Here is a 72,089-nt window from a genome sequence, read left to right as displayed (position 1 = left end):
AACGCTCTCTGGCATGTTTATCATACCAGGCTTTTTGCTCTTTTTGAGCATCCTGTAAGTTTTCTCTAGCAAGGGCTAAAGAGGTTCGGAGGGTGGTTTGTAGGTTGGTTACAAAGTCCAGAATGTTAGTTCCTGGAGAAGGTGTAAATCCCTCCCATTGCTGCTTCACCAACTGCAATGGCCCCTTAACCTCACGGCCATATACAAGTTCAAATGGGGAAAACCCTAAACTGGGATGTGGTACAGCTTTGTAGGCAAAGAGCAACTGCTGCAATACTAGGTCCCAATCATTGGAGTGCTCATTTACGAATTTACGTATCATGGCCCCCAAAGTTCCATTAAACTTCTCCGCCATGCCATTTGTTTGATGGTGGTAAGGAGTGGCAACCAAGTGATTTACCCCCTGAGCTTCCCAAAGGTTTTTCATAGTTCCTGCCAGGAAATTAGTCCCTGCATCTGTGAGGATGTCGGAGGGCCAACCTACCCTGGCAAAAATGTCTGCTAGGGCCTGACACACACTTTTAGCCCTGGTGTTGCTTAGAGCTACTGCTTCCGGCCATCGGGTGGCAAAATCCATGAAAGTCAGTATGTACTGCTTTCCTCTGGGTGTCTTTTCCGGAAAAGGACCCAGAATATCCACAGCTACTCGCTGAAATGGAACTTCAATGATGGGGAGTGGCTGGAGAGGGGCTTTGACCTGGTCTTGGGGTTTCAAAGGGGTTTACCCTTCCCTTTATATTTATGACACATATAGTGCCACTCCCCCACCAGTATGATCTACTCTGTCTTTTCTATATATTTTGTACTGTGGTATTACCGTGTCCCATTGATTATCATTGTTCCACCAAGTTTCTGTGATGCCTTTTATATCAATATACTCATTTAACACCAGGCACTCAAGTTCACCTATCTCAGTATTTAGACTTCTAGCATTTGTGTACACTTACAAAATTTGTCACTTTTTAGTTGTCTGCCATTATGTGATGTAATTGAATGGGACTCTTTTACATTTGACTGTTTCTCTTCAGTTACTACCTGTACTTTATCACCTTCTATCCTGTCGTCTTTACTAGGATATAGAGAATCTCCATTAATAGAGCCACCCCTACAGGATGTCTCTGTCCGAACCATGTGCTCCCTTGTCACCTGTTAGCTTTCCCCCAGCTCTTAGTTTCAAAAGTCCTCTACACCATTTTTATGCTTACATGCCAGCAGTTGGGTTCTGTTTTGGTTTAGGTGGAGCCCATCCTTCCTGAATACGTGCCCTCTTTCCCCCAGTGCCTAATAAACTGAAAACTCTCCACTCAACACCATTGTCTCATCTACACATTGAAACCCTGCCTGTCTAACTGGCCCTGCCCGTGGAACTGGAAGCATTTCAGAGAATGCTACTATGGAGGTCCTGGACTTTAATCTCTTACCTAGCAGCCTAAATTTAGCCTCCAGGATCTCTCATAGGACCTTTCCCTATGTCATTATTATCTGTGTGTACCACAACCACCAGCTCTTCCCCAGCACTGCACATAAGCTTGTCTAGATGTCTTGAGAGATCCGCAACCTTGGCACCCTGCAGACAATTCACCATGCAGTTCTCCCACTCATCACAAACCCAGCTATCTATGACAGGTTTCAGAGTAGCAGCCGTGTTAGTCTGTATTTGCAAAAAGAAAAGGAGGACTTGTGGCACCTTAGAGACTAATAAATTTATTTGAGCTCACAAAAGTCCTCCAGCTATCTATATTTCTAATGATCCAATCCCCTGTTACTATTACCTGTCTCTTCCTAATAACTTGGATTCCCTCCCTTGGAGAGGTATCCTCAGTGCAAGAGGATATCATTAAATCATCTGGAAGGAAGGGTCCAACTATGAGATTGTTTTCCTCTGCTCCAGGTCCCTGAGAATTTCATCCTCCTCAAGAGCACAGAGGATGTCAGACTTGGGGTGGGACCACGCAACTGTATCTCAGAAAGTCTGATATATGTACCTCTCTGTCTCCTGTAGCTTCTCCAGTTCATCCACTCTGGTCTCCCGAGCCCATACTTGGTCTCTGAGGGCCATGAGCTCCTTACACCGAATGCACTCATACACCAGCTGGCCACATGGCAAGCAATCAGACATGCTGAATTGGGTGCAATAAACTGGATAGCCCCCACGCTGCTGCTGGACTGCCTACATTCTTTTTTCTACTGCAGCTTTTTGGGGGGGAATTAATTGGCCTAAATTCAGAGAATGTTAATCATGTGTATCTGGCTCTCACATTCCCTCTCTAAAACTCCCTTGCAAAACTGCCCTGTTCTCTAGCTCCTCTGGAGTTTCATTAAGAGAGCATTTTGTTAACATTGTTTTAACCATCTTTGTTAGCAATGCACAAAATAAAAATAACTTTCTCTACTATACTGAAGGTAAAGAATATATATATAAACTCAGTAATAAATAAGTGAAGTCAATTAAAATTACTACTTTTCACAAATCATTATAGTGCCATCCAGTGGTCAGTGAATAAATGTTTGAAGGGAAATTTTGTTTAATTATGATAGTGTTCTTGATAGCAGAATGTGGCATGTGACAATAAAGGGGGTACAAAGTCATCAGCAATATGGACTCAAATGTGTAGTGAACTTATCTAAAAACAAAAAATAAGTGGAAACAGAGAAAAATTATGAAAAGTAATGTGGAGTGCTGAAACGATCAGTACTGGGGCTAATTTTGTTCTATTTACATATAACTTGGATTCAGGAAACACTATTTGCTGATGATATGATGTTTGGGGATCAGTCAGTAGAGAAGAGAGGCAGCCAAATTTAGAAAGCTTTTGTGGGTCAGGAGCAATTGCTGGCATGCGGCATATACAATTCGGTGTACAAAGAGCAACAACAGGCAATGAAGTAAGGGACGAAAATAGAAAAAGAGAATATAGACAAATGATCTTGAGGGTGAACATTCAGCTTTAAGCTTAGTGAATATAATTTTGGAGTCTATAAACAGAGGTACTGAACACAAAAGGAACAGTAGATACATAGAAAAAATTGGGTAAATGTGTGTTTGGAATAACCTGTTAGATTTTTAATCGTATAAGAAGGATTTACTGAAGGATTATAGAGAGATCATAGTGAAGGTTAACAAGGTGACTCATGGGATCAGGAAGCTTAATTATGCAGAATGTCCAGAAAAACTAGATTGGTTATTATTAGAAAATGGAAAATAGAGGAGATACATAAAATTCTGAACAGAATAGTAGCAGTACAACAGTGGTACAGCATATGCTAATAATATGAAAATTCTGTAGCATTCCTGGAGTAACACTTTCACCAGCCACAGAGACAGTTTCTTGCCAATTCTCTTGTGCAAAAGAAGAACATTGTGATCAGACCTGATGTAGTTGAGAGGAAGTCTGGGATCCTCAGAGTCTACTACATATAGGAATGCTAATATATATAACCCTATAGGCCAAGTTTTCTTCTGACATAACTCCACTGAAGTCAATATTAGTATAGTGTGTATTGTAAAATTCCTCAAACTGGTTTATGCAAATTAGTCCATACCATGTTCATTTGATGGCTTTCAGACAAAACATTTAGAAATATGAAACAGGATCCAATTTGCTGCTAGATCCCCATTATCTAATTTCTGCTAGTTATTTCTGAGGCAAAGTATTCCAAATACTTATTATCTTCTGGTGTGTACATAATATTATATTTAATTATTTTCAAGAGTGCCCATGTGTTTTCATGACATCATATAGTTGTTACCTAACTGTGATTCTCTTTTAAATGCATTGTGCACAGAAAACCAATTATGAAAAATGTCACATTCCGACTCCACACATCAGCTCTCTTTGTGTTAGCAAGTCATATCTGCACACTTTTCAGAGAATTTATACCAGCTGAGAATCTCCCCCACTTATGTGAGTGAGTGAGCTGTATTTGTACTGGCTCATACAGCATCAGTAGAATTATTAACTAGAGTTCCAGTTGCTAAAGTTTATTTTTGATGATGCCATAGCCAAAAAGAACTCAACTTGATTATCACATCTCAGGCTGCCTTTATAAGGTATGCAATGAGAAAACTCCTTTTATTTGTAAATTGAGTAAAGCTGATTTAGTAGTCACTGAAAGATATGGGACCCCTCAACACCCCAATTTTAGTCAGTTGTTAATAGAATGTCACTTTAAAATATTTATAAAATGCAGAAAAGATCCCCTCCATCTAGCTTTCTCTTTATCAACTGTATAGGCATATATACTTTTCGTCATAGGTAAGGTCCTCCATGTAATTACATGATTACAGTGAGGTAGTTCTTTAAGAAGCTACATTCCTTTTCAACCTAAATTGTACACCGTTAAACCTGTGTAAACTTCAGTGCACAAAGTTGTAGGGAAAGTATAAAGGTAACTGAACAAGTGAAGTTGGTCCAATATGAGATATTACCTCACACACCTTATCTCTCTTTTCAGAGTAACAGCCGTGTTAGTCTGTATTCGCAAAAAGAAAAGGAGTGCTTGTGGCACCTTAGAGACTAACCAATTTATTTGAGCATAAGCTTTCGTGAGCTACAGCTCACTTCATTGGATGCATACTGTGGAAAATACAGAAGATGTTCTTATACATACAAACCATGAAAAAATGGGTGTTTACCACTACAAAAGGTTTTCTCTCCCCCCACTGCACTCTCCTGCTGGTAATAGCTTATCTAAAGTGATCACTCTCCTTACAATGTGTATGATAATCAAGCTGGGCCGTTTCCAGCACAAATCCAGGGTTTAACAAGAATGTCTGAGGAGCGGGGGGGAGGGTAGGAAAAAACAAGGGGAAATAGGTTACCTTGCGTAATGACTTAGCCACTCCCAGTCTCTATTCAAGCCTAAGTTAATTGTATCCAATTTGCAAATGAATTCCAATTCAACAGTCTCTCGCTGGAGTCTGGTTTTGAAGTTTTTCTGTTGTAATATCGCAACTTTCATGTCTGTAATCGCGTGACCAGAGAGCTTGAAGTGTTCTCCGACTGGTTTATGAATGTTATAATTCTTGACATCTGATTTGTGTCCATTTATTCTTTTACGTAGAGACTGTCCAGTTTGACCAATGTACATGGCAGAGGGGCATTGCTGGCACATGATGGCATATATCACATTGGTGGATGTGCAGGTGCCACAAGTACTCCTTTTCTTATCTCTCTTGTGCCTCACTATCAATTATATAGAGTATTTAACCGTGCATGTCACAAGGTATAATAATAGTAATAGCTTTGTATCATCAAGTGAATTTGTAAAATTAGTTAACTGCTGGACTATAGGTAGCAATGTGAGTGTGACATACCAGGGTACAATCCAGACTAATAAGTAGCCATGTCATCCCTGCCCTGTAACCTGGGGTGCCCTTTACAATGCCTTGCTACTGTTGCCACCAACCTGGAATGCTCACAAACAGTCTCCAGCACATAAATCACTCCCACTTAGTCTGTGTGTGCTGCAGCCAGTCAGCCACACCTGGGCTCTTACCAGCCTTGAAGACTATCACAGGATGATCCCAAACACATTCCCAGTTCCAGATTTCCCCCCATAAATGTATGTGCTGTACTGCCCGCCCCTCTCCTGGACAGTACAAATATACTGAATCCATTATTCCTTTAAGGGAATAATATGCACACAATTTGTTACCCCAAATGGATTTACCCAGTCACTTCAATTTGAACACACTGGATTAAATAAAACAGTAAAACAAGTTATCTGTTTAGCCTGTGAGCTCTTTGGGACAGGGACAGTCTGTTGGGCAGGAACTGTCAGGGCCCTAATCTTTGTTGGTACCTTTAAAAGCTACTGTCATACAAATAATAACACCTCAACTACTATAAGCAAATTTTAATAGGAAAGTAGGAGCTGCCATACTGCATCCATCTATTCTGTCTCTAGGTTTGGCAGGACCAGATGCTTCAGAAGAAGGTAACAAAGTACAGAGGACTGGAGAAGGGCAAACATAGTACCTATTTTTTAAAAGGGGAACAAAGAGAACCAAAGGAACTGTAGACCAGTCGGCCTAACTTTGATACCTGGAAAGATACTGGAATAAATTATTTAACAATCAGTTTCTAAGATCTTAGAGGATAATAGGGTTATAAGGGATAGCCAGCATGGATTTATCAAAAACAAACCAACCCAATTTCCAACTTTGACCCCTCCAGCCCTGCATATCTATGATTCTATGAAACTATGTAATGGACAATTTTGGAATAATCTACAAAAGGGGAAGTTTCTTGTTAACCCCAGATAGTTAGTGGTTGTCGTATTGCCTGAAGCTTGAAGATTTATATCCCTAATTCTTTTTAAACTATCTAAAATAACTGTGAATATAAATATTAGATCTTTGTTTTGAATCACACTAAGCTTTGGCCGCGATATATTGTGGCATTGAGTTCCACAAATTAATTATACATTAGAAAATTATTTCCTTTCTTCAGTTTCAGTTTTTTTGACTTTGAATTTAATTGAATGGCCTCTTTTTGTACCATGAGAAAAAGTAAATAGGCATGCCTAATTCACATTATCTTTATCATTCATTATTTATTTAACATACCTCCACTATGTTGACTCTTATTTATGTCCTCTCCAAATTAAACAGTCCAAATCTTTTCAAATTCTCTTGATATTGAAGTCTTTTCATGTGTAATAATTTTTGTCACCCATCTGTGAACTCCTTTAAACCTGCACAATGTACTTTGCTAATTATTTGCACTAGTAAAGTAGCAGAGTAATAAAAATATGTAAAACACCATGCTGAATGTCTGACATTAGAATTTTACCCTGAAAATCTTGAAAGACTTTGGGAAGATTTTTTTAAACAGCATTACATTCTCTTCTTCTAAGTAGGTAACACTGAGTGTTATGATAATCAATATTTACAAGCTTTTTCTTCTTTTCAATATTTTTTGTTTAAACAGATACAAATTTTGGGCAGCAGAATTCTTAGTAAAGTTATGTTATGAAAGTAAGGTTTCTAGATATTTTGGTCAATCTTTTGTTTCAACATTAATTTGAGTACTCCTGGTTATCAGGCCTTTGCTGCTTACCAGAGAGAAACTGACAAGAAATGAATTTGAATCTATTAAGACATTAGGAGCTATATTCAAAATAGGAGTTTTCCTTTGTTTTAAATAAATACTTACCAGTAAATCAGTACTTAATTTCAGTAGAAGTTTAAAACTATACAGAAATTTAAACCCCAAAATTATAAACGGTCTCTCATTTGAGGCTAGATTACAGGCATCATTTACTGCACTGTGCCTACTCTGACCATTATAACCATATATTTATGATTGTCTTTATTACTACCTTGACCCCCTCACCTCCCATTTGCCTTTTTATCCACATGTTGTGTTTTGTCATAATCCCATATTGTGAATTTGGGGCAGGGAATATCTTTATTATACAGAGCCAAGAACAACTGGGTCCAGACTGCAACTGCATTCTGAACAATAACTAGTACTGTAGTAATAGTAATAACTACACACTTGAAGTCTTTAAATCATGATTTGAAGACTTTAGTAACTCAGCCAGAGGTTATGGGTCTATGGGTTAGGAATGGTTGGACAAGGTTCTGTGGCCTGCAATGTACAGGAGGTCAGACTACTAGATTATCATGATGGTCCCTTCTGGCCTTAAAGTCTATGAGTCTATTACAGCCTGATACAAAAGAGCCTGTGGGCCCAATTCTGCTCCACTGAAATCAAAGGGAACTTCATTGGGAGTAAGAGCAAGCCCTGTGCTGGTAAGAACTCTTTGTCAAGTGGCAATTATGAAATTTGGTCCCCAAATATTGCAATTGTTGGTTATTTAGAAGAGGCCCTGGCCAGGAAAGACCCTGGGGGATTCTCTAACCTTTGTCAGTTAACAGCAGTCCCTAAAGAACTGTCTGCCGAGTGAGGATAGTCATACTATAACACTCAGGCCACCTCTTTATTCTTCCTTGCCCTCAACAGACACTTCACTATTATCAATGCACCCCCTGCAGTAAAGACTACAAGGGAGCTGCCTATAGGAGTTGGTTACACTGATTGTACAACTAATAGTTGACTCCCTAACACTGGGGCAATCCCTATTATGGAAGATAGGCTACTAGCATTCAGGTGACAACATTTGCAGGCAACATTTGCTAGAGTGGTACAACAGGGATGGAGCAGAAGAGAGAATCTGCCTCATTTCTATCACTGTAGGCTGTCCCAATTTAATTATCTACAAGGCTGGTAAATCAGTAATGACACCTAGATACAATGGTGATGGGTGTGATATAAGAACCAGAATAGAATAGGATAGATACTACAAAGATTGGTGCTATATACTTTAGATAAACTGATTGAAACAAACCAACCAACCCTGAACTGCTCTTAACAACAGTTGCAGTTTTTGGAAACACTAGATAACCTGTCATGTACAAGAAATGTTTACTTTTGTGTGCAATGTTTACAATAAACTTTTAATTCTATCTCCAAAAATATACCCTTCAATAACTAATTGAAAGAACTATTTCAGTTTACATTCAGTGGAAACATTACTTCTTATACCATGGAATTTTGCATACTCAAGCCAATATTGATAGATGCATATTCACTAGGCTTTAGGACATCTTTTTTTATAACCCATGCAACCTAAGGGCATGTCTACACTATGGCATTGCAGCAATTCTGCTGTAATCCATAGTGTAGATGCTTTCTGCAACAATGGAAAGGATATTTCTGTCAATGTAGGTAATCCACTTCCCTGAGCGATGGTAGCTAAATGAACAGAATAATTCTTCCCTCAACCTGGCCACTTCTACACCAGGGGTTAGGTCACCTTAACTACAGTACTCCAGAATGTGATTTTTTCACAGCCCTGAATGATATAACTAGGTCAATCTAAATTTTAACTGTAGACCAGGTCTCAGATAGACAATTGCATAATAAGCTACACCATGTAAATTCTCTATTGCATATCTCTGTGCAACCTCCCGCGTAGATTCTTCAAATTATGCAGCAGTGTGCATTAGTAGATTAGAGAATAGACTCAAATTCTAATTATTTGGCCATCTGGGGCTAGTATCACACAATTTCCATTGAAATGACATAGGAAAACAGACAGCTACTTAGCTACTGTATTAGTATATTTTGATTTGCTGCTGACATGAATCACCATAAAAGAATTATAGGTGTATTCTCATCTTAAAACATTGTAAAAGATACATGTAAATACTTACATTTTGGGATCAGAATATACCAAGTAAAAAGCAGTTTTTATTGAAGGAGGCAAGGATGAAAAGAAACGCTTCTATAAATATTATTGTAATTCTAATAAAATTGGATTTACAGAGGGATAAAGCTTGTGTCACCTAGTGGTGAATCAGGCCCCAGGTTTTCAGCCTCTTTGTTCATAGCTTTTAGAACAGAGGTGGGCAAAGTACGGCCTGCGGGCCACATCCGGCCCGCGGGACCGTCCTGCCTGGCCCTTGAGCTCCCAGCCAGGGAGGCTAGCCCCCAGCCCCTCCCCCGCAGCCTCAGCTCGCCGTGCTACCAGGCAGGGTGGCTGTGAGAGCCGCTGGGTGTAGTGTATTAAATTGCATCAAGTAGGAATGTGCTACTTACTGAGTACCAGGATTGGCAGCCATAAGTAGTTCACCATAAGTAGCACATTCCAACGGGGAGCAACTTAAATACAACCCTCCATACACTTTTAGAACCCCGATGTGGCCCTCAGGCCAAAAAGTTTGCCTACCCCTGTTTTAGAACAACTGTGCTAAACCATTTAATCTCTTTGATTATCTCTCATCTTTCTTCATTGGCATCAGCTCAAATGACATCTATGCTAAATTCAGACTCCAAATCCAAGGCTGTTCAACTGTGAGCTCTGTGCTTTTACATGTAACCCTTCTGCCCGTCAGAGTTGGCAGCAACAAGGGCCGGGTTCAATATCTAGGGGTTCCATTCCAATAACACAATGCAAACCGGCTCGAGCCCCCACCCAGTGACCTGGGACAAATATATACCACCCCCGCTGGGCGCCTCCAAGAGGCAATACTTCCCCTCTCGCAAGCACATAGTCTGAGTGTAGCAAAAGTCTTTTAATAACAGAGAGAAACAATGTGGCATTATGTTGGGGAAACACCACCAACAGGATTCATAACACAACCCATGAGCAAAAACAACCCCACCCCAGGCAAATTGGGGCATGCCCTTTTCCCTTTGGTTCTTGAGTCCAGCAACCCCAAATCACCCAAAGTCCCAAAAGTCCAATGCCCCAAAAGCCTCTGTCCCTGGTCAGGGCAGCCTCAGAGTTCGAAAGTTTATCTGCGGAGCTTTACCTCCCAACCTGGGTGGAAATGGGACGGGAGTAAGAGGCACCTTACGTGATCTGAAGCTGACCGCTCCATAGCGGCGCTCCACTCCGCCAGCCGCCCCACGAACTCCTTCGCTCAGCTGCGCTCCGCTCCGCCCCGCTCCGCCAGCCGCCCCACGAACTCCTTCACTCAGCTCCACGGCCTACAAGCAGCTCCTGCCATCCACACACTGCTCCGCGTCAAACTGCTCCACAGTATATCTTCAGGCTCCCCCACTACTTAACACAACACTCAGTGATTTCAGCTCTTAGGTGAATTCAGCTTATAGTAGAGGAGCCCTAGTGCTGGTGCACTGTCAGCCCAAAGTGAGCTCAGCAGCCTATAACTAGACTTCTAATGAAATCACAATTAGCTCTGATATTCCACAGTGGAGAGAGGAGGAAGTGCAATCAGCATGTAAGGCCCTCACCAAGGGGCCCATACCACCAAGTATTAATACTTGTCCCCAGCCTCTCTCCATTCACACAGTTTTGGAACCCATGACCCTTGCCTAGCAAGTGCTACTTAGTTGATGGTGAATCCCTCCATCATAACAAAAGGCCACGTACAGTTACAAGCACAGTTCCCATAATCAGGGTTATAACAATTTATTCTTCCTGCCCCAATAACAGAGACACTGGGGATCCCACAGCAGCCAAAGTGACCATTTGGGCAGCTATGGTCTCATTCTAGGCGTGGTGGGTGTGCCTATGCAAATGAGATCGGCCCCTGAAGTTCTTTCCCCCAACTTGCCACACCTCACCACCAGATGTCAGGGTGGAGCTCATCCTGACACTGCTTACATACAAAACAAGTCCTAAAATTTTTGTAGGCATAGAAAACATAAAAGTCACCTAAAGTGGCACCAGTTTCCTACCCATAGTGGTTCACAATGACTATTGCTGTTTCTGTTTAACCTGAACCAGTGGTAGCAATGCTGGGATTTTTGGGGAAAAAAAGCTTGATACAGGCACCTACAAACGCTGCTGCTACCAGGGGTGGCAGGTTTGTAGAAATTTTGGTGGTGCCCAGAACCTGCCCCTGCCCCCCAAACTCCGCACCCCACCTGCCTAAGGCTCTGGGAGGGAGTTTGGGTGGGGGGAGGGGTCTGGGGTGCAGGCTCTGGGATGGAGTTTGGGTGCTGGGTGCAGACTCTGGGCTGGGGGAGGGGGTGCAGGAGGGGAGGAAGGGTGCAGGCTCTGGGATGGAGTTTGGGTGTAGGCTCTTGGCTGGGGCAAGGGGTGGGGGTACAGGAGGGGGTGAGGGGTGCAGGCCTTGGGAGGAAGTTTGGGTGCAGGCTCCGGGCTGGGGCAGGGGGTGGGGGTGCAGGAGGGGGTGAGGGGTGCAGGCTCTGGGAAGGAGTTTGGGGATAGGAGGGGGTGCAGGGGTGAGGGGTGTGGGACTGAGGATGAGAGGTTTGCGGTGTTGGAGGGGGCGGGGCTCTGGCTGGGGCTGGGGCTGGGGATGAGGGGCTTGGGGTGTGGGAGGGGCTCAGGTCTGGGACAGAGGATTAGGGTGTGGGGGGATGAGGGCTCTGTCTGGGGCTGGGATTGAGGGGTTTAGGGCATTGGAGAGGCTCAGGGCTAGGGCGGAGGGGCAGGGGCAGGGCCAGGGCAGCCTGCCCTGCCATTTGTCAATGGGGAGCACTAAGACCCTGCGGCAGCAGTTGATGTGGGGAGTCAGCAGAGCAGAGTCAGCTTGAGCTGCAGGCTCCAGGGCCGGGGGAGGTGAGTGGAGACAGCAAGTGGGGGCCCAGGGACACTTGGGGGAGGCGTGGGGGGGCGGCAGGTGGGGCCAGGGGAGAGACCCGGCCCCAAACATTCGTGGAGCCGGGCCCCCGGGCCCTGAATATTACTGAGCCCGGACACCACGAGTGTATATAACTCGCCGCCCCTGGCTGCTGAACAAGTGAATCTGAAATGGCGACAGATCATTTGCTTAATGTAATAATAGTTTTTGTACTTATATACAGTATTATCTATCTGCACATGTAAATCCGCAAAGCACTTTACAAATATTTATTAAGCCAAACTTTGGTTCTCACCTTTTGGCTATGATCAAGTATAATTAAACCTCACAATGGTTTTAGGAGGTACGTATTATCACCATTTTATGGATGGATAAACTGAGGCAGAGAGAGTTTAAGTGACAGCCAACGTGGCACAAAATATTAGGGGCAGATCTAGAAGTACTATCTAAGAGTCCTGACTCTGGGTTCCCTAGTCTAACCACTAGACACACTACATCGGCAGACTCTCAGGCCCAGATCCTCGAAGGTATGTAGGTGCCTAATTCCCATTGATTTCAATAGGACTTAGGTGCCTAAATACCAAGGAGGATCTGGGCTTATTCTGAATTTATCAGTACAAGATTGAAATATTAAAAAGCCAGACTTCATTAATTAAAAAGAACAGTTCCAGCTACCAACTAATGTAAATACATTTCATACCTCCTTCACATGTTTGAATCTGACTCTCATTTTCACTAAGGCCACTGCTCTGGCAGCAAAAAGAGGCCTTAAAGTAGATATAAATTACATTTACACTTATTGCTCCCAGAGCAATGTTAGGAGGCCTTGGGTCTTATCTGCAAAAAAAAGTTGTACCATTTTCACTAAATTAGTTTAGAAATGTTCTTCATTAAATTGACACAATCCCCTTGTATGGAAACTCTTAAATTGGTTTCAGAGTGCCCCATATTGATCTGACAAGTCAGTAATGAACTGACTTAAGCTAAACTGAAATAATGCACTCTTAAACCAATTTAGGAGTATCCACATTCTCAAGAACACCATAATAATTGGCACTAGTTGGAATCCTTATAGGGCTTCTTATTAGCTGCCTCATCTGAATGAATGGGTGTGGAAATGTAATGACATCTCAAGCCTGTAGTTCTGGTTGCTCCAGAACAGGCGTGTTGGCAGGGAAACGTGCACTAGAGTTGCCTGTGTTGTAATTATCAATACCTTTCACTTCCATGCCTATCAACCCATGCAAGCATCATGCAGTGGAATTGTGTCATGGTCAGGAAGGATGGAGGAATCCTCCAGTGACAGATCACCTATGCAAGAGCTGCATGATTGGGGTTGTCAAGGAGTCCACTGAGACAGCCCTCTTTCCCCCAGCCCCTTCCCCTTCCGCAAAAGAGAATATTTGGCGAGTGAATCTGCATCATCGCAGACCCATTAGCCATGCCACACATAGCAGATGGTGATCAGTGGTATTTGCCCTCTAGCCAGGAGTGAGAAAGCCACATCCCTCCTGTGGGTGACTGAGCTGGGGTGGATGTAGCCTCCTGATTCAATGTGTGCTCTATCTTGTAGTAAAGGGGGACAGAGAAAACACACAGAAGTATCCCCTGCACCACTAATCCCAGCCTGGTATGCAGAGGAGGGGGGTCGGGGTTGAGCAACAAGCTCTCTACTCAAGGGCAGAGCTGGGCTTGGCTTAGGGTGACCAGATATCCCAATTTTACAGGGACAGTCCTGATTTTGGGGTCTTTTTCTTATATAGGCTCCTATTACCGCCCACCCTCTCTCCTGATTTTTCACATTTGCTGTCTGATCACCCTCGCTTGGCTCCCGCTACCAGGCACACACTGTCAGAGCAGAGCACCACTTGGGTTTGGCACCCTTGCTTTCATGATTTCCATGGACCCACACTAAAGCTAGCCCTACACAGCAACCTTGAGCAGTTTCCCCTAATGGGACCTTAGCACTCTGGAGTTTGCTTTGGTTTTGGGGGGTCAGGGACCGTCTCCCCGGTTTATACAGCAAGTAGCACCAAGGCCTGCGCTGTGACCCAGTACTTTTTCAATACAAAGTTTAGAAGTTTTTAAGGTCAGGCTTGACAAAGCCCCGGCTGGGATGATTTAGTTGGGGATTGGTCCTGCTTTGAGCAGGGGGTTGGACTGGATCACCTCCTGAGGTCCCTTGCAACCCTGAGATTCTATGATTCTAACGCTGTAATAAATAATAATAATCAGCTGGGTCAAACCACCGGCAAAGCTCACAGCCAGTTGCCGGGTGTTTGACGCAGCTTCCCAGCCAGACAAGACACTGCAGCCCAGGGGCGTGTACCCGGCCTGGCCCCGACCTCCCCGTCCGCTGGCGATGGCAGAGTTGCTGCTGCCTCGGCTGAAGCAGGCGGGAGCCGGCTCGGAAAAGGCGGGCGCAGCGCTGGGGAGAGCAGCAAGCGCGAGCCCAGCTGCCCAGCAATCACCGACAGGGGGCGCCGGCGGGCGGGGCGAGGCTGGCGTGGGGGCGGGCTTAAGGCCGGTCGCGGCAGGCGGGGTGGGCGTAGGCCTGGGCCGCGCCGGGGAGGCCGTGCCCGCTGCGGGAGGGGAGTCGCCCATTAATAGGGCTGGGGACGGCAGTGGGGGCGCTGCCGCCGGGGGAGCCCAGCCCGGCAGCAGGCGGAGATGGCGGTGGCGGGCGCAGCTGCGGGGCCGCAGCGGCAGCTGGATAACGTGAGCAGCGGGGCGCAGCCCGGCAGCGAGGGCGCCGCACGCGGGGGTCCCGGAGGCGTCGCGGCACGTTGCAGGGCGGCGGCGGCGGCGGCGGGGGGGGCGTGGCTGTGCGGTGAGCTGTGGGGGGTCCCCGGGCTCGGGGGGCAGCCCGCTCCGGCGTGCTGTGGAGCCCTAGGAAAGCCGTTCCGCAGCTGCAGGCGTGGGGGTATTCGTTACGATTCCCTGGGCCCGAAGGAGGGAGGCTCGCAGCGCGGCCCCACGTTTTAATTTTTCTGGCTGCGCCTGCCCCTTAGGGGCGTGGGCCCGTGGGCCGGGACTCTGCCCGGGAAGTCACGGAGCGGGGTCCTCTCTTGCCAGCCCTGCACAGGCTTCTCATCACGTGACATTTAGAGAGTGTCCCTCAGTTTCCCCAGCTGCACAGACCGACTAATGATTCTACTCTTGTAAAAGTGCTCTGGAGGTTTTTTTTAAAAGCAGGCGAGAAGTGCTTATAATAACAAACTAGCATCCAGCAGGTAACCTTACTGTTGCTTGTTTGCTTCACCCCCCCCCCTTTTTTTTTATTTATTAGTTATTTTTAAATGACTTGAGAAATCTCCCTTACAACGCGGTCCAAGAGAGTACAAGTAATTTATACCTGTCTTTTAAACAGATGTGATGGAGAACAAAAGGCGGCAGCCTGAATCTGTTTGTTTATTAGAAAACAAAACAGCTCTATTATATATACAAATATTACCAAAGTTTATTCAACAGGGGAGTCGTCTGTTTGTGGTTTTGTGTAGCTTCTCAGTTTTCAGAACAGCTATGGGCTCAAGAGGCCTGTGGGGATGGATGGGAGAGGGGAAGTCCAATAGTGAATTGAAATACATGTGGTGGGGTGGGCCAACAGGATTGGGAGCAGCTAAAAGATAACTGTAGGTGGATCAGATGGTTTTTTGTATGAAGGAGTGGTAGTTATGTTAAACTCCAAAACTGATCAATTTAAAACTCCTTCTGAAAAGGCTTTTAGGACAGAGGCTTTTTATTTATGTTCCTGCATAATCTCTTCCTGTTGTCTTGTTTGGGCTCTGATAAGGAACGCTATTCGCTTTTTTTGTAAGCATGTAAAACACTGACTGCTATTTTGGTGTATGATTGATTTTCAAACAATATCACTTGTAGATACTGTGTGTGTGTGTATACACACACACAGAGAGTAAGACACAGATACATCACAGAAGCAATTTAACTAGCAGCCTAACCCCCACCCACCCAAATTATAGGTTATCTATAGTACCAAACTTGGTTATGCTGCTTCCTTAAGAAGAATGTGGAGGAAATGGCCTGGCCATGAAACTTAAGTTCTCTATTCAATACACAGATGACTCTGACCTTAAAATATATAAACTGTTGATGTAGTACCATGCCCTTTGAGAACAGGACCCTGCCCTTCCACGATGCCAGAGCTCGAAAGGTAGAGAAATACACCCCTCTGGCTGAAAGCTTGAGAGCTAAGGGTTATCAGGTCCAGAGACACACACGCCTTGGAGCCTTAGGTGAATGGGACCCCAGTAACGAGCGAGTGCTGAGAGAATGCAGAATTGGTTAGCACTAAGCTCGGCTGATGCGGCAACTCATGGTGTTAGACGCAATCAGGTGGTCGAGGGACATCTACATAGATCACATAGGCAATGCCAGGAGGGATGAGCTGAAGTGCCAATGAAAAGCGCAGTCAGGAAAGTAACATACTTTCCCCATAGATTTTTTCTCAGTAACTGAGGATTAGATTGGTTGTCTATTTAGAAAATACAGTCTCCACTCATTGATATATATTGCTTTCCACAACCAAATCCCTGTACAGCTTTTCATGAGTGATGTACCTGAGTATTTGGATTCTAATATCTAAGCTGTATTGTTCAATCTATTCACCTAAATTTGGGTTATTGCTGATCATGTACTCTGTATTTCATATGACTTTTAAAAACTAACTTTTATATTTGTGGATAATATAAGCACTATACCAGTGGTTCTCAAACTTTTTTGTTCTGGTGACCCCTTTCACATAGCAAACCTCTGAGTGTGACACCCCCCCCCTTATAAATTAAAAACACTTTTAAAAAGATATTTAAAACCATTATAAATGCTGGGTGCACAATGGGGTTTAGGGTGCAGGCTGACAGCTAGCGACCCCCCCATATAATAGCCTTGTGACCCCCTGAGGGGTCCTGTCCCCCAGTTTGAGAAAGCCCGCACTATACCCAGATGTACAGATACTCTTTTCCTAACCTATGTATTATATAATTTTTTTAACATTAGCTGTAATATTTTACAATCTGTGCATTTGGCTATCCAGATGCACAGTCTCTACAAATGTAGTTAACTTCTGATTCTGGCATGGAAATGTGGCTGGAGGGTTTTGGAAGCTGGGGATCTATGATGTGTGAGTAAGTAGAATTAGTATAAAGAGATGCTTTTGTACTCTTGAAAACATAACTGCAGTAGCAAGCCACAAATGTGACTTCCCTGCATCTTTCTCCTCCTGTAGGTGCCCCCCCCTTGCTTTGATCTAAAAGGTAATCCTGGCCTCAATAAGTGAACTGCACTGTAGTGATACCTCTTCTGACCAATCACTAGTCAATTAATTCTCATGCAAGCCGGTATCTTAGAAGCTATCGGATATAGCCATTCATGTAAAAACTAAAGGTACTATGCTGACTACAGTAGCAAAGATTAATGTCTGAAAACATAGACCGGTCACGGGTTAGTGCTGGTAAGATGGGGAAGTGATACATACTTGTAGGTATTTTTGTTGTTCACATGAAACTTGAGAAATTACACCCACATCTTGTACTCAAGTCAGTTGAAGGTGAATATTCACACTTCTGATTTCATTTGTATTATAGTAACATGGGAGCATTGTGTTAGTGCTCTTATTTTGACCAGGAATGGGAGGCTTGGAGACAGGATCGTACCTGGAAAGATCTTCAAAGTTGAGTATTGGTGTCTTGCAATATAGTAAAAAGAAAAGGAGTACTAGTGGCACCTTAGACACTAACAAATTTATTTGAGCATAAGCTTTCGTGAGCTACAGCTCACTTCATCGGATGCATTCAGCGGAAAATACAGTGGGGAGATTTATATACATAGAGAACATGAAACAATGGGTGTTACCATATACACTGTAACCAGAGTGATCACTTAAGGTGAGCTATTACCAGCTGGGGAGGGACCTTTCGTATTGATAATCAAGGTGGGCCATTTCCAGCAGTTGACAAGAATGTCTGAGGAATGGTGGGGGGATAAATGTGGGGAAATAGTTTTTACTTTGTGTAATGACCCATCCACTCCCAGTCTCTATTCAAGCCTAAGTTAATTGTATCCAGTTCGCAAATGAATTCCAATTCAGCAGTCTCTCGTTGGAGTCCGTTTTTGAAGTTCTTTTGTTGAAGTATTGCCACTCTCAGGTCTGTAATCGAGTGACCAGAGAGATTGAAGTGTTCTCCAACTGGTTTTTCAATGTTATAATTCTTGACGTCTGATTTGTGTCCATTTATTCTTTTACGTAGAGACTGTCCAGTTTGGCCAATGTACATGGCAGAGGGGCATTGCTGGCACATGATGGCATATATCACATTGGTGGATGTGCAGGTGAACGAGCCTCTGATAGTGTGGCTGATGTGATTAGGCCCGATGATGGTGTCCCCTGAATAGATATGTGGACACAGTTGGCAACAGGCTTTGTTGCAAGGATAGGTTCCTGGGTTAGTGGTTCTGTTGTGTGGTTGCTGGTGAGTATTTGCTTCAGGGTGGGGGGCTGTCTGTAAGCAAGGACTGGCCTGTCTCCCAAGATCTGTGAGAGTGATGGGTCGTCCTTCAGGATAGGTTGTAGATCCTTGATGATGCATTGGAGAGGTTTTAGTTGGGGGCTGAAGGTGATGGCTAGTGACGTTCTGTTATTATCTTTGTTAGGCCTGTCCTATAGTAGGTGACTTCTGGGTACTCTCCTGGCTCTGTCAATTTCTTTCTTCACTTCAGCAGGTGGGTATTGTAGTTGTAAGAATGCTTGATAGAGATCTTGTAGGTGTTTGCCTCTGTCTGAGGGGTTGAAGACCCCTCATGTTCTCTATGTATATAAATCTCCCCACTGTATTTTCCGCTGAATGCATCCGATGAAGTAAGCTGTAGCTCACGAAAACTTATGCTCAAATAAATTTGTTAGTCTCTAAGGTGCCACTAGTACTCCTTTTCTTTTTGCGAAAACAGACTAACACAGCTGCTACTCTGAAACTTGTAATATAGTGTGGTCAATCATCATTTTTCATTGCGTTGGATAGATATGCTTCTCTGAAGGAGCAATGACTGTTTGTTCTTCACTGGTTTTCACCAGCCAGGAAATGCATAAATCAGTTCAATAGGTTGAGGCTCTAATTCTCCCCTTCCCTTCCCTTCTCTTCCCCCTCCCTCTGCCCCGGATTCTTTAGCTTCAGCATGTGTTATGGGGCCAAACTCAGTTAGGAATGCTGGGGCAGATAATACAATCTGGTTAGGATGGCATTTTCTATCCCAGTTCACTCCATATGTACTCTTCTGACCATATCAATGAGGTATGTTAACCTCTTTCTTTGTGGCTGATGCATGGGTATGGGTTGACTTAGCGAGTTGACCAAGCAATTATAGCTCTGCTTGTTGTGATTCTGCCATGTTGATTGCAGAGACTAGTTTTGCCTCCTTTAAGGCAATGATGCAGTCATGTAAGTGTCTGCACTATTGGCAGAGGAGTTCAGAGTTTTGTGTGGGGTTTTTCTTTCCTTTGCACCAATGGCTTTCTAAACCTCTTCCTCTGCACTTCATCTCCCACAGTTCATCTGTGAACCTTGGTGATTTTCTTGGTTGATGTGGAGGGTTTGGGGTGAAGGTATCTGGATTAGCTTATCGAACCTCTGCCTTATATTTAGATGAGTTGAAAACCTAGGGAGTTCTGGAGTCTTTAGGGACAGACCAGCTTTCCTTGCTTACTGTCCTGGTAGGAAGGATTTCAACACGGTCTGGATGAGATGATCAGATCAGGAGAGTGGTATGTCAGTGACCTCACCAATATTTTTAGGATGAAGATAAAAGCCAGTATATGTGTGGCTGCATGTGTAGCTCCTGAGGCTGCCTGGGAGAATCTTACGGCTTCCATGTAGGCCAGGAGATCAACTATTGAACCATTAAAACTGTATGTGATGGATGAGGTTACTGGGCCCAAGAAATCTGTGGTATTCTGGTACCATGTTGGGCTGCAGCTCCTAGTCCTTCCTGGAAGGTGATATGGCTTCCATCTGAAGCCTGTCCACCCCTAAAAGGGCTAGTTTCCTGTTATCCATTATTGCATAGCATATGCATGCACTCAAATGTCTTCTGTAGGAGAAATGGGGAAGTGGACGAGGACTTCTTCTCCATACTTTTTTGTGATGCATTCAGAAGTGTGCTGGGGGGACTAGCTGTAGGGTTGGAGACATGTCTCAGTATTGTGAGAGAGTCCAGGTGCTTCATCCAAAATCATAGCCTTGGTTGTGCTGGTTTTGTTGACTGCTGACCTTACAGTCAGTAGTAAGACCCAGGTGGTTGCTTTCTTCTTATCTATTTAAGGATGTTGCTGATTGAGCAATTGGCTACAGATGCCTAGCTTTAAGATTTATCCTACTGTGGTGTTCTAAGGGGAATAACATCAGAATCTACTGGTGGGGAGGGGAAGAATTTTGGAAGGAGTAACGTAATAGGATTCTAGATTCTTTTAATGGTGCTGGTGTCCTAGTTCTGTAGATCCTGAAGTTCTGGCAGTGTTGTGTTTATGGTCCAGAAGACCTGCATAATGGCTCTTAAACAGACACAACTGATGTAGGGTTGTGGTAGAAATTTCTTCTCTTTTTACCTTCTTAGTCTTCATCAACTGGCACTTCTAATTCCCATTCCTGTGTGGGCTGCTGTTGAAAGGAGGCTGAGGGGGCCAGGTGGCAGTAGGAGTGGGTAGCCAGCAAGGTAGGATTAGCCCTTGAAATAGTCTAGATGCTAGAGTTGTATATAATCATAGGACTAATGTGATATTTCACTTCATATTCTTTATGAAAATATGCTTATAATATGAATGTGACATGACTGAGGTACACAAGATGGCTCGTGAGATTTCGTTGGAAAGGTTATGATTTACTGAATGTGATTATCAAATTTGTATGCCTGTATCATTTCTGTATCTGTATTTCAAATGTTAGTTTGAGTATCCCCCCCCACCCCCCACCAGCCCTTCAGGTACAACAATGGAAAAGCCGGACAGGGCTAATAGGCCATTAGCAGAGACAATGGACTGTAAAAGAGTTTACCTAGTCTTCCTTTGGACACTCCAGACAGTCTACGAATAATAAGAATAAGGAATACTTGTGGCATCTTGTTCTTTTTGCTGGTACAGATTAACACAGCTACCACTCTGAAACCTACGAGTAATGGCTGCCACAGCCCTACAGAGACATGGGTCTGAATCACCTGGTACTGGACCCACCCCTCGGAGTGCCATGTTCTTCCACTGGGAGACAAAGGGTTCCTGCCATACACGAGCTATATAATGCAGGGGAGTGACATCATCCAGGTTATCTCCTCTGTCTTCCCACCCAAAGAGATGCTGAAAAACACCTGGAAGCAAGAACTGAACTGGAGGGAGAAGGGTTGAGCCCAAGATGGAAGGGTGTCTAGCTTGTGAATAATAATACCTGAGGTCTCCAGCTGGAGACCAGTGCAGCTGCCTTTTCAAGACTTTCTTTAATCTGCCTGCAACAATATCTAGGATGACAAATTACTATTTGTAACCAATTTCTTTAGGGAAACAAGCTTAGTTTGCATGTTTGGTTTTATTTGCTTACTAACCTGCTTTGTTCTGTTTGTGGTCTTTTTAACTACTTAATCTACCTTTTGTAGTTAATAAACTTGTTTCTTGTTTATAATATAACCCAGTTTATGTAATTTCTAACTGACAGGGCAAGAAGTTGTACACATCTCTCTCCACATTGAGGAAGAGGACAGATTTTTTTTTTATGAGCTTGTGCTGTGCAGGTTTTTCCTATACAGCACAAGACAGTAATATTTTGGGTTTATCTCCCAAAAGGGGTGTGCACGTGAGTGCTGGGGGGTGCAGGAGGGAGTCCTCTTACACAGAGATGACTTCAGTCTGTGTCTGCAGTGGGGTGTAGCCCTACCTGTGTGTGTGCTGCAAGAGGCTGGACAGCCTAATTCAGCAAAGCAGGGAGAGGGAACCCAGGCTGGTTGTGCAGGAGAGGCTCAGTGAAATCCCAGTACATCAGGTGGCATCCCGGAAAGGGGTCAAACCCCTCACAACTATAACCAAATTTAAGGAACGGTTATCTTCTACCTGTGAATTTACTTACTAGTAGGCCTGGCAGAACTGGGTTTATTTGTGTTTAATGTTTAAAAATATAAGCACTTTTTTTTTATTTTTCTCAATTTATTCAGTTGCATGAAATCTTGGGAATTATGGGGTTCAGACAATTATTTAACAGATGTTGAGAGTTGAAAAATTAAACCTTTTGACATGTTAATTTAACCATTACAAATATACAAAGTAAATATCTTTAAATCAAACTGTCCTCGGGCAAAAATAAAAATGTTGCTTATCTGTAAATTTTAATTATCAATGGAAACACTTTCTTGGCTTTTGTGTGTACAATGAAACATCTACCAACATCTTTTGTGTATACATCTACCAACATCTATGTTTACTGATAATCTAATTCTTTGTATCCAATGTGTTAGGAACCCTTCTATAGGCAACACCAGTGGTTTAACCAAACTGGTGCATGAGCACTCTTAACTTCAATTTAAATGGCTTATTTTAGGTTGGATTAAACATGTTTGTAACAGGGTCAAGATGAAACAAAATAAACCTGGTATAAATCAAAATAAGCGTGCACACTGCCTCTTGTACTAGTTTTTGTATAAAAATAAAACTGGAAATAGTGCAACTCTGGGTAAACAAGCCCCAAATTGTTGTAAAACTCAAAGTTAGTCTGACTCCTAATATCTCAAACCTGATTAATGGACAAACCTCAATGGGTTGTATAGGTTCCTGAAAATAAATATTCTGTAAATTCTCCTAAATGTGTGTGCAGCATAAGAAGATTAATTTCAGGTAGTCTGGAGTACAATTAATTGAGTAAATTCAACTTTTTTAATGTCTTGGGTAACTCCTCCTAATCAAGATTAGGAGGAAAGGGGCTATTAAATTTTCTCTAAAAGTGAAAAAATACATGGCTGCAAGTGCATGGCTAGTAACTTCCACCAGTTCAGTTTTGGCTTTCTTGAAAACTTGGCAGCAAACATTTTAATTTAAACCATTCTAACATCTTATAGTGAACAGCTTACTATAGGTTGTCATAATTTCAAAACTAAGCTTTAGTATTTAAAATAAAGCTATAATTTAAATTTTTAGAAATGGCTTTTTATCTACCCTATTTCAAGGGGTTAAACTTAAAAGCACTACATGAGAACCTCTAACTGCTAGCTAGCCCATGCATAGAAGTACTTAATTGAAAACATTTGTATTTGAAATTCTAAAAGCAGTATTGAGCAGAAATTGGGGGGTGGCAAGTGGAGTAGGAAACTTTCCCTGGCAAGGAGAGAACCGAATCAATCGTAGCATCTACAGACACTACGGCCATGTCCGTACCGGCGGAAGCCCTAGTGTAATAATGTTGGTTAGTGGGGTCTGACGCTTCCATATCTGCACAAGCCCTAATGTAAATGTAGCTGTAGCGGAAAAGTGCTTTTGCTGGTAGTATAGCTACATCTAACTTTGCTTGGGCTACTGGTATAAGGTATATTGGCAAAAGCCTTTTGCCAGTATAAACTGCTTCTACATGAATAGGGTTTTCCAGTATAGACCTGGCCTATGATTTTTCTCTTGGTATATGTTGACTTGCACATACTTAAATGCATCGGTACCTTCTGAAGACAAGGCCCAAGAGAAGGATTCTCCTGCAGTAGGCCTTTTTGGGCTCAGGACCCATTTTGAAAACCTTGGTGGCTACCCAGAGCCCTCCGACAGGAGAACTGGGGTGGGAGGGGGTGCAGAGCTAAGATTCCAGCCAGATGTTAACAGATGGGGGAACCCCCTCCACTAACAAGTGGGTCTGGGTGGTGAGTTGAGACCTCCCCCATGGGATGCAGGGAGCTGTGTATTTTGGGGGAGAAAGTAAGGGTTGGGACAGAAGGGGCTGGGGTGCAGTGGGGGAAGATCTAGAGGCTGGGAGTCGCCAAGCTGGAGTGGGGGGTAGGGCAAGTTATATGGAAGATGGGGGTGTTGCATGGCTAAGTGTGGGGTTGTGGTGTTGGTACATCAGGGGGACAGTTATTACCAGAAATGTTACCTGCAAATGAAAGCAGGAGACTACTCTTCCCCATACCTGTGGAAAGAAGGGGCAGGTTAGGGGGAGTAGCCAGGGCCCCCAAAATCCTGACCCACACCCCACCATCCAAAGCTGCCACATGTAATGCAAACAGATCTACCACTTCCCCCTTGGCTCCTGTCCTGGGGCTTCCCACTGTGGGCTCTGGGACCTCTTGAGTTGCAGCACAACTCATGTTTGGCCCAACTGCCCCATCATGACAACAGGGGGCTGGCCAGGCCCAATTTGTGAGAGTGGTGTTACAACTGGGTGCACTGGATAACAATGCTACTTATGCAAGGTTGGCCCCTCCATCCTCATGATGGAGAGGCAGCTGGCCCATACTTGAGCAGTGATGCAAACCTGTGCACCAGGCTGCAGTGCCTATAGCGGGGACCTGGAGCCCAACCAGCCCCAACACCTTTTACCTCCTTTTTAATGACCCAATTTTGTGTGGAATTGGAACCCAGCTGTAGGCTCTAACAGCAACATACATGAGCCATAAAACCCTTTTGCTCATTGGGGCAGAATTCCCCTTGCAACCCTGGAGCAGGGGTCAGGAGGGAAGTTTTCTGTTACTGGAGGCTTGGCCAGATTCAATTTTAAATAGTCATCACAGGTTAATTTCACCTGGCATGCTGAAACTGAGGGGAGGGGGAGAAAGGGGGTGCCTTGGTAACAGCTGACCAAGCACTGCCTCCCCCACACCTTGTATCTGGTGTTACTAGCCACCCAGGGAACCCTCTGCAGGCCTGTTATCACAGCTCCACCTGCTGGCTGGGTGAGCAGGGGCCATTCCTGGGCAGGAGCTTTTCAGCAGTGGGGTCGTCTCCGTCACAGGTAGGAGTCTGTCATCCTCATGGCTCTGGCTAGGGATCTGCTCTGTCCTGTCAAGACTGCAGCATTTCTTGTGCCTGCGGGGATCTAGTGTCTCCAGCTGTGTGTAGAGCATAGCGCTGCTGCAAAAAGGTATTAAAATAGATACAAATCAGGGGTGGGGGAAGGCTAAAAATAACTGATATTAACCATCAGATTTACAAAAACAAATTCTGCCAAGCCTAGGTAATAGGGTTTCTCTGTTGCTATGGCCTGTAGAGCAGCCCCCAGGCAGCCTGGGACTGCTATCCAGTAGGGCAGTCAAGATTCTTTGTGTTAGGAGCATCCTAGAATTGGAAAGGGGCTTGCATCTCTGCACCCTCCTTCCCTAAGACTCCTCCTTTCTGTGAACCTGCAGGTGCAGCCTAGAATCTCTGCTTTTATTCTTTTGCATTTAGCATGGCTTACAACAAAGTGAATCAGTAAAACTAATATAGACAAGACCTTGAGTCTCTTTACAGGTGACCTTATCCCTAGAAGACCAGACTTCCTGGTTCTTCAAAGGTAAAAAAAAGCTGGAAAACTGTCATCTTAACCAAAAAAAAAAAAAAAGCCACAGATACTCAAAGTACTAAAAAGGCATGTTCCTAACCATGTTGGTTTCTATGAAGAATCTTTACAGTTTCTCCTTAAAATACATTGCTAGTTCTTTATAGCTGCAAAGAATCTCTTGAATATGAAATATTATGGTGTATCCAGCTTCCTCAAGTGGAAGAAGAACTAAATTTGAGAGAGAAATCTGCTTATTTTCCCTGATGTGGCTGTCTATATCACTGTTGCTTGCCATCGCTTTGAGTTGTAAAGTGGCTGGAGGGATTGATCTCACTGACTTAGATTTAAAAAAACAGGTAATGTATCTTCAATCTGGTTGAGGCTCCATACATCTAATCTGAATTTATAATTGTTCAATGTTACATTTCAATTGCTGATTTTTAATCAGTTTACAATCTGTAAAGCAGGGAACATTGATTTAAATAAGTGACTTAAATCTTGTTACAGCTGCTACTCTGAGTTAGTTTGTATCTGCAAAAAGAACAGGAGTACTTGTGGCACCTTGGAGACTAACAAATTTATTAGAGCCTAAACAGATTAATTCTCGTTTGGTATAATCATTAAAACTCATCAACTTGCAACTAAGAGTAGCCTTTACTCTAAATTTGATACTTCTTGCTAAGTAGAAGGATAAGCTATATAACTGTTTAACTTACGGTGCATTTATATATAGTGTAACACACTTAGACTACTTTTTTACGTTAAATGGTAAATGACATTCCTTATTTACTAGATTTTTTTTTTTTTTTTACTTTGAATTTGTCAAGCTACATTTAAATGGCGATCAGAATCCAATGAAACACGCACAAACAGCATTTTAAAACTTGTAGAACACAAGAATGGCCATACTGGGTCAGACCAATGGGTCCAGCTAGCCCAGTATCTTGTCTCTGACAGTGGCAAATCTGATTGACTTCCTGTTTTGTGTAATGGTAATCTGAAAACTGATTCAGCACATCCATATTAACTGTGCTGAATCTTGTTTGCTCCACATCCCTAAAATGCACAGGGTGGAACTAGTATGGAACTCTGAAGGGGTGCTGGTGCCCTGAAGGGACGGGGGGGGAAGACAAGCTGAATAGTTCCAGCTAATCTGTGTCCACACTGGAACTAGAATAGTTGTGGCTGAAATGGTTCAGACTGTTGGCCCTATTGAAATGGTTCAGACTGTTGGCACTATTGGCCCTATTGAAGCATAGTATACTGGAGATGGTGAGATTTTGGGGAATCTACCTGTAAAATGTAGGAATTCTGCATGAGATTTTGAACTGTTTTGAACTCAGATTTTGGCCATACTAGACTCCATTTTGGATATGGGTCTCAAGCAGTCTGGAGTGGCTCATGAGTGTGAGTACCAACCTCATGGTATACTGCTAAGAAGAAAGGCACAGACACCAAGCTGAGATTTCACTAATCATGTATCAAGTGTGACTTCTGAAAGCATTATAACAGCCTTAACATGGAATCACAGACAATCCCTTTGGGTATTCTGATCTATTTTGCCACCCAGAGAAGCCTGTCTTTGATAGATGGTCCCTAAATCACAACAATATTCAGGTTACTCCTAGTCCCAAAGGACTATTCGCTTACCCCAGGTCAAGTGCACCTTTTATCTCTCACCAAAGACAATGCTTGTAGCCAATCCTATAATTAAAGATCTTTTAACTGGGAAAAAGAAATGAGTTATTTATAAGGTTTAAAGCAGGTGAACATACATGCACATACAGATGAGTTGGTCTTAGGTTTCAAAAAGTAATAGAAGCTGCTGTATGTCCTTCAGGTCTAACCCTAGCTAAACAACTGGGGATCCCTTGTTTATGCTTAGAAATCTTGTCCATGCCCTGAATTCCAAGCAGGACAGGGATTTTTATTCCCTTCCCGCAGAGCTCAAGATGATGGGATGAATGTTTATCTCGTCTTTATTGGTATTGAGGGAGAAATCAATGATGTCTTTTGTCCATTGATGTGCCACAATGGCTTGTCTGATGTTTACAGGCTTTCTTTTGTTGGGCAGGAGATGACACCTCTTGTGGTAAACTAGTATTTCCCACTTGGTAGTTCTTTCCTCACTGTGAATGTATAGTTTTAGAGCAAACACTTATATGTTATAAAGGTAAATATTTGGTACAGAGGTTTATAAGCAAGCTTAATACATGCAGCATCCTACAAGCATTCCCTAAAAACTAGGGCAACCATATTTCCCTATGCTGAATACATGGCACCTAGTAAAATTACTTGTATTTGGGCAACTTCAGTGGCAATCAATCAGAACTATGCAGTACAAACTTTCAAATTAACATCAAGGTGACTGAGCCCCAGTTAAAAAGGATCCAACTACACAGTATTTCTTTTTATTTACCTTCTTATCTTTAAGGCTTTAGGCTCACAGGGGGAGGACATGGACGGGGACTCTCTCTCTCTCCCTACCTACCTACCTCGCTTACACAGGGGGAGGTGACTGACCCTCCCTGCCAAGCACTCCACCCTCCATGCCTGGGCCCCCTGGATGCCGTGCCTTCCTGAGGCAACGCATGTGGGGGTATGCAGGTATGCCTGCTCCCCCCACCCCAATTTCTGACAGGGTTTACACCAGAATGTGGCCAGCAGCAGCAGCCTTTCAACATTGCAGGAGGGAAGGTACCCCTGCTTCCAGCTGCAGAGGGGCAAGGGATGACCTGGCCTGTGTCTTTGCAGAGCTCTTCTCTTCTCTTCTCCTCCCCTGCCACCCCTCCAGCTGTGCAGGCAGGAAGAGACAAGCCGCTGCACCCACTGATAGCCAAGCTCCCTGCCCCAGCTCTCCTCCTCCTCCCCTGAGCGCGCCATGTCCCTGCTTCTCCTCCCAGGTTTGCTGCCACAAAACAGCTGTTTTGCAGTGTAACAAGCTGAGGGAGGTGGGGGGAGGAGCGGAAATGCAGTGGGCTCAGGGGAGAGGTGGGGAAGGGGCGGGGATTTGGGGAAGGAGTCCAATGGGGCAGGAAGGGGGCAGAGTTGGGGTTGGGACTTCGGGGCAGGACAGGGCTGGAAGAGGTGGAGTTGGGGGCGGGTAGGTGCCAGCATCCACCAGCGCCAGGAGAAGTTGGCGCCTATGATTGCAGGGGCTTCAGTGAACCAGGCCAGAGAGGTAGCTCAGTAGAGGGGGAGCAGCCCCATGCTCCCAGGGGGGAGTGGGTGAAGAGGGTGCTAAGCCCCTGCCCCGGGGCTGGCTGCTGTGGAGCCTGCAGGTTCAGGGCAGGAACAGGCTGGAAATTACTTTGCCCCAACAGCGCCCCTCCCCCCCCCGCCCCCCTTGACACATACACACTCCAGAGTTTAGCTGATGGGCAGAGAGCCTACCCCATGCCAGCACTGTGTGAGGCTTTGACACACGTGGGGCTCTGCTCCTCCTGGCCAGTCCCCTGGGCCAGAGGGTCTTGGGCTTTCCCTGGGGGCCAGCCCAGCCAGATGCAGAGGGGGAAGGAAGGAGCCTCCTGGTGAGCCAAGCACTCCGAGCAGGGGTGGTTCTCTGCACGGCACTGGGAATGAGACGTGCACTGCTGGGGGTGATATGGAGGAGCAGCAGCGTTCGGGAGGAGGGGTGAAGGGGCAAAGCAGAGAGAGAGAGGATAGCAGGAGGGGGGGCACATAAAGAACCAGTGGGTCGAGTATAGGTGACATGTAACAGGCCACTGCCTGGTGCCTGCTGGCACTCAGTAGCTATCGTGGCTCAGTGTGCAGCCAGTGCTGGCCAAAAACAGGATGGGGAGCAGGGCCCTGCTGGATGAGAGCTGGCATACAGTGGGAGCTGCACTGATTGGACTAGCGGGGGGGGGAGCAGCCAACCCCATCTGCTGCATCTTTACCCCATCACCAACCTTGCACCCCGCCATCGTCTGCCACCCACTCACTCACTACTGGTGGGTGAGCAGCTGGTGAGCAAGGATCTGACCTGCAGTAGGACTTGCTGGTACTGATGGGGGGGACGGACAGAAAATACAGGACAATTTGCCAGTTTAAGAAAGTCTGAACCCCTGCAGGAGGACTTTAATACAGGACTCCCCCCCCTTTAAAAATGGGACATCTGGTCACCCTGATAAAGACTAAACACATTCTTAACTCTAATATCTATTTTACCAATACTAACACACAGGGGAGCCAGACAGGCCTCCAGCTAGGCATTTGTCAGTGTTCATTTGAAGCCTAGGGGCCTTGGCATGAGCTGATGTCTGGTCTGGCAGCATCACTATTGGTTTCTTTACTTTTGTCCTGTTGAACTAGATTTCCAAAGGCTAGTGGAAAAGGGATAACGAGAGAGGAGTTGATTTAAATGTATTGCCACTGAAATATAATTTGTTGGCCAAAATTTCTCTCCCCCAATAAACCAGTTCTCCTGGTTCAGAGCCAACTTGCTTAGCAACAGTCACCTGGTAAGCAGTAGGGTCACCTGGTCTGTCTGGGATCACCTGTGGAGGCTGACCAGGGACTTGTTTGTAAGGGGCAGAAGCTACTCTATTTAGTCAAAAGCCATTTTTTACCAGTTTGAGACGAGGGAAACAGCGGCAGGGAGAGGGGGACCCTGCCTGAACCGTCTCCCAAAGGGAAGGATGAGCTAGTCAGAGGAAATGTATGTAGGGTTTATTTTGTAGAGACCTGTATCTTTCTCATGCTGTTAAAGAGCAATGCTGTGTTCAAGTCTGTATATGCTACATCTACTGTGTTTCCTCCTGAGAAACTTAAACTGTAACTTAGAAGGCTCTCACCTTCGATAGGAGTCTGGGATAATGGTTATTTAAGTTACTGAGGTACCTTGAGGGGGTTCAGCGCTGGACCTGGGGGCCAGTGCTTAGGGCCTCACTTCCATCAAGGGTAACAGATTGAGAGTGGTGTCTAGGAAATGTGCCAGAGAGAGCTGGGGAGGAAGCAGTGCTGCAGCCCACTGAAATCTAGGGAAGCTTAAAAGATGCAGGGATCGAGAAGTGGGATTCCCCTCACAGCTGTCTGGTTGATAACAGTCATAGGGACCAGATCTGTGACCTTTTCAAGCATGCCACATCTGAAGTATTACATGTGGCCACAATGTTTTACAGTTCTAATCTAGAGGGAATAGATAATATTTAACATAACAGACTTCTAGCGTGGACAAGGCATGACATTCTATTAACTTGTCATAGGATAATCATGCTAAAATACAAATTCTAACCTCATCCAAAGTAGACATGCTTAGTATATGGCAGCAGGCTACTTCGCTTTTCACTATTCCCTGAGCTGAAAGCAGTCGCGTTACCTCTTGTGTTTGTAGTTCTTTTTCATGGTTGAGATTTCAGTGTGGTTGAAGAGGTGTTCCACTTCCTTTAAATGTGGAGGTGTCAGAAATCTCAGTGATACTCAAATGTTTGAAAAGTATTTTGAAGACTAAAGCCTATCAATAGGAGTACAGTCATTCTAGAAATGGCCAAATGGTATGATCTCTGTTCTTAATGACCTTAATGATTAATTTGTTAAATAACTTTCTGGGAGAACACTGAATTAAGTAATAGCTGCTTGAAATTTTGTGGTACGAGAAGATGGCCTGCCTTGGAAACACCCATTGTAAGAGTAATGTGGGAAAATTAATCTGAAACTCATGATTAAATTTCAGGGTTCCTTGGAGATAACGCAGAGCACAGAAGATGATCCTCTACTTGATGCACCACTTCTTCCACCTCATGCATTACATTCCCAACTGAGACCGAGATTCCATGCTATTCCTACAGTCTTGATTGCCAACTTTCTGTTGCTTATACATGTAAGTTTTGGGAAGAATCATCATTTTTTTTTTTTTTAATTTATTAGCTTGGCTATGAGCAAATAATGGGAAATTCTGGTTCTCCAGCTGTGATGTATTGGATCTAAAGCCGGGATTGTGGGGACAGCGAGAAATAACTTGTGTTGCATACTCCTCTTGCCTTGTATCTTAAACATTCCATCCCAACACTGCAAACTTTCCACTCACATGGGTATGGCAGGTAATCTTTAATCTAGTCCAATAAGAAGTCACTTGGTTTTAGTGAATTGGATAATGTCAGTGCTACAAAATGACATTTAAATTAGGATGTTGCCTCAGGACCAAGAAAACGTTCCTGTACTTAAACTTGTGTAGAGTTGATTTAAAAGATTTAGTAATTCATATTAAACACTAATCCAATCTACATTTTTGACTTGCTTCTTCACTACTTCTAGTAAATTTAGCCTTGTCTGTACTCAGCTGGTGCCTGGTAAAGATTCCTGAGTTGTCCTAGCCCACCTTCCATCTGCTCAGGTTAGGAAAAAAGTCTTAGGCCTCCTATGTAAGGAAACTTGGACTGATGTAACTGCATCAGTGTGTTTAACAGAATTTGGGTAGCTCTAATGTGGACAGTGCATTAATGTCACATCTGTAGCGCTCCTTCCTTTTTTTGTTTTAAAGGCTCAGTCTACATACAAACTGTATCAACTAAACCAGTTTCCTAAAATGGACTTCACTAGATTTGAGCAACCCCCTTGTGTGGAGACTCTTAAACCAATGTAAGAGTGCATAATATCAATTTAGAAATCAATGTAGTTGGTGTAACTTCTGTATGTAGACAAACCCTAAACTCACTGCATGTTGGTAATTAGAAACATTTAAAATATGGCTTCTGTCTGTCAAGCTTTAGCTAGTGTTCTCAAGCACAGCTCCATCTGAATTTTTCTCACCATCCCTTTCTCACACCGCCCAGATAGTCATCACTTGGGACAGAGGTCTTCTCAAGCTGTGGGGAGAATGGCAGGAGCCTACCATGGATGGCAAGGGTTTTGGGGAAAATGGTGGCAAGCAAATGAGTGTCTTAAAGATCATATCTTCAGGGCAGGAGGGAATAGGGAACATTCATTCCCCAGTAACTTGTACATGTAGCTCTTAAGCTGCTAAAGAGCAGTTTGGGGTGCAGAAAAGGCCGGGGGCGTGTAGGGAGGGGAAAAGGAAGGAACACTCAATCAACTGGTGGTCTGAGGGAGTCCTGCTACTCAAAACCAGATGTCCAGAATGCATTCCCTCCTGTCAAAGTCCTCTTGAAATCAGTGTTCACAAATGTGCATGCTGAAAACCTCAGACTTACTCTCTTTGCAACCTTCTTTTTGTTTTCCAGAGACTCCAGCTCCATTTTCATCTTAACTTTCCCTTACTCAGTTTTGGGGTATGTCAAATTGATCGGATGACTTTCTGGAATATTGATCTATTTTACTCCATTACCATATTATCCAAGCACTTGACAATTTTTAATGCATTTGTCCTTGCAGCATTCCTGTGAAATAGGGAAGTGCTATTCTCCCCTTCTCACAGATGGGGAACTGAGCCACAAAGTGACTTTCTAAATGTCACACAGGAAGTTTGTGGCACAGCAGGGAATCAAACCCAGATCCTCATCACCATAAACATTAGGCTAACCTTCCCTCTCCAGTCAATTCTGAGGATGTACGCACTGCATAATATTTGCTCAGTTTCCATCTTAATCCTGGTCATTTAAAATATACATACCTATAGTTCCATGTTGGAATACCTGAGAAACAGCAAAGGTATTAAAAACACAATTTAAGTAACTGGACAGAATAAAAATGACAGTGGCATTCTAAATTACATGACTAGTGGACAAGATACTTGGGTTGGGAGATGGAAAATCTGAATTTTTTTCACAGCTTTGTCACTGACAGGCTGTGTGACCTTGAGTAAATCACTTAATATTTCTATGTGCTTTTTAAAATCTGTAAAATGGCAATGAAACTTTTTTTAGTACTCCTGAAGTGTAAGGATGAATTTGGAAATGGAAGGATGAAGAGCTATGTTTAGGTAGTTTAGTTTAGGGCATATCTTTCTCAAACAGAAGCAGGGTGAGAAGTGATATCCACTCACCAGACATAAAAACAATTTCTGGCTGATCTCCATTTGAATGAGTGGATCCAGTTCAAGTGTTGCATAAAACAAAGTATTGTACTTGTCCAGAATTAATTACCTGGATTAGGGTAGTACAGATGTAGTTATTGGACACTTTTTTTTTTAATTAAATATCCCAGACAAAAATAGCTAGCTGCTATATCTACCTCCATGATTTCTAAACTGAAATCAGTTGGATTATAAACTTAAATTAACTCGTGGCACCATCCCTTAAAAAAAATGGGAATCCTTAATGGTGAGGTTTTTGGTGAGAAGGAAGACTTTAAATACCAAAAATTTGCAGAAGTATGTCCTGTTAGTTCTCTGTATAAAATGCATGGGCTTATACTGTGGAGTATTATTGTAACCGGATATACACTACTGTTAGTTTGATATATGGAAGATATAAATCATGGGAGGGGGGAAAAAACATGTAAGAGGCATTTACTTTCTTCTCTACAAACTTAAGATCACTCTGAAATGGACCTACTATTAAATGGCAGCTTAGTATTAGAAGTACTTGTGGATGAACGTTTGGAGAGCTTGGAGTCCAGTGGTGTGTGTTTGGTCTCCTCAGAATTCAAAACACTCTTGTTTACGATTTTAGAAGATCAGGGAGGCTTAGAATCAAAACCTGTCTTTTTTTTTTTTTTTTTTCCTTTTTCTTTGGGGGGGGGGGCATTTAGTTTTGTAAGTGCCTAGGTATAAACTAAAACTAACCATGTTATCTCACAGGATAATTATATTTGAGCACTCTTGCGGGATTGTGGTCCGTTCTCCTACAGCAAGTTTACTGTTGACTGTGTTGACAATCCCATAAGAGGATAAGGCAGTAGAATAATAACTTAAACAAGGCTTAAATGCCTTCTTTTAACTAATCTATTTTTTTAAAAAGCCACTATACCTATCCTCTTCCGCTTTGTGAAAATAAATGCCTGAGTCACCAACTTAGTCTGCAAAAAAAATCTTGTAGACAGTACAAGGAAGGATGTTTGACTTTCCTTAATACCCTTGACTAAAAAGCCGTGTCCTCTTGTCTGATTCTTCAGCCGCTCAAGGCCTTGGGCCGCTAAGCTGCTTTCTGGTGGCTTTTTGCTTTTTTAAAAATAGGACTAATAACAGGACTGGAAGTTAGTGGTTACCTAAAGATCAACTGTCATGACCTGATTACATTCAATATGGGCAACCAGAGGACAGTCCCAAATGTATACCTGGTGTTTCAAAAGGGCTAGTTTCCCAAAGCTGAGGAAAATTATGAGCAACACTGATCTGGAGGAAAAATTTTGAAAAATGGGAGAGTCCTTTAAGAGTTTATTAGGTGGCCAAAAAGCCACAGCTTTGGCTAGAAGCGCATCCTGGTGCAGTGAAGGCAGCAATTATAAATGACAAAATCAATGTAGCACATGTAAAGAGAAATAGCAATTGACATAAACTAGAAATCATGAAATGTATAAAATAAGGGAAGCTAAAGGCATCTGGGAAAAATCCATCACTGGTAAGGCTGAGGACAATAAGTAATCTTAGTATTGTGTGCTAGGAACAAAAAAATCTAGGAATGTTGTTGGTCCATGAGTAGATGGAGGTGGTAAAATTATTAATGATGCAAAAAAGGCAGAACAAATATTTCAGTTCTGTATTCAGGAAGAAGATGCATGATATACTTATTGTACAAAGATGAAGTATCTTCTAGAACAGTGATCTCCAAAGATTTTTGGATTGTGCAACCCCACGGTGCTGCCAAAGAAAGAAGGAGGGAAGATCTGCCGCAGGTGTGACGTGAGGGGGGCAGGGCGGGGGGAGAGAAGACCTGCTGCAGGCATGCAGAGCTGCTGCTGAAGAAAAACAACAGTGGAGTGCTGTCTAGTGGCGCTCCTCCTTCTGCACACCCCCTGGGGTGTGTGCACCACACTGTGGAGACCACTGTTCTAGAAAACTGCATTAGGGATGATCTTTTTTTTTTTTTTTTTTTCCTTCCATTTGAACCAATCCAGAAAATAAGACACAGTAGTTAAATTTTGGTAATATTGCTTATATTTTAACTATTAACCTTAAGGTCTGTCTCCTCTCTTTCCCTTCTTTCACAGGTTGCTTTTGTTGTCTTAGTATTTTTAGCAGGTATATATTGTTCTTATGTAAACCCAAATGAGGACGAATGCCCCGGAAACTACACCAACCCACTTAAGGTGCAAAGTGTCATAATCATTGCAAAGGTAATTCTGTGGATTCTGCATGTTGTCTTTGAACGATATCTTCAGCATCATCACAGTAAAGTCAGATGCAGAGGATACCTCATGATCTACCGATCAACAAGACATCTTAAAAGACTGCCACTCCTTATACATTCTACAGGTGAGAGAAACCGATTTGCATTTTTCTTTTACCGATTCTGTATCAAAAAATACCGTGAACTGAACTACTTCATCTACGCTTTATGAACTCATAATTTTTAAGATTGTGGCACACTAGTTTGTTTGAGAGTGCTATGCTTAATAGTTAAATACAAACTTCCCTGCTCTTGCTTTTATTACTGTAGCAGCAGGCCAGAATTCAGCTGAGTTGAAATAGATTCAGAAATAGTAGCCATTGACTAGATGTCTTGTCCCATCAACTAAATCAAGTAGTCATAATGTCCTTGGAGCAAACATGTGCTGCATTTGGCTGCTAGTCATTTTGCCCTGTTTCTGACTGGTGGCTGATAAAATGCTGACTTGCATGCATCCACAGGGCCCCAGGAATGCTCTTGGCTGACTTTACTTTCTGAAGCCATTGTAGGCTTCATATAGTAATAAGAACCTGCACTACTTAGTCAGCGTGCCCACTTCTGAGCTTGAGTCTGCAGTCAAACTCCAGAATTTAAGAGAAAAGGGTGTTCAGGTTGGAGAAAAGCAGTCATGTAACATGCCCCATTAAAAAAAGGCTGGGGTGGGGAACAGTTATGTGGTCTACTCTAGGTCCTCATGAAACAGCACAGACTTTCTCATTTGCTTGTATGGAGAGATCATGTGCATTTGTGGAAAGTGTTTCCAAGGGGTGCATTCCATAACTGCAAAATGGAAGAAAAGAAAGTCTGAAGAGGTCTCATCCCCTTCACCATTTCCACATACTCCAACTTCTAATACGACTTAGACCATATGTACACTATAGCAGCACAGCTACAGCACTGCTTGTGCTCTGCTGTAGCATAGATGCTTCCTATATTGGAGATAATGAAGGAAACCCCTTCCACCAAGGTGGTAGCTAGGTTGATGGAAGAACTCTTCCGTCAGTCTAGCCATGTATACACCGGGGTTAGGTTGACCTAACTGTGACACACAAGGCATGATGGTTTTTCACAGCCCTAGTTAGGTTGATTCCTGATTTTTGAGTGTAGCCCAGGTCTAGGCTGCATGTTGCTGAAGTTTCAAGCAAAATAAAACTCCTTAATTTGCAGCAGGATTCATGTTACGAATGCTACTTCATCCCTACTTTTCCTGGGGAGAAGAGGATTCTTGGCAGCATTTTAACTCTGTACATTCTTTAGTTTTACTTTTTCTTCCTAGTGGCAGCAAGCATAGGAGGTGTTTAACGAGCAGCAGCTGTCCAGCTTTTTCCAGAAACTGAACTTAATTCTTGTCTAAAATCATATCATGGTCATGGCTCTTTTTTAATAGGGGGCCTTTTTATTGGAAGGCAGTGATTGTGGAGAGTACAATAAGCTGAGTACATAGTGTGCTTCAGATCGCTGAAATGGAAACTTCTCTCAATTATTTTGTGTGTGTGTGGTCTTGCAGTTTGATGTACTGATTTCCTTATGTTCGTTAAACTATGTCCCTTTTGCAAGCTTAGGGCTTCTAGTATATGTAATGGTTAAAATTCCAAGTGTGTAAACACCCAAGCGAAACTTCCTTGTTGGGGGTGAGGGTCAACTTCCCTCAAACACTACTGAGAAGTGAAGGTGGAAATTAAATGGGATGCCACATTTCATAAAGTGGCAAATTTGGCCTTGACAGTTCAGTCATCCAACACAGTATCCTGTTCCTGCTCTGCTTTAAAGCAGTATATGAGTTCTAAACCTACCTCACAGCTGACATGTCTTATGTTCCCTAGAATATTGTAAAAACTCTACAGCACAAAAGAAGGACATGGTACCTACTCTGAAGAACTTAATTTATTATTTTATATCTGACGCAAGAAGTGCATGGGGAGGGGAATGATGACAAATGGGAGGAGAATGGGAATTCAAATATCTCTTCTGCCTGCTCTGAATTAAATGACGCTAGTGCCTTGGTGGACTACTACACTGATGTACTGAAAGGTCAAATATTAGACAATAGGTATAACATTCTTGTCAATCAATGATGACATTACTGATTCATTGTATATCTTAGCTGTCACTGAATTTTGTGCATTTGCTTGAAGGCTTCAAGAACTATAGAATGAAGCATTCTAGTCCTGTAGGACTTAAGTTTCACAAATAACTGTAGTTATGAACACTTGTCTCTTTCTTACTCTTGTGTGATTTAAATTGCATACCAGTCATGTTTTTCCATTCCATAGCTATAATCCATCTAGCCTAACAAACAAGAGTCCACTGGGATGTAGGTATTGGAGGAGGGAATTTTTGAGCCATTTTTGGTTATTAGCTAGACTAAAACACGTAAATGTCATGTCTGTTTTTTCTTTTAAGGAAATGCAGCCCTGCTTCTGATACTGTCAGCTCAGCATTCCTTTCCTAACTACAGTAAAAAGTATCTCTACCTTATCCTTGGAGTCTTGTGTCTGGAGCTGATTTCTTCTTTGACATGCATAGTCATTTACACAGGTAAAAATTGTAATTATTGCCTTGTTGCGTGGCCTCCTTACAATAGCTACTAAACTCTATTTTCTCAGCATAGTACAATAATTTTTGGCACCAGAAGACTTGTTTTACAATCATAGCTGCAAACTGGCTTCTCAGTATCTGTACACATTGCAGACAATCAGATGTTCTTGTTTAAAACAAACTGGGAAGTCATTTGGCAACATTTGGCTTAAACGCTAAATATTGCCAGATAAAAACTAGGCTAGTTGTTGGAGTTTAAGGCACTGTCCCATGAAGTTAGTGATGTAGTGAAACTGCAGTAATTAAAATAGACGTAAATGTCTAGCACAGATTGCTAGTGTGCTTTCATGACAGTTTCGTCAGACAGATATGCTCAATGTTTTTGTTTTTTGTTTTTAACTGTGACTCAAAGAACTAATCTTCTTCTTGCCTCGTCAAAACTACTTTCCTTTGGCATGTGTAACTTAAATGTTTCAGCTGGTATATGGCCTGTCTCAATCTTCAAACTTGCAATTTCCTTCCAGTTCCTCTTCTCTCCCTCTTTCCCCAATCTTATCACATCTAGTATTTGTTGATGGTTAGTAGTTCTAAAGTGACACTCAGACTTTTGGAATCCCTACTTAGTTATATGAAGCAATATGTATCTCTAGCCCACGTTCACTAGAACACTAACAGCTGGTACAAAATAATTAATTTAATGTAGAATACTGTATAGCATTACTGACCTGATGGGTTTGGCCTAATCCTCCAGGACTATGTTTTGTTTGTTCTATTAAACCATCACAATAAAACTCAAATTTAGATGACGAGATTGCTTGTATGCCAGGCTGAAAGATCATAGGAGTGACCTAGACAACATGAAATAAACGTCTACTCCTGGCTGCCACTAGTAAGGAAAACAAAAGGTGTTAAATACCACAAACCCAGGTAAACTAGTGTTTTGATTTTTGAAACCAGAAATTAGGTCTCCTGCTCTTTAAGCTGAGAACATAATCTTATTTAACTTCCCCTCTTGAGCTGTTGCACATGGAGTCTTTATTGCTACAGTGAAATACACAGACTAATACTACAAAGTGATATCTATTTTTATATCTTGCTTTTAAACACCATGTAAATGTCATTGTTCTTTAACTCCTGGGAATCTTCATTTTCTTTACACTTTTTTTTTTTTTAATCGGAGGGGTACTGATTGGTTTTATTTAAAGACATAGTAGGCTTTCATCAACTGTACTTACTTCTTAATGGGCTGATGTAGACAGCTTAGTGTGAAGTGAGACGACCAGTAGACTTCAGGGCAGCTCAGTTCCTGCTGGTGTCTCCTACACCACAAAATGAACGCTGACTGAAGTATCAGGTGGCTGCTAGTAGCTCAGCAAAATTACTGCGGTAGTGGAATTCAAGTTCTGGGGTCCTCTAGTTAGAAAGGAGACCAATTACAAAACTTAGTGAAGTGTTGACAAAAGAAGGGAAGGGATGAAAAGAGGTTGAGTTGAAAAGAGGAACAAAGTAGTTTCGGGGAGGGGAGAGGAAACAGCTGCTGTAACATTATGCTGCTGATTCTCATGGGACAATGCTGAAAGCCAAAGCAACTTCTAGATAGCCAGTGTTTGTCAGTAACTGACCCATAAGGTGTCTCAACTTAAAACTCTAGGAGAAACTTCATGACTAGAGAAAAGCCTAGTTAGTGACTTGCTATAAAGTTGCAGAGTGTAGTTTATTCCCAGTGTAATGGTACTCTACCAAAATCTATAAAAGCTTTGAATACAACAGTTTCAAGATCTGACTTGTCTATTTTCTTTTTAACTTGTGCTTGTAATAGTATTGAGACTATCTCAAGAAATGAAGCCTCAAATGTACCAGTCTACCTCCCTTGGCTATAATAGAGGCTCTGACACTAGAATTGTCTACATGGGGAATTTGACCAACATAGCTGCAGCAAAGTATTCCTGTATAGCTATGTTGGTATAATTTCCTCAGGTGGACACTATAGTCTGGAGTAAATGTGACTTTGGAAGTAGAGTAATTACTCCAAATAAAAATCACTTTAATAGCACTTTTATTTGCTGCAGTCGGTATCTTTTCCATTGTGGATATCTACTTTTAATAAGTGGATATTGTTGAAATAGTTTTCTCCATTTTCAGCATAGTAAAGTAAATAAAATATCCTAATGAAAAATAGTGAGAGTTGATTTAGTGGTGTGCTTTTAGCTAAACACCCCCCCGCCCCCAAAAGGCTGGAACATAGTTACAAAGACCTGCATCACAGAAACAGCCATCATCCACTGCCTTGAAAACTAAAGCACAGATAGTGCACTAGCAATAAGATTTCTACCACAAGCAGAATAACCCAGTGGGATGCCATTGCTCTCCCTCCATTACCCAACTTACACCTTTCATCCTGGGTATGGGGGAAGGGAAGGTAATGGAAACACCTTACAGGTTCTGTTCTCGTGGTGGTTGCCTCCACTCTGTTTTGATTTGGGCTTTCCACAATAGCACTTGTTTTTCCTAACTGTCTTCTGAACGGTCACATTCCTCAAACTTCTTCAAACTGCTCGATAGACCGAATAGTTTCTTACTGCAAATGTTACAATCTAAACAAAGTACTCCATTGCTTGCCTTGCTCACACTGATATTCAAAGAGCAAAGAATTAGGTATTTCTTTCTCAGCCTTGATCTCTTGTCCTATTTTAACTGGATAAACAACCAAGAAAATGTTGGTCTCCATACTAGTGTTTGAAGCTGAGCTTCATTCTCTAAACCTGCATGCGCCTTTAAACAAATATTCATTGAAACGGAGCTTCACACCCCTTTAAAAGATGAGGAGGCTCTGTAATCCCATCTAATTGATGTCGGTTCAAGATATACTGCAAATTGGTAAAGGAAGTGAGGGCTTTTTGGGTGGGGGGGGGCAGGAGAGACTTAAATTGATACAGAACCACACATAGTGACTTCATGCACAAATTCTGTTAAAGGCCAAACTTCTGAAGTAAAACGAATTTGGGATGGGTTACAGCACTGAAAAGGCATAACCTAAATGGAGGGTCCATCCCACCATTTAGATCTTGGTATTTCTGACAGAGCACTACCTGAGTGTGAGCATTAAGGCTCTCTGGCAGGATGTTTGGTTTCTTATCGCAGAACTTGGAGCATTTTTCTCTCAAATGTTTGAAGTCCCCCTCCAAAACAAACACTTGCCTGGAATTCTTTCTAGTACACAGATGTCTGTTAAAGTATGTGGCTCTAAGATGAAAGCAGTGTTGATTAACATTTTTAAGTGAGTTTGAGGATAGGTCTATATTAGAAACTTTTGCCAGTATAGTAACATAGGCTGGAGGCATAATTTTCTTACAACAGGTGTATACCAGCAAATCCTCCTAGTGGAGTTACAGTTTATACCAGCATACAAATGTGTTTTGCCAGTACAGCTTTTCCCTCAAACGAGCATAAGCTAGTATAAACTGCATCTACACTAGGAGGATTTGGTGGCAAAACTGTACCAGTCACTATAGTTTCAAGTGTAGACCTGGCCTAAGGAACTCTGAAGTCTCTCAGGTTAGGTAATTCTCTTATGATAAACCACTTTTGGTAAGCTTTTCTTCTCCCCTCCAGAAGTGTTATAGTTTAATCTGTTCTGATGTATTCTGCTTATTTGTTTTTAAACTAAAGTGTTTTCACTAACTCAGCTGAAAGATCATAAACAATCTCAAACAGGGTTGTGCCATATTTCCTCTTCTGGCACCAGAAAGTAAACTGTCTTGTTCTGGCTCACACATGTTAAAGAATGGGTAGGTAGATTTTGTATTGCTACCAAACCACTTGCACTGTCACTTGAAATAGTCCCACAACACTGGCTATGGATTCTCTTGCAATTGTCCTCAAAATATATTGGGGACTATACCAATTCCAAACATTCCCTGCCCTGAAGAGTTCACACGTTTTATTAAGTGCTCAACTTAATTTAGCTCTAATGGGGCATACAGTAACTAGACTAGCTAGTCCATAAATGTCTCTAGTTTACATCTTTTTGTGCTGTGGAGTTGCAGTGGGGGAACCTGTCCGCCAAGGCCTTGTCTAAACACACAAGCTGTACCACTTTAACTATGCTGGCAGAAAAATCACTTCCCCCTAACCAAAATAGCTACTTACTTGTCTGCAGTTTTATGGTAATTTCAGTCCTTAATTAGGTCACTGAATGAAATGGTGACAACTTACTGTCAATGCAGGGCTGATATAAAACATAGTGACACATAACTGAGACTTGATATCTGATGCTCCTGAGTTTAGCCTTGTAGCATGGGGAGGCCAGGGCATTAGAGGAAATTTCAAATCTATATTTAACTAAAATGAACTCTTCTTGGCTATTTTCTCTGCTCCTGGCAGCAATGGGAGGCATCTTATGATTTGTGTATATTGTCAGCAGAGATATATAATTATTTAAACTCTGCACGTATAATACTGCCAAATAAAAGACTAATATTCTCACAGACAAGTCATGTTGGAAATTCCTGGTATCTCCTTAAGCTGTTTTTGCCTGTGTAATACTGTGATAGATGTGATAATTTCCTAGCCTGACATGGCTAATCTCTTGAGGGTCTTGTTTTATTCTAGCAAAGTGACCTTTTAATAAACCCTACTGCATTCTTGACTGGTAAAGGACAATTTCTTCCATATAGAGTTAAGTGCCAAAGTAGCTTGACTCCTTTTCATAGATCCAGATTGTGATACCCTTCCTCATGTTAGGTAATGCCTTGCTCCAGATAGTCCCAGTTACCCTAACATTACTCCACAAGCAGCCCTACTAAAGTATCTGTCTGGCCTGTAATCAGTATATTTTCCTAATGGTCTACCTCTGTTCAGAGTGTAATCGTTCTAAGATCTACACATCCCCAGCTCCCATTGATTTCAAAGAGGCTTGAGGGTGCTTGGCACTTGCAAGATTGGGCCATATGTGAGGGATCAGAACAAAGCTTACTAGGCATGACAAATTCTACACTCTTCCTCTCAATTCCATATTATTCTATCCCCCAATTAAATATAATGAAGATGACCATTTGAAGGACTTATTTTTCCTTCCTCAGTGCCTTGAACTTAGAATAGGTTTTAAACTTCATTCACACACTTGAATGACCTGTCTCAGATAAAGTTTGAGGTAGAAGCAGACCACCCAGGGACAGTCTGGTTTGACTTTACAACTTGCTGAAACACTTCTGCCTTAATTACTCCTATGATCAGTCAGGCAACCTGCTTCTACATAGCAGGTGGCTTAGTAAAACTCTGAGGGGTGAGAGAGAAACATCCTTTCCTCGCTAGAGAGGCTGGAATAGAAGAGAATGGACCATTACATAAAGTAAGGTTTTAGGTATATCCTAGAGGATGTCACCCAAACTCTTATTTTAATGTCCCTTCTCTAACCAGAAATACACTGTGATACATCTCTAGCTTAACCAGGGTCTAGGTCCACACTAACCTGGATAGCCCAAAAAGGATCCGAGACTGGGACTCAGTTCACTTTCAAGGGGTAGTGTTTTCAAAAAGGTCTGTTACAATTATTAGCTTAGTTTTTAAAACTGAATGTTTAAAGTCATTTTGATATCTCTATACTTGAAACTGTATCTTAGTAGAGATTACACTTTCACATGCATTTGCATGATACTGCAGTATTTGAGTTGCAGAACTGCTGTGGAATAGTATTAAAAATGTCTTTAAACTGTCATCGAAAAATTAGTATAAGTTATACATGCTTAATCATCATGGGGGACTATTCTTGCACTTGAACCAAATTGGCATTTGTAACCTAACTATTTCTGGATCTATTAGGAAGTATAGATTATGGACATGTTTTCAGTTTCCAACTGGCACCATTAATGGCAGTCTTGTCAGCAAACGGAGTGTGTATTGATTTTTAGGCATGAAGACTGACCTACCATGTTATCCCTGTAACTGGTCCTCTAAGGTCAGATTGAGGCATACTGACCCCAACTACACTACCCTTCCCTGTGTTTAAAAGTGATAGCAACTTCTAACAGTTGTTGCAGCCAATGTGAATAGGATAAAGTGCATCAAGAACTGAGTAAAACCTGCTTTTAGTTTAAAGCATATTCAGCATGGACTATGGTAATGGAGACTCATTTGAGTGGTGTCCTATAAATGCACACATGGGGTGCACAATCATAACTCTTCAGGAATTGACGCAGTCTGAGCAGGTAGTAAGTCCTTAAATAATGTGCATTAACAATACAGAGTGAACTGCCACACAAATATCAGGACTTTCATGGGGATTTTCTGAGATTTTAATATAGTTATTAGGACTGGTTGATCATAACTATACAGCACTCCCACACAAGAACTGTTGTATATGAGATTGGAATGCTGCAAATAGAAAAGGGAAATGATCACTAAAGATACAGACAATGTGGCTCCTAGCCTGCTCTCTAAAGAGGTGTTTTGTAAACTTGGCAGATTTGTACACAATTAAGCACAAGACAATACAGGCAGCAGAGAGCAAGCAAGTGAGTTTTGTCATCTTTTGTGGGGGGGGGAAAGACACAGGAAGTTTTCTTTTTCAAAGAGCCTCTTATCACTTCAGGAAATGTAACATTCCCCACTGCTTGGGGCTCTCAAAGCTAGTGCAAGCTCCACAATTCTCAGGCATGCCCTTATGCAATTTTGAGCAGCAGGATCAAAGGAAAAAATGCCAATTCCTAATGTGTAACCTGACCCTCTTGTTGGGCTCCCTGGGTATCTCCCCACTGATACTTTTGAGGCAGGTTTGAACTCTGTGTAGGACTCTGAGTTGAGGAGATAGACCACGCTATTAAAAACTCTCCATTAACTACCTCTTTTTATTTCAGTGAAAATAAGCAATTTCAACAAGGCAAGGCCAAGGCCTGATATAATTGAAGAAGAAAAGATGTATGCTTACCCCAGTCACATTACTTCGGAGATTGGATTCAGGTAACCGCTTCAGTTAGTTTATTTGGGTAACTCTGTAAACACTTAGCATCAATTTCTGTACAGAATGGCATGTGGGACCTTAAAGCTATAAGGAAAAATAGAAAGGTGATATAAAAATGCCTTAATGGACTTCTGTAGCATTATGGCTGCTATATTATTTTCACAAAAATCAGAAACTGTAAAGAGTCCCCCTCAGCAATGGTAACTTGGTAGAATACAAAAATACTTAATCATGAAAAGGGTATGTCATTTGCCTTAATTGGTACATAGGGGCCATGTGACAGTTATTGGTGAAATTTTATATGAATCTCTCCTATGATGTAACTAGCTGTGCTTAGTCTCCTAACATAATTGGTTTTAAGCAGTCTGTGGAGAAATACTGATGTCTTGGATGTCATTTCAAATGTGTCTTTGTATAAACCAAGGAACTCTTGCCCAGAAAGTATTGGGTTGATAGCTGGGAGGGAAGTAAATTGGGTGCTCCTTGCTAGACAGTAAGAAGGACTTTTGCAGCTTGAGGTCAGGGATTTCTCTCTTAGGCTGGGGTCAGGAGTATCTAACAGCTAGTATGGGGTTAGAAGTAGAATTTCTCTCCAAATGTGGAAATATACAGATATATTGCATTTTTTTTGTTGGCAGAGGGTAGAGAGACCATGAATAAGCCTATTTGGAGAGACCATCATTCAGCCTGCTCATGTTAACCTGACAAACACCCTGATCCATGTACTTTTTTTGACTACTACATATTTCAGCAACTGGAATGTGTTTAAACGTTTGATCTATTCAAAGATTAGGGTACTGTTTTGGGGGAGTGGGGGGAACTACTGCTCCTTGCATCTAAGCTAGACTGCATGTGTACTAGATCTACTAGATCACATGCCCTGGTTCTCATGGGTGACTTTAATTTTCCTGATATCTGCTGGGGGAGCAATACAGCGGTGCATAGACAATCCAGGAAGTTTTTGGAAAGTGTAGGGGACAATTTCCTGGTGCAAGTGCTAGAGGAGCCAACTGGGGGGGAGCTTTTCTTGACCTGCTGCTCACAAACTGGGAAGAATTAGTAGGGGAAGCAAAAGTGGATGGGAATCTGGGAGGCAGTGACCATGAGTTGGTTGAGTTCAGGATCCTGACACAGGGAAGAAAGGTAAGCAGCAGGATACGGACCCTGGACTTCAGGAAAGCAGACTTTGACTCCCTCAGGGAATGGATGGGTAGGATCCCCTGGGGGATTAACATGAAGGGGAAAGGAGTCCAGGAGAGCTGGCTGTATTTCAAGGAATCCCTGTTGAGGTTACAGGGATAAACCATCCCGATGTGCCGAAAGAATAGTAAATATGGCAGGCGACCAGTTTGGCTTAACGGTGAAATCCTAGCGGATCTTAAGCATAAAAAAGAAGCTTACAAGAAGTGGAAGGTTGGACATATGACCAGGGAAGAGTATAAAAATATTGCTCGGGCATGTAGGAATGAAATTAGGAGGGCCAAATCGCACCTGGAGCTGCAGCTAGCGAGAGATGTTAAGAGTAACAAGAAGGGTTTCTTCAGGTATGTTGGCAACAAGAAGAAAGCCAAGGAAAGTGTGGGCCCCTTAATGAATGAGGGAGGCAACCTAGTGACAGAGGATGTGGAAAAAGCTAATGTATTCAGTGCTTTTTTTGCCTCTGTCTTCACGAACAAGGTCAGCTCCCAGACTGCTGCACTGGGCATCACAACATGGGGAATAGATGGCCAGCCCTCTGTGGAGAAAGAGGTGGTTAGGGACTATTTAGAAAAGCTGGACGTGCACAAGTCCATGGGGCCGGACAAGTTGTATCCAAGAGTGCTAAAGGAACTGGCGGCTGTGATTGCAGAGTCATTGGCCATTATCTTTGAAAACTCATGGCGAACGGGGGAAGTCCCGGATGACTGGAAAAAGGCTAATGTAGTGCCAATCTTTAAAAAAGGGAAGAAGGAGGATCCTGGGAACTACAGGCCAGTCAGCCTCACCTCAGTTCCTGGAAAAATCATGGAGCAGGTCCTCGAAGAATCAATCCTGAAGCACTTACATGAGAGGAAAGTGATCAGGAACAGTCAGCATGGATTCACCAAGGGACGGTCATGCCTGACTAATCTAATCGCCTTCTATGATGAGATTACTGGTTCTGTGGATGAAGGGAAAGCAGTGGATGTATTGTATCTTGACTTGAGCAAAGCTTTTGACACGGTCTCCCACAGTATTCTTGTCAGCAAGTTAAAGTAGTATCGGCTGGATGAATGCACTATAAGGTGGGTAGAAAGTTGGCTAGATTGTCGGGCTCAACGGGTAGTGATCAATGGCTCCATGTCTAGTTGGCAGCCGGTGTCAAGTGGAGTGCCCCAGGGGTCGGTCCTGGGGCCAGTTTTGTTCAATATCTTCATAAATGATCTGGAGGATGGTGTGGATTGCACTCTCAGCAAATTTGCGGATGATACTAAACTGGGAGGAGTGGTAGATACGCTGGAGGGCAGGGATAGGATACAGAGGGACCTAGACAAATTGGAGGATTGGGCCAAAAGAAATCTGATGAGGTTCAATAAGGATAAGTGCAGGGTCCTGCATTTAGGACGGAAGAACCCAAAGCACAGCTACAGACTAGGGACCGAATGGCTAGGCAGCAGTTCTGCAGAAAAGGACCTAGGGGTGACAGTGGACGAGAAGCTGGATATGAGTCAGCAGTGTGCCCTTGTTGCCAAGAAGGCCAATGGCATTTTGGGATGTATAAGTAGGGGCATAGCGAGCAGATCGAGGGACGTGATCGTCCCCCTCTATCCGACATTGGTGAGGCCTCATCTGGAGTACTGTGTCCAGTTTTGGGCCCCACACTACAAGAAGGATGTGGAAAAATTGGAGAGAGTCCAGCGAAGGGCAACAAAAATGATTAGGGGTCTGGAACACATGACTTATGAGGAGAGGCTGAGGGTACTGGGATTGTTTAGTCTGCGGAAGAGAAGAATGAGGGGGGATTTGATAGCTGCTTTCAACTACCTGAGAGGTGGTTCCAGAGAGGATGGTTCTAGACTATTCTCAGTGGTGGAAGAGGACAGGACAAGGAGTAATGGAGGTTTAGGTTGGATATTAGGAAAAACTTTTTCACTAGGAGGGTGGTGAAACACTGGAATTTGTTACCTAGGGAGGTGGTGGAATCTCCTTCCTTAGAGGTTTTTAAGGTCAGGCTTGACAAAGCCCTGGCTGGGATGATTTAGTTGGGGATGGGTCCTGCTTTTGAGCAGGGGGTTGGACTAGATGACCTCCTGAGGTCCCTTCCAACCCTGATATTCTATGATTCTATGTATATCAAATCTGTGACTAAATACCCCATAGTGTGTGAAACACTAGCATGGAAGTAGTCTGTTGGTGTGGTGCTGAGAACACAGCAGAAAGATCTAACAGTTCTGCTAGTCAGTCTCTTCTGAACCTTTAATGTTCATAATTTCAAACTTCCATGCACTTTCTGGAGAAACTGATGTGTGACCCTCCCCCCAAATATACCTGAGCAGCACAGAAACCCAGGATGTAGGGAAGGTCTTCAGTTGTGTTGTCCTCTTATCACATTGGAGGGTGTGTGTGTGTGTGTGGGGGGGTGTATAGTACAATCTCTATAAGGGATCACAACCCTTATTGATTCAGCTCCCCTCTTGACTCATTCTCAAACATTCTGAGAACATTTCTGCACCACTTCATAGTAAGACCACCTGCGCTTAGCAAGAGACTTATTAACCCCTTGAATAAATTGTTTAAAGAGCAGGTCTACTGTGAAAAGTTCTGTAAAAGGAAGACAGAGATTAGAATTCCATGCTTTCTTGTTCTCTAGATCAGATGTCTCCTTAAGAATAACTTTGCAGGGCTGATAATCCAAGCTGGGATCTGAGAAGAGCTGTTTCCTTCCTTCTCATACTTGCCCAGTAGTAAAAGTCCTACAGGCCATATTTTGCCCTCAATAACTTGTGCAGCCCTGTTGGCTTAAGTGGGTTTGTACTGGTGTAACTGACAGGCCCTGGAACTGTAACTATTAAACAACTCTATTGATGTACAAGAAGAGAATGCAACTCTGGTTCTGTAGGGTTAACAAGAATACAGACTAGGGAAGCTTCTTAAACATGGCAACTTCTGTGCCAAGTTATTCTTCAGAGTAGAACTGCACTCTAGGACACATTGTATTGTACTCGGAAGTCAACTGAAGATTGTATTTGGGTCTATGTGGACAAGACTATATGCATGTTCAAACACCTGTTTCAAGCTTTATAAAAGCCTTAAATTTATTAGAGCATAAATTCTAGGATTTAAGTGTGACATGTTCCTCCTAATGTGTTCTTTGGAAATCCAAAGGATTTTTTTATTTAGAAATCCTCTCTAGGCCAACAAGAATGTAACTTCAGCCAGCATGTATGACTGTTACTCGTCTGAAAAAAGGTCATTGGGTGGCACTACTAGAACTAATTATAGTTAAGGTTGTACAACTTTCTCCATTAAAGACCCTGTTTTCAGTTGTATAACTACCAGACTTTTGCTGTTTGGGCTGAAATTCCAATTCAGCCACCTGCTTCTGAACTTTTGGAACATTTTCAGCAAACATGGTTCAGTAATCTTAAAGAGAGAATGTGGGAAAGAGTCATCTTATCCATGGCTTATTTGTAGGAATTGCATGGCTGACAAGCTGTAGCATCTCCATGCTCTGGAGGGACTCAAAACTTGGCATTTTACTGGGGTTTTGTTGGTGGGGATAATAATGCATACGCACAAGGAGCTGGGTTAAAGTTGAACCAGGTAACCTTACATCTGGCACTGGCTAATTCTAGAGTGCTTGACTTTGTAACTTTAAAGTTTAAATATAGTTCTTTTAATTATTAGCATAATGGTGTCAGTGCTGAGTTGCAAAGGAAAAACTGATCCAAGTAATCACTTATTATGGAGGATACTGCTTCTTGAAGTCTCCTGTGAACTATTTTCAGCTGCATCATACAAACAAGTGCTCTTTGTTATTAGTTTAACTGTAAATTGGAATGCATTTTTCTGGGGCCTAAGTGAGGCTAATGGGCTCTGGCAATGACTACTAAATTATAAACCTTCCTATCTATTCTTCTTGACTCTTTATGGTAAGTAACTTCTCAATTCAGGCTATAAGAAGAAGCCATTACAGCATTCTTTAGTACAAGAAAACTGGCTAAATTCTAGCCAACAGCCAAGCACTTTGCATTTGATACTTTTGCCTTTTTATAGAACCTTTTCTTAACATCAAGCCATGTAGTGTATTTAGATATGTGTTCTATTTTAGTTATGGTTTGATAGTCTTTGAAATGCCTCCAAATATATTGCTTATATCCAGAATAGAGTATCTCAGTGCAAGTACACTACATGGCTTGAAGCTTAAAAAGCTGTATGCAAACCAGAGCAAAGAGTAAGCCAGCTACAACAAAATGAAATGAACTTGTTTATGTACACTATTGAGGCACCAAATCTTTGAATGAGGAGTACAGCACTAGCAAACTTTAAGTTTATAGCTTTTACCAAAACTTTTCTGTTCAAATAACTTCTGAATATTATTGTAACGTTGTCTCGTTACCATGTTAAGTTTTAGCAGAAGATGTTTAACACTAAAGTTAAACTATATTTATTTGCCTGGAAGAGGACCTGTGTTTAATGGCTAACTCCCTACCCTTCCCCTCTGACCCTTTCCCCTTAGGATAATTCAGTTAAATTTGAGAGACCAGGTGGATTTTTAACCACTTTATTGAAAACCACAATAGAATCCAAAGGAATGCTTACTTTACTTTCTGTACGGCATCCTGGGATCAATTTCACTCCCTTCTGGGTGGCCTGGGCAGATGAACCTTCCTCTCTGTTCAGAGTCTGTCTCCTCTCCACACAGAGAAGCTTTTAACTTGAGAGATATAGAGTGGGGTTATGTTTGTGCCTTGTAATTGTCCTATGCATAGCCTTCCCAGACAGGTCCAACCACGGCTTCCCCTACTACCAAAAAATATGGAATTCAGACGTACTACAACATTAAACAAAACACATGGTAAAACAGCGATGGGATGAACATCGTAACTAGAAGGTAAAAGTGCCTTGACAAAAGGATCTAAGGGTGCTGCCTATATGGGGCCTCTCCAATCCCCTATCACCCACATAGTTTTGCTAAATGTTCAGATATTCCTCTTATGGCCCAAACTATTGTCTCACGGTAGGAAAGTAATCAAGAGGAACTAAACCAAAGTCATGAGAAGAGGTTTGTAGAACTATCATCAGTTAGTGCCAATCTCTTCTATGTGTAGTGATAAAAAGTTTGTAATATATTCCTTTAACATGAATTGTGAATGACTTTCCTCCTTTTCTTATGTCTTCAAGGGAAAGCTCAGGTTTGGAAGAAATAGTTGAAAAGCAAGGAGATGTGATAGACTATCTCCAGCGACACAATGCCCTGCTCAGCAAGAAACTACTAGCACTAACATCACAGCAAATCAGAGGTTAGAAATATCCAGGAAGCTGCTGCTGCATTTCAAGAGGAATCCAAAGCAATGTAATTTGATTTGGAGGACATACAACACAACTTGATTACTGTCTCTAATGGAAGTAGTATAGCTCTCAAGTTGGAAGTATGCATTCATATTAGAAATGTAAAATCTGCAGCTGGAGATACTGACTAGTCTGAACAGACACTTTCTTTGAGGACGTTAACTTTTGCTGGGCTGAAGTTGGACCTGAGCTCCCTGACTAAACTTTGTTTTTACATTGTTCAATTGAGATTTTTTTGCACAGCTGTAACAAACTCCAAACTACCAAAGTCTTCTGTGCTTCTAGAACCCAAACATTTGTTTTCCAGAATGAAACATTGCAAGGTATGGACCCTTCTGACTTTCTGGGTTCCTTATTGTAGAGGATAAGATGAAATCAAATATTGTAACATGCTATAACTGTGCTCCGTGTCTACCATGTTGAGTTTTTAAAGGCTATTTGTTTCAATATTCCCTAAACACACGTCCATAGTTGGAGTGGAAGAGTCTATAGAGTAAATTGAAGAGACTCTGTTTCTGGATCAGTGTCTTTTGCTGTTGTGGTGGGTTTTTTGTTTAGTTTTTTCCCTTTGACCTAAAAGGGGTAACTACACAAATGGGGAAATGAAGCAAAGATGAAGAATCAGGTGTCTGGTCTAAAACACATCCAAGTCTCTCCTTTGTATGCAGGAAAAGCAGGATTTCACTTCTCTAAGCATAGTATGAAAAACTAGGCTTGCAGACATTTGATCAAATTGATGGCTGATCAAGCATCTAAACAGAATTTCAGTGTAAAATGTCTAAATCTGATTTTTAGAGCTGTCCTAAGTATTTGTGGCTTTTTTGCTGAACTTTTTCCAAAAACTATAAATAGGAACTGTTCTGCATACCAAAAAGCATCAGCATTAAATATTTATATTCGGAGAGAGCTTTTTTTGTAAACTACTCTTTAAACTTGTTGTGTTGACACTTTAGTTCAATACATGAGAATTTACAGTGGTGTGTTTTTTCTTCCCCTTAGGATGGTGCACTGTTAAGTTAGAGTCTGTAAAAGGTGCTACTGTTGCAGTTACAATGATAGCGGCTTATACAGTTTGACGACCTTTCTCTAAAGTGTTGTCATTTTAACTCTGAAGCCAATGGGGGTCATACCATGAATGGGAATTGGATTAGAATTTTCGTTACTCAAAATGTCTGTAAACATCCACCTCTATGTACTTGGAGTGGATTCTCTAGAGAAGCTGGTCCTTAAGCCTGAACACCTGCCTGCTCAGGTGACAGTGGAGCATACCCAGACCACTCCCTGAAACTTGTGTTAAAAGCCAGAGAACCATTCTCTTCTGAGTTTCTGCCACCTTGTTTTCCAAACCTTACCCTACCCATTGTGTATCCTACTCGATATTTCATGGGGAGACAGGCTAGCCTCTGAGCAAAGTAGAAAGAATCTCAGTTTAATGCTGGGAGTGGTGGTCATCTCAGAACACCAAAGGAAAATTACCCCATTCTGTCTTGGTTCTGGGACACAACTTGGTGTCCAATTCTATTGTAATCACTCGGAGTAATGAATAACATACAGTTCTTGTAGTTGAGGGACAAAAGGAAAATTGGAGACTTGCTGCTATCTAACATTATTCTTTTCGCTATAGCTGTATTTTTTAAAATACAGCTGATTTTATACTGGATATTTGAGGGATATATGAATCTTTGTTTTTAGAACACTCGGGTTTTGATGTAACTGCATGTAACCATTTGTACATATATCTGTCTGAAAAGCTGAGAATGTGACTGAAGTTCATGCACAATAAATGCAACTAAGGAAAAGTTTAAAGCCTTTCATTACAATGATCATATCTACTTTTCAAATATTTAAAATGGGAATCTCTTAATTTAAGGATTTTGGACCAGTCTGGAAAAGCAAGACTTTTGGATATGGCATTTAATCTGTACTGCCAGATAGCAGCATTTAGATGGAGAAGGCACTTTCCTAAACTGCTGATCACAGTAAAACTCTGCAAAGAGGAAGAACAGGATCTACTTGTTTATGAATACTCCAGGTGCCTATGTTCTAAAGGTAACATGAGGAGGGCTAGTAAAAACTTCTTAAGAGCGCCTCTCTCCAGCAAGTTCCTACAAAGGTGGTGGCAGCCTTATCTATCATGGATAAGTTCCTCTAAATTCCTGCTGCCCGGAAAAGAGTAAGTTTGGGTTAGCTTGATGCAGCTGGTTCCTACTGGAGCATCCCGCTGAAGCTAGCTTGTAGCAAAGTAGTAGGTAATAGCATCTTCACTCACTTGGCTGTTCTTAAAGCAAACTTCTCCACTGCATCAGTGGAAAAAGCTAATGGGCCGTGTGCAAGAGTAATACTTGGTACTAAGCCATGTGGGAAACCTGCCTAAGTGAGAGGATAGCCCAAGCAGAGCACCTCATGGCTTCTCTTACAGTGAATCCTCTAGCTCCACACCAATGGAGAAACTAAGATCTGAATGCAATGCTTGCAGACTAGAATCTAGCGCTTCTTCACAATCTCACTGGAACTAGGGCTTGGTCTAAACATGGAATTTATGTTGGTATAACTACATTGCTCAGGGGTGTGGAAAATCCACTCCTGGTCAACATAGTTACAGCGATCTAACTCCCGATGTAGAGTGCTATGTCAATGGGAGTGCTGCTACCACCTCTTGGGAACATGGAGTTTCTACGCCAACGAAAGTAGCTCTCCCATTGGCATAGGTAGCGTCTTCATTAAGTGCTACAGTGGTGAAGCTGCACCACTGCAAGTGTAGACGAGCCCTTGGTTTTGCTATTGCTGTCTAATAATAGAGCACAATCTTAAATTCAGATTTGGTTCAGCTATAGCTGCCTTCTGTGACCTCAGTTTTTCTGTCCCATTCTGAGACTTAATTGCTCAATCCGCAAGAAGCGTCCTTTGGAGGATTCCCCGGAAAACAAATCATAAGAGGTCTCTGAGCCTTGCAAGGGTGAGTCTGGTGGCTCAGACAATGGTGGGGGCAAAAAAGGGCCAGGGACAGGTACCACGAGATTTCCAGCCCCCAGAGGATTTCCAGAGTGGGCTGGAGGTCTTAGAACCATGATAGGAGCTCTGTACTTAGGGCCACTTCCTATTTTGTTGGTTTCTAGTAGTCAAGGAAGACCAGGGTAACAGATAATCACATGGATTACAGGCAGCAGTTTGGCAATGACCAAACCAACTCAATTATGCAGGGCATGTGGCTGGCCAACTGCAGTATTGGGACCAAGAACCTGTGGGGCAGCAGGATGGGCTAACAGACCTGGGGCAGCTACTTGATGCAGGGGCCTGTGTTGCCTATCCCAGGTGGGGAAGCAATGGGGAAAATTCAGGAAGGCAAGAGGAAACAGCAAAAGGCCAGGAAGGGAACTACATCCTAAGCATCCTGGAGATGATGTGCAGCTGGAAAAAATGTGCAGGGCAATATGACACCTCTGCCTTGCAGCAGAGTGATTTCGCAAACAATTGGGGCCCACTGTGAGGGCAGGGGGGCAGGCCCCAGGGTTCTAGCCTCCTCAGTGGGTATTGTCATAACCATACAGCTAAGGGTAGCCTAGAATCCCTCCTTATCTGTAAGGGGTTAAGAAGCTCAAATAACCTGGTTGGCACCTGACCAAAAGGACCAATGGGGAAAGAAGATACTTTCAAATCTGGGGCGGGGAAGGCTTTGTTTGTGCTCTTTATTTTTGTGTTCTCTTGGGAAGCAGAGAAGCACCAGGTCAGAAAACTCCTCCTCCTATAAACCATTCTAAAGTGAGTCTCAATATTGCAAAAAGAGTAAGTAAATAAGGCAGGGTGCGTTCGATTACCTTTCGTTTTCAACTTGTGAATTTTCCCTATGCTAAGAGGGAGGTTTATCTCTGTATTTTGTAACTCAAGTTTTGCCTAGAGGGGAATCCTCTGTTTTGAATCCGATTGCCCTGTAAAGTTACCTTCCATCCTGATTTTAGAGGTGCTTCTTTTACTTTTTTTCTCTTTATAATAAAGTTCTGTTTTTTTAAGAATCTGGTTTACCTATTTGGTTGGTATATTATTCTCAAGTCTTCCCAGGAAGGGGGTGTAGGGCTTGGGTTGGGTGGGGGGGAGAGATTTTGGAGGAATAGGAATTCCAAGGGGTCCTTTCCCTGATTCTTTGTCTAAATCACTTGGTGGTGGCAGTGTACCATCCAAGGCACAAATCCTTTGTCCTTGGGGAAGTTTTTAACCTAAGCTGGTAGAAATAAGCTTAGGGGGCTTTCATGCAGGTCCCCACATCAGTACCCTAGAGTTCAGAGTGGGGAGGGAACTCTGACAGGTGTGTTTTGCAGTTCAGCATATTCCTTCAGTGTGGCCTTATGGTCTCAGGTGGGTGCTTCTGGTGGAAGTAATGGGAGGGGCGCCAGGTGCCTTCAGGGTCTGGCCTGCAGGGAACCATAAGAGGAATGTGAACAGCAGGTCATAGAACATACTGGCTGTCTTCAGGTATTGGGGATGGAGGAGGGGGAACCCAAGGCCTGGGCCTTCCAGCATCTCCGCCTCGGTCTTCCTCATTCCCAACTCTACAGCCTTGGGTACTCTCTCTGTGTCTGGGTCGGTGTCCCCTCGCTTCTCCTCTCCCCCCCCCCCACGCCCCCTCCCGTTGGGCCACAAGAGTGGCCATACTGGGTCAGACCCAGTGGTCAATCTAGCTCATCATCCTGTCTTCCAACAGTGGCCAGTGCCATATGTTTCAAAGGGCATGAACAGAACAGGGCAATTATCGAGTGATCCAAGCCCAGCTTTTGGCAGTTGGAGGTTTAGGGTCTACTAATATTGGTCTGAATCCAGTGTCATCTTACACAGCTGTTTCTGATCAGTTGGGGGCCCATCTTCTCCAGACAATATGTGAGAAGATACGGCAGGCTGAGTATATGGACTGCAGCTCAACTCCACTCAGAGGGTGGCTGGGGCCACACAGCTGAAAAGAGCAACATAGCCAATTAACTTGGGTGTTTTAGCCCCCCTTTCAGGAATTACCCCAAGAAGGAGAATTCCATATTGTGGGGTTTTGTTCAGGGTTTCAGGATCCTGTATGAAGGGGAGAGGGTGCATGTAATGGCAAATAACTTCAGATCTGATTAAAGTCATGGAGGGCACTGCCAGGGATAAGATCCAGAAAGGGTTTTTTTGAGCAGGGTTGTGGGTCCCTTTTGGCTATTGCCACAGCCTAGTCTCTATATCTTCCCCTTGGGCCTTATCACGTAAGTGACCAGTGAGTGTCTCCTTATTCATGATCTCTTGTACCCAATAGGAGGAGAATTGACAGATGTGATTAACCCCAAGCTGTGCACTGTGCCTTATGTATCATTTGATGCAATCGTGCATGTAGTCAGCTTGTGCACCACTGTAGCCTTGCTTGCAAAGACTGACAAAATTGGCATTCTGCCTCCTCTGTCTACCTGGCAGACTCTGATCTCTTGGGCCTTTCCTTCAATGGACAGTTTATGTGGACAAAGCAATGCCCATGAGCTGTGCTATTTTGTGTGCAGTCTTCAAAAAAAAATTCAGTACAATTTTGGACAGGACAGTTAGGAGGAGTGCAGGATGCCAGCAGGCTTACTCATTTCATATAGGGTCTGCAACTATGATGCACCCAAACCCAACTGGGTAGCCAGATGTCCAGGTTATAGGACACTGGTAATCCAGGCCTATAAATTTTTCATGTGCCTGCCTGAGGGGAGGTGGATGCAGGCAGCGGGGCTGTAAGTGCCACTGGCTTTAATAGGGTCTACTACATTCCTATGTCTGTCGTGTATATAATGCACCAGTACAGTCAGTTTACAAGAGTGTGTAATTCAGTGATAAGCTTGTAGCTGGGCCTTGCCTGGGATGTGATTTTTTGTCTTGGCACAGCAGCTGGGGCATGTGCTGGGAATAGCTCATGTCTCTCTTACATGGGCTGGCACCCTGAGACCACATGTTGGCCATCATTGTTCTCCCCATAATGACCTGAGAACCTAATCCAGTCCCAAACTGACTTGAAAGCTCACTGGGATGTTGGACTGGTGGTGGATGTTTCCTGGCATGGGGATGGTATTGTTGGTGGTTCGTGGATAATCTTGCTAATGGGCTGCCTGAACTCTTACGTAGTGCACATGCATGCACCCTCTCAAGAGCTTTCTGGCTATGGGATATTCTTGGGCAGATTTTTCAGTGTCTGTTGTTTGGAGCTGGTCCGCTGGGCATAAACTAAATATGCATGGGACCAAAGACAGTGACTATAGCCTAGTGGTTAGAGCACTCTCTACTGGGAGGTGGGAGGCCCATGTTCAAATCCCCTGCTCTGTCAGGCAGTGAGAGTCTCCCACATCCTTTCGTGAGTGTTCTAACCCCTGGGGAAGAGGGAGGGGGCTGTGCTACCTTCTCCTTTGTGTGGGTACACATGCTACCTAATCAGGCCCTGCAGGCAAAATAGGCGGGGGAACATCTAGTTTGAGAATCCCACTGGGTTTTAGGCCTGAGACTAGCAGCTGGGTACCTAGACTCAAGCCCACCCCGGCCCCACCATGCTGCCCGTTCGCCACCTCTGGGCCCCGGCTCGCTCCTATGCCAAGGCGGCTGCCGGCCCAGCCCAGATGTCCTTCACCTTCGCCTCACCCACGCAGGTGTTTTACAATGGAGCCACTGTGAAGCAGGTGGACATTCCCACACTGAGCGGCTCCTTCGGCATTTTGGCGGCTCACATTCCCACCCTGCAGGTCCTGAAACCCAGAGTTGTGACGGTCTTTGCCGAGGACAGCACACTGACTAAGTACTTTGTGAGCAGTGGTTCCATCACAGTCAATGCAGACTCCTCTGTGCAGCTGCTGGCAGAAGAGATGACCGCTTTAGACATGTTGGATCTCGCGACTGCTAAGTTGATGTGATGCCTAAAGCAGTAGTTAAGCACTTAAGGCTTTTGTGAAGCTAGCCCAAACTTAATTTTCATAGCCATTTATGCCCACTTCTAAGTCACATTTGTTTAACATCAATAGGAACATTAAGCTAATGCTGAGCACCTCTAAAATCCCACCAACAAATTGAGCTTCATATAAAACCAAGGCTAACATCGAATGTTGGAGCAGTGCACTGTGGGTAGCTATCCCACAGTCCCCGCCACCCACTGAAATTCTGGGTTAAGCTCCCAGTGCATGATGGGGCAAAAACATTCTCGTGGGTGTTTCTGGGTGTGTTGTTAGTCGCTCCTCCCTTTGTGAAAGCTATGGCAGACAATTATTTCATGCCTCTTTGGCGTGCAGACGCCATACTGCTTTCAGCAGACTGTGCACCACCGCTCTCCTGTTACTATGAATCCACTTCTCATTTCCTCTCCTCTTCCTATGTAATTTCTACTATCTAGTCTCTCTTTTTCATCGAACACTTCCGCCGCCAGCTCTGCTCTCCCGCTATTGCCACGCTTCCGCGCTTCTCCACGTTGCCTGTCCTAGGCTCCCGCCTCCGTGAAAGCAACAGAAGACGACCATTTTCCGCCTTTTTTTCAGCTGCTGTGAACCACACAGCACCTCTTCCACTGCAACTCTGCTCTCCTACGTTTCACGCCCTTTTTCCAGGATTACCATGCAGGCGCCATAGCCATGGAGCCCGATCAGATCTCTACTGCAGTTTTGACCATTGTAAATACCTCGCGCATTATCCAGCAGTATGTGCAATACCTGCAAAACCAGGCAAGGAAGCAATGACAGCACGATTACGATAGTGATGAGGACATGGACACAGACGTTCCTAGAAGCACAGTATGTGGCGATTGGGAGATCATGGTTGTGTTGGGCCAGGTTCATGCCATGGAATGCTGATTCGGGACCTGGCAAACAAGCACAGACTGGTGGGACCGCATAGTGTTGCAGGTATGGGACGATTCCCAGTGGCTGAGAAACTTTCATACGCGTAGGGCCACTTTCATGGAACTTTTGTGACTTGCTGTCCCCTGCCCTGAAGCGCAAAGACACCAAAATGAGAGCAGCCCTCACAGTTGAGAAGCAAGTGGCCATAGCCGTGTGGAAGCTTGCAACGCCCGACGGCTACTGGTCAGTCAGGAATCAGTTTGGAGTAGGCAAATCTACTGTGGGGGCTTGTCAAGATTCCTTCCCCACTCTGAACTCTAGGGTACAGACATGGGGACCTGCATGAAAACCTCCTAAGCTTACTTTTACCAGCTTAGGTTAAAACTTCCCAAAGGTACAAACTCTTTTACCCTTTGCCCCTGGACTTCCACTGCTGCCACCAAACTTTATCTGGGTTCCTGAGAAAACATAGTTTGGACATGTCTTTCCCCAAAAATTAACCCCAACCCTTGCACCCCACTTTAGAAAGACTTTAGTAAAAATCCTCACCAATTTGCATAGGTGACCACAGACCCAAGCCCTTGGATCTTAGAACAATGAAAAAGCATTCAGTTTCCTTACAAGAAGACTTTTAATAGAAGAAGAAGAAGAAGAAAAAAGAATCGCCTCTGTAAAATCAGGATGGTAAATACCTTACAGGGTAATTAGATTCAAAACATAGAGAATCCCTCTAGGCAAAACCTTAAGTTACAAAAAAGACAGACAGGAATATTCATTCTATTCAGCACAGCTATTTTCTCAGCCATTTAAAGAAATCATAATCTAACACATACCTAGCTAGATTATTTACTAAGTTCTAAGACTCCATTCCTGTTCTGTCTCTGGCAAAAGCATCACACAGACAGCCACAGCCCCTTTGTTTTTCTCCCTCCTCCCAGCTTTTGAAAGTATCTTGTCTCCTCATTGGTCATTTTGGTCAGGTGCCAGCGAGATTACCTTTAGCTTCTTAACCCTTTACAGGTGAGAGGATTTTTCCTCTGGCCAGGAGGGATTTTAAAGGGGTTTACCCTTCCCTTTATATTTATAACAGGGCTGCTATGCTGCAAGTAACCAACGCAATCCTTGACCAGCTGCTATCAAGGGTAGTGACTTTGGGAAATGTGCAGGTCATACTGGATGGCTTTAATGCGCTGGGGTTCTCTAACTGCAGCAGGGCGATAGACGGAACGCATATCCCTATCTTGGCCCTGGAACACGGGGGCAGCCAGTACATAAACCGCTAGGGGTACTTTTCCATAGTGCTGCAAGCACTGGTGTATCACAAGGGATGTTTCACCACCATCAACATGAGATGGCCGGTAAAGGTCTATGATGCTCGAATCTTCAAGAACTCTGGTCTGTTTGAACAGCTCCAGGAAGGAACTTACTTCCCAGACCAGAAAATTACTGTTGAGGATGTTGAAATGCCTGTAGTTATCCTCAGGGACCCAGCCTACCTGTTAATGTCATGGCTTATAAAGCCATACACAGGCACCCTGGCCCCTAGTAAGGAGCAGTTCAACTATAGGCTGAGTAAGTGCAGAATGGGCGTTTGGATGTTTGAAAGCACGCTGGCGCGGTTTACTGACTCAGTTAGATCTCAGCATAACCAATATTCCAATTGTAATTGCTGCTTGTTGTGTGCTCCACAATATCTGTGAGAGTAAGGGGGAGACATTTATGGTAGGGTGGGAGGTTGAGGCAACTCACCTGGCGGCCACTTTCACACAGCCAGACAACAGGGCAATTAGAAGAGTGCAGCAGGGCCCGCTGCACATCAGAGAAGCTTTGAAAGCCAGTTTCATGACTGGCCGGGGTACGGTGTGACAGTTTTTTTTCTCAAAGTTACCCACTCCCTAAAAATATAAAAATTTTAAAGGAAATGAAGTCACAATTGTTTAAAAACCATTCTTTATTATTTGTTGCACAAAACACAGAGAAATCAGAAGCTGGGGGGGGGGGGGGGGGAAGGGGGTTGGGTTAAGGGAGTGGAGGAGGAGGGAAGGACAAGTCCAGAAACCAAATCAAAATTTAGGCTGTGCCATTTTTCTGCTGCTTGTGCAATCCTCTGGGGTTGACTGGGTGAGTCCCCATAGCCTCCCCCTTCCGTGTTCTGGAGCATCTGGGTGAGGAGGCTATGGAACTTGGGGAGGAGGGAGGGCAATTATACAGGGGCTGCAGCAGCAGTCTGTGGTCTTGCTGCCTTTCCCACATTAGATCCACCATACAGTGGAGCATGTCATTTTTCTTCCCTATGAGCCTGACCATAACATCCTGCCTGCTCTCATCGCGCACGTCCCTTTTCTCTTTGTATTCATGTAACGCTGTAAATTCGGGGAGGGATAGCTTAGTGGTTTGAGCATTGGCCTGCTAAACTCAGGGTTGTGAGTTCAATCCTTGAGGGGGCCCTTTGGGATCTGGAGCAAAAACTGGGGATTGGTCCTGCTTTGAGCAGGGGCTTGGACTAGATGACCTCCTGAGGTCCCTTCCAACCCTGGTATTCTATTCTATGACTCCGCAATTGTTTGCCTCCACACATTCAACTGGGCCCTATCAGTGCAAGAGGACTGCATGAGCTCAGCAAACATGGTGGCCTGAGTTCGTTTTTTCCGCCTTCTAATCTGGACTAGACCATGAAGGGGCTGCGTTGAAACATTTGCACCTGCTGTGGGAGGAGGAAAAAGGGAGGGTAGTATTTTAAAAGATCCCTTTGTTCTCCAAAGTATGACGCTCTTTCTAAGTGAAACAGGCAAGTCCTAGTACACAGCACATATTCTTTCTGTACAAGGTCTCATTTTGCCTCTTATACTGAAGTGCCTGCCGCTTTGGTGTGAGTAAGCCATCACACGTGGCCAGGCAACAGCATTCAGTTTGCAGGCAGCCATGGTAAACCCTAGTCAACCCCACCTCACCCAGTCAACCCCAGAGGATTGCACAAGCAGCAGAAAAATGGCACATCCTAAATTTTGATTTGGTTTCTGGACTTGTCCTTCCCTCCTCCTCCCCTCCCTTAACCCAACCCCCTTCCCCCCCCAGCTTCTGATTTCTGTGTTTTGTGCAACAAATAATAAAGAACGTTTTTTAAACAATTGTGACTTCATTTCCTTTAAAATTTTTATATTTTTAGGGAGTGGGTAACTTTGAGGGAAAAAAACTGTCACACCGTACCCCAGCCAGTCATGAAACTGGCTTTCAAAGCTTCTCTGATGTGCAGCGGGCCCTGCTGCACTCTTCTAATGGCCCTGTTGTCTGCTTCTTCCGCATTCATTTCAATGCTTTCAAACTGCCAGGCCCCTTTTCCTATAGCAAGCAATGCCTGGTGGGTTTGCCATATAAAAGGAGGGCCTGCGGGCTCTCTGGGATGATCACTTCACACAACACCCTTCCTCCTCCCCCACCCTCCCACCGACCATGTGGCTCCGATGAGGCTCTGAGCAGGGATGAGCCCTTTAAACTAAACGCGAAAAGCCCAGCATGGCTGGGTTTCTCCCCACCGCGTGGCTCCACTCAAGCTCTCACTCACCAGCAGTGCCTTCTCCAGGGTCATGGTCCAGGAGCATGCCTTGGGAGTGGGGGGAGGCTACTGGCTCCAGCATTAAGATTAGTTCCTGGCTAGGGGGGAAAACAGATTCCCTACTTGCCGCCTGTGCACTGTCGTCATCCTCTTCGTCCTCCAAAAACTCATCCTCCTCGCTCCATTCTACTCCCCCCTTGCAGGTGTCCACGGACAGTGGTGCAGTAGTGGTGATGTGTCCCCCCCATAATTGCATGGAGCTCACGGTAGAAGCAGCATGTATGGGGCTGTGACCCAGAGCACCCATTCGCCTCCCTGGCTTTTTGGTACACTTGCCTGAGCTCCTTGACTTTTTTTTGTACGACACTGCTCTGCATCCCTGGAGTAGCCTCTTTCCATCGTGGCCCTGGAGACTTTAGCGTACGTATTTGCTTTTTTTTTTTTTTTTTTTTTTTTGGAACGTAGTTCTGCCGTAACAGATTCATCTCTCCAATATGCAATGAGATCCAGTACCTCCCGTTCAGACGATGCTGGAGCTCATCTCCGAATCCGGGACTGCGTGGTCGCCTGTGATGGTGGACTGTGCTGATGGTCGCCTGTGCTGATTGCAACCAAACAGGAAATTCAAAAGTTCCCGGAGCTTTTACTGCCTACCTGGCTAATGTATCAGGGTTCAGAGTGTTGTCCAGAGCGGTCACAAGGGAGCATTCTGGGATAGCTCCCAGAGGCCAATATTGTCAAATTGCGTCCACAGTACCTGTACTGCGATCTTGATTTTAGTGCTACTCCACTTGCCGAGGTGGAGTACAGAAATCAGATTAAAGAACCCTTTAAATCGAAAAAACTGGTTTGGTCGTGTGGACAGAATCAATTTTATTTCGAAGTAACTCGGCTAATTCCGAAATAACCGCATACTGTAGACCAGGCCAAAGAGGTTAAGGGGTGGCTTGATTGCAATCTAAGTACTACTTGGGGAACAAATATTGAACAATAGGCTCTTCAATCTAGCAGAAAAAGGTAAACACGATTCAGTGGCTAAAAGCTGAAGCTAGATATTCAGACTGGAAATAAGGTGTACATTTTTAACGGAGAGTAATAAACCATGGGAACAACTTACAAAGGGTCTTGGTGGATTCAGTATCGCTGACATTTTTAAAACAAGACTGGATGCTTTTTAAAAATATGCTCTAGGAATTATTCTAGGGAAGTTCTATGGCCTGTATTATCAAGGAGGTCAGACTAAATGATCACAATGGTCCCTTCCAGCCTTGGAATCTATGAATTTATAACACTGTTTTACAGATTAGTGTAAACAGATTACTTAACCTTTCAACTGTAAATGCTCATCACAGCAGCTTGATTATTTTTCCAGAATGAAGAGGGCTCTACATATATATACATGTATGCTAATATGAAGCACACTAGTGGAAGTGGTTAGAATACCCACATAACCTAGTACCACAGTCTATGGGGACAAAGCTAAGGCTAGCGTGGACTTTGCAATTTACACCAGCACTCAATGTCACACGCATTCAAACACAATGTGCACTGAATGAACAGGTCCCATCTCTTTCTATAAGTAACTAACATGTAATTATTAGACTTGTTTTACAAAATTTGTTCCACTAACCATTACTTTTCTCAAATCTAGAGTTACTCAAAACATATCTAAGGATTGAAACAAGTTGTCTAAATTAATACAAGAGTTAAAGTAGCTGTTTTCCCTTTCAAGCGGTTTATTATAGTGACCAGATACACAAATGTAGTGAATATCACTGAATAAAGACATTTATGTCCAAGAAAAGTTTGAGTATTTTTTTGTATTCCTGTCCATTTCTGATTTTGTGGCAGGTATTGTGATGCTTTTTCTTCAGCTTCGTACTTCTCTTACTTTTCACAGAGAAGTCTATTTCTTTAAGACACGATACATTTAAAACTGCAGGAAGGGGAAAGCAATCTAACTAAAAAAGGGTACATGTGACAATAACACAGAAGAAAAATGCTCATATAACTGCAGAACAGAGCTGTCCAACTCAGGCTGTGAAATGTTCACCCAAACTAATCTAGCTCGAGTAACAGATGAGTTAGTTCTCTTTGGTTTTTTTCAGATCTCTTTCCTACTTGAAACAACTGCCATCTTTGGTGACCAACAGATATATTGTTCAAAATCACCTACCACCACATTCCTATCCAAGTGCTAATCTGCCAGGGAAAAAGAATGTTAGTCAGATCTTACCTCTGTGAAAAAGGCCCTGATCCTAGGCAACATCAACTCTTAATGAGGTCATGGGTTGGTGGAGAAAAATCTAAAATTACCTTCCCAAGCCTCCAACTAGAAATTTAAATCCCTAATTGGATGAAGACCATCCAGGCAGAGACAGGTACTTCAGTGGGAAGAAAGGCTCTAAAAATCAGACCTTAGTTATGGCAGTGGGTTACTTTGGCATATTTAGACTTCTAAATTACCCAATCAAGGAAACATGAATACATTTTTGAAATTTTTTTCTGTAACTTTAAAATTACAAATTCAAAATGCGCAAGTCATTCACTCATCCATGCAGCACAAATATGCCATTCACCATTACTAGACAAATACATGCAGTAAGGTATATTTTAAAACTTTTGTGTGTTTGAAAGCAAGCACTTAAATAGAAGTGACCTAATTTTCACATAGAGTGGCTACTACACCTGCTTAGGACTCCCTTACAGTAAAGATTTTAGAACATGTATATAAAACCAGGACCTTAAATTGAAGCTGTGAGTGCTCAGTATCTCTGAAAATCAGGCCCCTTTTATTTTAAGTGTCAGCCAGCTGGGATTCAAATTTGAGAATTTGTGCAATGCTGGTAAGTTAATGTTCTTTTTCAAGTGACTGCATATGTCCATTCCCCTGTAAGTATGCATGTACTTCGTGAACAGATTTTGGAGATTTTTCTCTCAGGAGTACATGCTGGGACAGTGTGAGTGCCCTTCTGGTGCCTCACAACAGCGCATGTGGCTAGAAAGGGCCATGCTGCCCCCAATGTCCTTCAGTTCCCTCTTACCACCAGCAAAAGTTGTTGTAGCTGTGATCTTTGTACCTGTAAGTCTCCCTTCTTTTAGTGTATACCATACCTTCTACGATAGTATATCTGTACAGAGTTAGCTACAAGAATAAATTTAGAATATTATTTTCTAAAGTACAGTTCCTGGCTCCCAATTGGGTACACTCTTCTACATCTGCTAGGTGCTGGGAGCATCTGCAGTAGGGTCACCATCTTCCCTTCCCCCACACCGTGACCAATGCCATGCAGGGGGAACCGCATGCTCAGGACACTCCTGGGAAGAACTGGGGGAAGAGTCCTCCTCAACAACCCGTAGCCTATTTGGCACCTGATGAGGTGGTAGTGACAGTCTATTTCTTCCCCTCCTCATTAGTTCAGAGCTCATCAAAACACATTAAGGAGGCTGGCTGCTGCTCTGGATATCCAACCAGAAGAGGTGTAGGAAAAGACTCTCAGACTCATGGACATTTTAGCCTTTGCAGAACCCTCTTGGGTAGCTCTCCCTATTAGGGTACCCTGGAACCTGAGAAGATTTTATGGCTGACCTCATCTTCCCTGCCTCCCTCTGCTAAAAGGGTGGAGAAAAGAGATGTCTCTTCACAGGGATTTGAGCACTTCTCTAGCCACCCTTCTCCATGCTCTTTGCTAGTCACTGCTGCTAATGAAAGAGAGAGACAGGAACACCAGCCTTCTGCTTCCAAAAGGAAAGAAGCTAAAAAGCTAGATCTAGTCAGCTGGTAACTTTATTCCACAGGTTTACAGTTTAGGATCAGGATTTGCAAACCAAGAGGCTGTGCTGGATTGATACAATTGCAGCCTGTGGGATAATATCCTGAAGTTCAAAGACAAGCTTCTGGACAAGGCAAAACACAAGTTCCCTGCTATGGTGTAAGAGGGAAAATTACTAGCCAGAACAGTATGGCAAGTAAGCCTGGATGCAATGGACTCTGTGGATTGAGCTATTGCTTCTGTCATTGAGATGCAGTGTTCATCTTGGCTGCAGTCAAGTCTTCCCCTGATGTGCAACAAACCATTCAAGACCTCCCATTTGAAACCACCTGGTTGTTTTCCAAGACAGCTTTATAGTTTTAAGGATTCATGGGTGACCCGTAAGTCTCTGGAAATATATACACTGTCGCCAAAAAGAAAACTACAACAATCCCAACAGTTTCAGCCCTTCTTGTCACATACCCAAAAAGAGGAGCAGAAGTTACAAGAGGCATCTTCCTTCTTCCCCCTCTTGTGCAGCTGCCAGTTCTCCTAGGCAAACCATGTCCTCAGTCATTTTGACCTGTTGGTTGAGAACAGTCTACCCCTTATTAATGAGTACCATCTTTCCCCACCCCCATTTTTCCAACTGCCTTTCCCACTTCTTAAGTGCTTGGACCTGTTCTGCTAAGAGGCAATCCTCCTCTTGATTTTCTGCCTCTCCAGTTCCATCAACCTGAAAGCCGCTTACATTCTGGGAATTCAAAACACTCTGGCAGACTGTTTGAGCACAGAGGTAAAGCATAACTGTTGATGCGGGGGAGTGGGAACATATATTTTGAACCAACTTCCCACTAAAAAAAGAAAAAGAGGAAAAAAGGTATAAACCGTGGCAGAAATATGGGGGCTGCCCACGCCATGTGTCACCTCTGCTTGAGTCATGTGCAGGTTACTGAGTGGTCTCTTGACCCAGATGTATCCAGGGCCATTTTCCAGCAGGGAGGAATTCCCCAAGTGGATCTATTTGTAACAAGAGCAAACAAAAAAAATGTCTTTTTTGTTCCTGAGGAGGTCGCAGCCCAAGTTCAGATAGATGCTTTCCTCATATCCTAGTCAAAAGGCCTGCTCTGTGCCTTCCCTCCAGTTTTGCTCCTGTCCAAAGTCAAGCAAGGGTCTGCTCTCCTTATTCTAATAGCCCCAGCATGGCCCTATCAGCATTGGTTTTCGTCTCTACTACCTCTATTGCTCAGACGTCTGCTGTTGTTCCCAAGAGATGTGGATGTGATCTCTCAGGACCCCAGCCACCTCCTTTATCCCATCTTTCAGTCAGACCCTCCACCTGGCAGTGTGGATGCTTCATGGCTAATCTCAACATATTTGCTCTAAAGAATGCACAAAGCACTGCTAAATGGTAGAAAACCTTCAACAAAGTTTACTTAAACTTACTAAATGGAGGAGATTCTCTGTCTCATACAAAAAAGTGCCCCTTCCAGCTCAGGCTCTGATGTGCCATATCTTGGACTACCTTTTGTTTCTAGAACAGCAAGGATTAGCTTTTAGTTCCATCAGAGTCCATCCGGCAGCTATCCACCCTCCTGTGGATAACCTATCAATTTTTTCAAAACCTATATCCATCAGATTTCTAACAGGGTTTTCTCCGATTATACTCACAGGTTCATAGCCTGGTTCCACAGAGGAGTTTAAGGTTAGGGTCTAGCAAAGCTGGTGGGTCCCTTTTGTGCCTTTAGTGACTTGTTCTGTTCCCCCTGTCTATGAAGGTGGTTTTCTTGGTTGCTATGACTTCAGCCAGAAGCTTTAGTATCAGAGCCTCTCTATACAATTTTCTTCATGGACAAGATTTTACCTTTGACCCTAAATTCCTATCTGAGATGGTTTCTGATTTTTCACATAAATTGCTTGCTTAATTTACCAACTCTTTCCAAAGCCACATTCAAGTAAAAGAGATGAAAAATTCCATACTCTAGCTGTTAGAAGAGCTTTGGCTTTTTACTTGGATCAGACTAAGCCATTCAGGTCTTCATCGCCATTTCAGACAGAGTAAGGGACCACCCTAAACCACCCAGAGGACCTCTTCCTGGATTTCCACCTGTATTTGTTTATGCTACTGATTGGCTCACTCAACCAGGTTGCAGGCAGCTTCTGCATCCTTCCTGTACCTATACTGAACAGTTGTAGGATGGCAATCTGGTCATCAGTCCATACATTTGCCTCCTCTTATGCCATCTCTTATCAATCTAGACACAATAAACGATTTTGATGCATCGTCCTACAATCCCTGTTCAAGTAGACTCCAAGCCAACATCCAGTTCAAACTGCTTGAGAGTCACCTACAGGGGAATGCATATGTAAAATAACTCCAAGAAAGAAAGAGTTATCTACCTTTCCTTATGTGTTCTTTGAGATGTGTTGCACATGTCCATTCCAGTCTTTCTGGTAGGAAAGAACGGAGGGGGGTAGCATAGCCCTTTATACCTGGATGCAGTGCTGTGAGGCATCAGAGGGCACTTACACATCCCCCATGGGTACTGCCAAGGGAAAAAATTTCTGACAACTGTACATGAGTACACCCACAGTGCAATGGACATGTGCAACATCTCTAAGAACAACAGTTAAGGAAACATAGGGAACTGTTTTTTTACAAAAGTTTAGCATGACTCCATCTCCCCCTCATTTTTGTGCATATTTAAATTGTGACCTTACTGTTGCTTTGATTTAGGGGTTTTTCCTTTGTTAAGGGGAGGGCGGGGGGAATCCATGAATGTCGTAGCATTCCTGTAGCTCCAAATCAGACTTAAAGGTCCATGCCGCATCAAAAATAATGGAATGAGGAGGGATAAATCCTCAAATAAGAGTATCCACATAGCAGTTTATACCAAAGTTACTAATAACTATTTCAGAGTGGGCATTTTGATAAGCTTCCAAGTGTAGACGAGCCCTAGTAGACCACTTGGATTCTCTTGCTTTCTTCCTTTTTCAGTTTACCCTAAACACAGAACCTTCTGTAAGATTTGGGTTTTTTGAGGAGGGAAGAGGAATAGTTGATGCTGTGAATGTCAGTCTGATTATGGTGAAACAGTTTTGTTAAAATTTCAGTTGCAGGAACAAATTCTGCCTTCAGTTACATATGTATACAAACCTCCTAAAGATAACTTAACTGGATTGTAATAGGATTATAATTTAATCTGCAGAATCTTTATTATGCCTAAAGAAGAGAGAACCCAGATTGATGGGCAGTGCCCAGATTGAGTTTGCAGGACTGATCATTAAAAAAAAAAAAAAAAAAAAAAAGGCCATTTTATTAACTTCTAAACTGAGCAAATTTAGTCTAGAATTAGTAAAACACATGAAACCCATGATACCATTTTACAGTCACCTGAAACTAAAACCATGTTTTAGGGTAGAAAACAGTCATTTTATCCCCAAACTCTCATCATATCTTAACAAGTTGACAGATTTTCCCCAACTTTACACAAAAAAATCATTTAGTCACAAAGGAAATTTTTTTATGAAAATCATGAAAATTTGAAAACAAGTTATACTGGAAGTCTAAATACAACTTTAACTGCAGTTTGCACTCCCAGCAAAAGTTAACACATACCATTCCTCTAACAAAAAAGTCATAATAGAAATATAGTAGCATAAACTCATGTAACTTTCTATACATAACTTGTGTATAAAACTTTCAAACAATATCCTCTTAGATCAGTTTACTCCTTGATAACCTGGGCTCTCTCCTCCACTCTGGAGAAGAATGGGATATCTACTAGCAGATAACAAGCCAATTCTTCCATTCTGTAAAAGAAAATATGCCTTCGGTTTGTAGAAAGAAATTACTGTGAGAAGGTGCACAACTGTTCTAATGGTTTTGAACTCTTGGTTGTTGAGTTCAATGTGTGGGTACTGGGTTGAGTTGGTGGCCTAGGATATACAGGAACTCAGACTGGATGATCTGATAGTCCCTTCTGTCCTTAAACTCTAGGATTAAACCAACAGGTCTTCACTCCATTACTAGAAGTGAAGAGGACCACTTTAAAATAAAATAAATAAATTTAGAAAACCAGGATTTTTTTAATGTCTTGATTTCATTATTCCCAATCTGTAACTGGTCGGATTATCAGAGGAGTTGTATGGACTCCGGGATAGAAAAAAGGCCGGAGTTTCTCTGTAAAAGTTTCAGTGAAAGTGTAGATGTGAGAATGGTCATTCAGATTGTAAAATGAAATCTCACCCAGTTCATAATCCAGGAAAATCCCAATCCGTTTAGGCTTCACTCTCAACAGTAGGGGTGTGGGACTGGAAGTAAGAGCTGTGTAAACATCTTTATTCCACAGCCTGAGTCTCCAATATCCATCCTCAGGTGATGGTGTAATTTTCCCTTTCCTAGTCACAGAGTCCCTACAAACTCCCAAAGTCCATTGAGTCTTGTCTCCCACCTCCACCTCCCAGTAATGTCTTCCTGAGACAAATCCCTCCGAGCCCAGAACAAATGGGTAATAAGTAAATCGCTCAGGATTGTCAGGCAGATCCTGCTTGGTCTCTCCAAACCTCACACTTTTGCGGTCTTCGGATAGTATAAGGTTAGGATGAGCTGTTTTGGGATCCAGAGTCACATCTGCTTTGAATTTCTTTATCATTTTCTTCAGGGCAAAGTGCTGCAGTGGAAAACTGCAACTGTCCTTCTTCAGCTCAATGGAGATGGCCTTGGGGATCTTGATGTTTTCACACCTGTTCAGGGTGCTCTTTATGCCCTTCAGTAGGTCAATGGCTGGCTGCTGGCACCTCTCCTCAATCTCTGTGATGAGTTTACTGAGGCTGGTGCTGTGGTCAGCAAGCTTGGCAGCGTTCTCACTCAGCCTCTGCAGAACCTCCTTCTCCTCATCCTCCAGCCGCCGAAGCACGGCCTGCTGCTCCTCCTGCAGGAATTGGTGCAGCCTCTCAAACTCGGATGCAATTTTCTGCCGCCTGCTCTCAACTTTCTCTCTCAGTTCAGCTGGCTTCTTCTGCTCGCTGGAGAGGAATTTACGAGCATCTTCAACCTGCCTCTTCAGGGGACCCAGGTAGGCACGCAGCTTCTTTTTATGGGCCAGGGCGGCCCTGTCAAGGGGACCCACGGCATGG

General features: G+C 43.3%; 2 protein-coding genes and 1 pseudogene across 2 annotated transcripts; 2 read left to right on the top strand and 1 right to left on the bottom strand.

Annotated features, from left to right (window-relative positions):
* The first annotated feature begins 14,644 nt into the window (after nt 1-14,644).
* On the top strand, nt 14,645-53,696 carry TMEM192 (transmembrane protein 192). Its single transcript, XM_073341536.1, has 6 exons — nt 14,645-14,809; nt 31,262-31,408; nt 35,635-35,899; nt 38,217-38,351; nt 45,206-45,308; nt 51,673-53,696. Exons 1-6 carry the CDS (start codon nt 14,762-14,764, stop codon nt 51,794-51,796), a joined length of 822 nt encoding a protein of 273 aa, XP_073197637.1. The 5' UTR covers nt 14,645-14,761; the 3' UTR covers nt 51,797-53,696.
* A 4,674-nt stretch (nt 53,697-58,370) lies between these two features.
* LOC140909980 (ATP synthase subunit delta, mitochondrial-like) lies at nt 58,371-58,730 on the top strand. Its single transcript, XM_073340077.1, has one exon. The coding sequence runs from the start codon at nt 58,371-58,373 to the stop codon at nt 58,728-58,730; it is 360 nt and encodes a 119-aa protein (XP_073196178.1).
* Nucleotides 58,731-70,250: 11,520 nt separating this feature from the next.
* Nucleotides 70,251-72,089, bottom strand: part of LOC140910500 (E3 ubiquitin-protein ligase TRIM39 pseudogene) — a 2,619-nt pseudogene continuing 780 nt past the window's right edge.

This window comes from Lepidochelys kempii, chromosome 4 (genome assembly GCF_965140265.1).
Source record: "Lepidochelys kempii isolate rLepKem1 chromosome 4, rLepKem1.hap2, whole genome shotgun sequence".
In the NCBI taxonomy this organism is placed as follows: domain Eukaryota; kingdom Metazoa; phylum Chordata; order Testudines; family Cheloniidae; genus Lepidochelys; species Lepidochelys kempii.
The sequence above is the reverse complement of the archived record's forward strand: the minus strand, read 5'-3'. Positions and strand labels throughout refer to the sequence as shown.

Coding starts and splice junctions, on each gene's coding strand:
- TMEM192 (XM_073341536.1), top strand. CDS start 14,762: ATGGCGGTGGCGGGCGCAGCTGCGGGGCCGCAGCGGCAGCTGGATAAC. Junction 35,900..38,216: donor ACTCCTTATACATTCTACAG/GTGAGAGAAACC, acceptor TTTTCTTTTAAG/GAAATGCAGCCCTGCTTCTG. Junction 45,309..51,672: donor ACTTCGGAGATTGGATTCAG/GTAACCGCTTCA, acceptor TATGTCTTCAAG/GGAAAGCTCAGGTTTGGAAG.
- LOC140909980 (XM_073340077.1), top strand. CDS start 58,371: ATGCTGCCCGTTCGCCACCTCTGGGCCCCGGCTCGCTCCTATGCCAAG.